The sequence below is a fragment of the Cajanus cajan genome, chromosome 3 (assembly GCF_000230855.2).
Source record: "Cajanus cajan strain Asha chromosome 3, NIPB_CcT2T_4, whole genome shotgun sequence".
Classification (NCBI taxonomy): Eukaryota; Viridiplantae; Streptophyta; class Magnoliopsida; order Fabales; family Fabaceae; genus Cajanus; species Cajanus cajan.
This window is the reverse complement of record NC_138519.1, coordinates 16302350-16374044: the sequence shown is the minus strand read 5'-3', so window position 1 is coordinate 16374044 and position 71695 is coordinate 16302350. Positions and strand designations below refer to the sequence as shown.

Sequence of the window (71695 nt, the reverse complement as noted above, 5' to 3'; positions counted from 1 at the left end):
TCTCATTGGTCAGAACTTTTCACCGATCAGAACCCTTCATGGATAGCCCTTTTTAAGATGTTTGTTTGCTTTTAGAATCAACAACTAACCCCACAAACTAATACAAGACTTTTTAGTGTGTTTTGTGTAATTCCTTTAAGTCATCCTCAACTACATAATCTCATATTTGTACAATTTCTGGATCCCTCTCACTCTAGTGTGTACCAACATGAGACTTTTTCAGTGTGTTTTGTCCTCACTCGCATACTTTTTGAGAAATTTTTCAAAAGGTCACTCATTCCTAAATTACTCTAAGTCAAACACGCTTCCTTATGGAGTTCTTATTAGATGTACTATCGAAAAGTAAATACATCTTGTTGGTATAAGTAGTACAAATTAATTCTTTAAGTCATCATAAACTGTATAATCTCATACTTGTACAATCTCTATATCCCTCTCATTCTGGTGTGTTCGGGCTGTTACATTACTCAGATGAGATTTACCTGTTTATTGCATGATATTTTAGACATATGCTTGATACTTGTGTTTCCGCTTAGTTGTTGTTGGACCGTAGTAAGTATAATGACCAAGCGAGTCGCTACAACAAATAATGGTGAAAACATGTATTTTAAGTTTTAAAAAATATTTTCTAAGAAAAAGTTTTCAAAATTGAAAACAAAGAAAAAAGTTATTTTTAATATTTTCAACAAAATAAAAATGTGGTGACATAGATTGTAATTATAAAATAATTTCTTTCTTTCTTTTTCGAGTCTCATCATTCCATTATTTGTTCATTAGTAAAAGTAGTGATAGTGATAAAAACAACACAAGTGACAATATTATCACCACCATTATTAGTATCATTATTACCATTGTCGTTGCTATAACCACTACATATCATTATTGTCATGTGACAATGACAACGGTAGTATTGGCAGGATTGTGGTGATGATAAGGCCAATAAGACCTTGTCTTAAGTCCCATTATATATATATATATATATATATATTATAGAGTAATTAAAAAGTTTGTTATTCATTTAAAAATTTTAAAAAAAACTAGTTTAGTTTTTTTAAAATTCAAAATAAAAATGACATTAGAATGAATATACTAATTGAATTTCATGAAAATAATATTATTTGTAAAAAATATTTTAATTAACTGCCAAAATATAAAACGAAAAAGAATGCCATAAGCTAATAGTGAGTCATGCCATGAACTCATGAAGGCTTTGGTTGAATTCCTGTTGTCTTTTCATTTTAAATCGTTCTTCCCTCCAAAATCTTTTAGTTGAGAAACACAGTTCATCAATCACAACCATTGGATCAAAGCATTAAAGTAATCTGAGCTTGGTCTTTTCTTAGAAACTAGGTTGATGAGTGATGACTATCTTTGAGAAGTTTCTAGAGAATATCTTGGAGCGAAATTTAAAAGATGTATCCCAATTCGCAAAGAACAAAAGCATCTTTAGGGTACGGTTATCACTGATCCACCAGTGAAAAGGAAAGACTAAGAGAAAAGGAAGGTAGTGGTAATAAATGTCTTTACTCCAATCCATTGCTCCATATTTATTCCAAATCAAAAAAGCTGAGGAAGTTAGATTTTCCAAACAACAACTAGCATAGTACCATATGTTCGATAATTGTTTGTTGTACACAGTTATTGTATTAAGTCCCATTTTTTTCTCTAATTATAAGCAACATGAAGCATGATTTCATAGTGAGATCAAGAACAAAGCCTCTCGATTTAAGTTATGTGAGCAATTGTAAAGATTACTCCAAGATGAATATGCCCCATGTGCATTCACCATTTTCTCCTCCATGACCGAACAAAATCACCGTGATGGAAGAAGGGCCCATGTGCAACGCACATGCACATCACTTCATGTACCATTAATGGGTGGCCCAAACGTTTCTTGTGAAAAACGAAAAAACCCGAAACCAATTTATTAGCAATCATAATTATTAGTACTTAGTGAAAGCAAAAGCAAAAGACCCTTTGATTTCACCCCATTGCTCAAAAACAATTAGTACTATATGTGAGAGAGTGCATTAATTGGAGGGTTACTATTGTGAGACTATTGCAGATTCCCTCAGCCTCACTCCATAAGTACCCCTTTACCTTGTGCCCATTCGCATTCGCCACACACCATCATAACCCAACAAACTTATTTACTTTTTCTCTCTCTGCAATGCCTTCAATGCTTCCCCTCTGCATTGCATCATTGCTCACTCTTTTTGTCGCAACCACTGCTAGAATTCCCGGCGTCTACACCGGCGGTGCATGGCAGGGTGCCCACGCCACTTTCTACGGCGGAAATGACGCCTCCGGAACAATGGGTATGCAAAAAACACATCAAAACCCTAACTTTTCAACTTCATTGTTTTCCATTTCCATACCCACTTGCCATTCTTCAAGCTATTTCGTAACATTTCAACCCAAGTCCACCTTTTTTAATGTTCTAACCTCTACCCATGAAAATGCCTCTTATCAAAGCCACACATCATCAAATTCTTCCTTAAACCGGCCAATTCTGTAACCCCATGTCCGGTTCCCCTGTTCCTTAAAAATGCACACCGCTAGTGTTGGTTATTATTCCACCATTTTCAAGCATAAAAACCATAACTTTATGTTTCACACACTATTTAAAACTGCTTTAAACATGAAAATCACACTAAACCCATATTAGTAAAATAAAAAAACAATGTTTATCCATATTTATTTATTTATTCATTCGATTATCATTGTTAGGTGGGGCATGTGGGTACGGGAACCTATACAGCCAAGGGTACGGGGTAAACACGGCAGCACTAAGCACGGCACTGTTCAACAAAGGGTTGAGCTGCGGCGCGTGTTTCGAGATCAGGTGCGACGAGGATCCACGGTGGTGCAACCCCGGAAGGCCCTCCATCACCATCACCGCCACCAACTTTTGCCCTCCCAACTTCGCTCTCCCCAGCGACAATGGCGGCTGGTGCAACCCTCCCCGCCCCCACTTCGACCTCGCCATGCCCGTCTTCCTCAAGATCGCCCAGTACCGCGCCGGAATCGTCCCCGTCAGTTACCGCCGGTAACTTTATCAAACCCCTTTTATATAATTCGTGTCTCTACGTAATTATATAGAAGAATATATAATTTTTTTTTACTATAAAGTGAAGAATTACATGCCCCATTGCCCATTATATAGATTATGCTCTCTAAAACTAAGTAACTTTTCTTCCATGCATTTGGTCAAGGGTATCACAATGACCAAACTAACCTCAAACATTCAACAAATCACAGAAGCATAATCATGTACCTAAAATTAAGGGCACCGGTTCCCTACAAAGCATTTGTTGGGTCACAGCCAGATTTTGGGGCTACGTAAATATAAAATTACGAAAAAGTCCTGGACAGTGATAATTAGTGGAAATATAATAGGAGTATTTTATTATTTTATTATTTTGTTGAAAAATGTTGTGTTATTGTACTTGGGCACAGGGTCCCGTGTAGAAAGGCTGGTGGAATGAGATTCACGATGAACGGTTTCCGTTACTTCAACCTGGTTCTGATCACGAACGTGGCGGGTGCAGGGGATATCGTGCGCGTGAGCGTGAAGGGAACAAGGACTAGTTGGAACAGCATGAGCCGGAACTGGGGGCAAAATTGGCAATCGAACGGTGATTTAGTGGGGCAGGCCCTTTCCTTCAGAGTCACGGGCAGTGACAGGCGCACCTCGACCTCGTGGAACGTGGCACCCTCTCATTGGCAGTTCGGCCAGACCTTCATGGGCAAGAATTTCCGCGTCTAAACATAAAACATTATTAATCCTAATCCTAATCCATGTTTGCTTTGCTTTTGTAGTTTGGTTTTTGTTTTCCCGCGTTCAACTTTCCTCTATTTTCCCGGGAAAGTTTGAAGGGGACTGAAAGTGAGTGAGAGAAGAAGGGTAGATTAGAGAAAAAGTGAGTGAGAGTGACTTTAGTATAAATGCTTTAAGTTGGGGTGTCTGTAGATTTTGCTTTTTGGAAGGTGAATTTGACATTTGTGTGTGATATTAATTATTATTACTAAGGTGTATTGGGTGTTGCTGGCATATTTATTACCCAGCAATGCTTTTTGACTTAACGGGGGTGAGGAGGCTGCAACTGCAAGTGCAAGGTTTTCATGTAGCCCGCGTCTCCTTTATTATCAACCACAAAACATTATAATATTATGTTTCGGTTAATCCATGTATGCCTCTTTCATATGGTTTAATTCCAATGTTGTGTCGGGGATTATTAACTTATTAGACTTTCATTTAGTAACGAAAATAAAAGATTTCAAGGGCTTTCAAATTGAATTGATTGGGCCCCTCAAAGATCGATGGAATTTGAATGCAAAATTTGCCAAGATGCCTCGTCGCAAAAGAAAAATGGTTATGATGGATTATGTAGCTATCACTTGCAAAATCATTGGATCTAAGTTTGATTTTTGAAGACGATCTTGATGTATTTTTTTGGAGAGTGGATTGATGGTTTTGTAACTCTTTATTCACTGGGTTTTGGTTCTAACTTAAATAAACTTGGGCTTTTTTGGGTATGGTCTGTGCATTGTGGCTCCTTTTGTTCATGTGTTTAGTTAGCTGAAACTAGATGCCATTAAGGTTTATGCGGAAAATCCTCTATGAAGACATTCAAATCCTTGTGGTTTATTCGCCTCTTTCTTACTGTGAGCTTTTTGTCCATGGTTAAGTGTTGATTTGGAATTCTGTCATGGATGGTTAAGCTTTCAGTTGTTGAGCCAATGTCTTGAGTAATTAACCATTGGTTTGGCTTCTGCTCATGATAGTTAAGCTTTGTTGCTTATCTTATTATGGTTAAAAAAAATTCTTTGTTGCTTTTGTCTTTTAGGTGGTTAAGCATATATTAGATAAAAAATCCAATCCAACTCAAAAATAACATTGTGCAACAATAAGAATGAGCTGCAATATACACTCTTCAATTTTAGGCTTTTAGATCATTGTATGGTTGTTTTACAAACTAAATACTTAAATGAGATCATTTTAAAATTGTTTATACTTTTGAAATTGTTTATTACAGTGTTACTATGAGTCATAATGATTCACAATATATGACACATGACTATTTCTTTAATAATTTTTTTAATTAGTGGCTCCACTTTAGTCATGTTGAAGTCATTATAATTGTTAGTATATCATTGTCGTTACCAATTGTTGCCAATCGACTCCAAAAATAAAAATGTATTTTTTTTTTCATTTTGGTCGTTATGTCGCATGACTACTTCAATTTTTTTAAAATTATTTTTGGGTTTTTATGGGTTATAATGACACAAGTTAATACATGATTTTATGAAAAAGAAAACATTTGTAAAAAATTAAGAAAAAAAAGCATTAGTAAACAAAAAAAATGGTCAATTTCTTTTTTCAATTTTCTAATGCAATGGGTCATAAATAAAAAAATAAAAAAGATTTTTCGTTATAATCTATAATGACCTAAAGTTGTTATGAGCCGTAACAACCATTGAATTTTAGTGACCTAATGTCGTTATAGACAGTAGTGGCACATGGTGAGCCAATAAAAAAAACATTTGTTAACAAAAGAAATTGGTCACAATTTGTTTATTTATTTATTTATAAATTTTTCAATGCAATGGGCCATAAATAAATAAAAAATTGGTCATTATGATCCATGATGACTATGTGCCATAGTGAGACAAATTAGATCACTTTTTTATTTTTTAAATTAAGGTTGCTATAATTCATAAAAACTCCATTTAAAATTAAACTTCTTTTTTTTTTTTGGCCCGTAAAAGTTAAAAAACAAATAAATTTATTGGATCATTATGAGTTGTAGCGATAAAAAAAAAAATAAATTAGTCACCTTGTGTTGTTACAATCGGTAACTACTTAAATTAGATCGCTATCGACTATAATGACCTTTGTTTCATGACTCTCGTTACTTAAAAAATGTCATGTGTCATTTTGGTTGTTATGTTTTATAGCGACTCTATAGTAAATAACCCAAAAAGTGTAAATTGTTTAAAAACAATCTCATTTAAGTTATTAAAACAACCTCACTTAAATAATTAGTTTTTAAAACAATCCTACAATAGTTAATTGGTATAAATCTCACATTCTTACATTACAGAAATAGCTAAATAATAGTTGCAAATAGCTAGAATTCTTCTACAATATAATGAGTTGTATAGTGATTATTTTCTTATACTATTTTTAATTCTTTTATTCATTCTTATCCATATGCTAAAGTTGTATATATGATGTACATTTCTTCCATCAATACCTGAGGAAGTTTATTCCAATATCCTATCTTTTATTCATTCTTTCAAGAGCCGAAAGAAAATACCAACACATTCTCAATGTTGCAAGAGCACTCATTTTCAATCACACGTGCCAACTCATTTTTTGGTCTTCTACCGTTAAACATGTCGTCTATCTCATTAATCGTATTCCTTCTCCCATCATTGAAAATAAAACTCGTTACGAATCATTACACAAACAACTACCAGATTTTTCCATGATCAAAATTTTCAATTATTTATTTTATACATCCATATACACATTGTAAAAAATTTGACCTGCGTTCAAAACGTGGTGCATTCTTAGGTTTTCAGAATGGCATAAAAAGGTTACACTGTTTAGGATTTGGATACAAAAGAATTTTTTTTTAATTTTCTTCCAAAAATGTGCTTTTTCATGAAATAATATTTCCTTCTACTCTAGATAAAGAGCCCAACCTAACCTTGTCTCGTCCCAGCCCAACTTGGTACTCGCCAAACACTAATTCCCCTTCACCCACTATTAATCAAAAGCCCAAACAAACATACACTAGCCTAAATACACCTCAAACCAATATAGGTCCACATTCACATATAAAAGTGTCTCAGCCCCAAATGATCCTCTCATGTCCAAACCATGTTCCACATCCATGGATAGTGCACTTCGTTTGCATCAAGATATTCCATTGAACCTCTTGTTGATTCGCTTTCCTACTGAAGATTTATTGGTCGTCTATTGTGTCTTACAAGCACACATCCTAATATCACTTACGCCACACAACAATTAAGTCAATTCATGAGCAATCCTACTTAGATGCATTTTTGAGCAGCCACGAGAGTCCTTTGTTATCTTAAGAGCAACCCAAGGAAAATTTTTATGTTCAGGTGTAATTCTCATATCCAAATTTTTGGTTCTAGTGATACAGATTAGACAACTTGTGTTAATTTAAGAAGGTTTGCTGCAAGGTTTATTTCTTGTCTTTCTTGGAAATTCATTTATTTCTTGGAGAACAATGAAGCAAAACACTGTATCTCACACATCATTCGAAGCCGAATATCGAGCCCTTGCTTCGACCATTTGCGAGTTGCAATGGCTGAATTTTGTGCTTAGAGTTACTAAAGCTGTATATATAATGTACATTTCTTTCATCAACAAACAAGAAAATTTATTCCAATATCCTATCTTTCTTCCTTTCATTCTTTCGCTTTTAACACGTTTGCTCATGCTTTATGTACATTTCTACCATTTGCCTTTGGATTGTTTTTAGTTTTTGTATAACTTTTAGCTGATGCATTTCTTGCATCTTTCATTATATTTTGTTTTATTTTGCTGCTTGTATTGCTTATTATACAAAGCTGGAAGTGTTGTGAACAATCCCAACTTGTGGGGGGACTATTAAAAATATAATTGTATAGGAGTTAGTAGAGTTATTAATTTTTGTTGTCTTTGCTGTTACATTTTTGCAAATGTCATTCATTCTCAATAGATTTCATTTTTTCAACTTGATTTATTTCTCTTTTTTTCCTTTTCGAATCATGGATTCTAAAAATCGTTAACAACACATTTTGTAAACACATTCACCCTAACTAATTCAAATTTTTAAAAATTACAAAATCAAGAAAGAATTATTAAATAAAATTTAAAATCCACTAAATTTTGTGATTTTTAATTAAATTTAGTCAATATATTGCGAGTGTGCATTCTAAATAGAGACTAAAAATATCTTGCTCATATTTATCTAATTATAACGGATCATTATTTTTACAAAACACATCAATGTTTAACTTGAAATTTTTTCACTTATTGTTGTAATAATGAAAAATATTTTTATCAATAGGTTGTCCGTTGGAGTGAAATTGGATTTAAATCCTTTAATTAAGATTTTAAATATGATTATTGTGAATAAAAAACTGTAACTTTGAGAGAAGATCACATTAAAGATAATCAAGTTCTTGGAAGAAATTAATTATTAACAAAATTAATAAATATTTTACACATTAACATGATAATCCAAAAAAATCAGATTAAATGTAATATAATATTACTAATAATCAACATTGATATTGACATAAGTGATAATGGTTTGTGTCCCTTAATCAACAGTGGACATTTTATACTAGTATCATAGTTACTCAAAAAGAAAAAAATAATAAAAAGTCTAATATTATTAATACATCTTGAATGAAAATATTATAAAGTTAAAATATATTTAATCATTACAAAATTTAAATAACCAACATTAGTTGGTATGACTTGTGTCTTTTAATCAAGATATTTAGATTTAAATCTTGATTTTGCTTTCAATAATAGCTTTATTACTAAGATTTTTTTAATATAATATTATTAATACATCTTAAATGAGAATATTCTAAAATTGAAATATATTTAATCATTACAATTCAAACATGTTAGCATATATATACCTTTTCTAAATATTATATTAATTTTAGTATATTAGTTAGTGGTCTTATCTATCTCTAAAAAAGTTATACTAATGACAACAAATTTTGATTTAAGATCTTGGATATATCACTTGAATTATTTATTATTAAATTGATTTTAGTGAATTTTCTATATATATATAATGAAAAAAATTATTAAATTGTTTTTTTTAGCGACAATTGTTAATATCTTCGTATTGAAAGTTATACTTAATTTCCAACGCAATAATAGTTACTTTTAGGTAGATATAACAATAACCAAGACAAACTAGTTAATTAAATTATAATTTTAAATTCAAAGACATGTGTTTTTCATTTTAAAAAAGTAATATGTTTTTAATTAATTAAAAATATCCATTTCACTGATTTAATTAATATTATTTTAAAATTTACTTACTCAAATAACACCATATTTGAATTTTATTCATGAATTTCATAATGATACAAAATTAAATTATTATTTATTTTTGTAAGCGTATGTAATTTTTTTTTTAAAAGTATACAATTTACTTTTGAACCGTTAAATTTTTATAATCAGAAATATATTTCTTTGTGTAAGATTTATAAATTTTTTAATTTATATCACATAAATAGATCGATAATTATACAATTTTAAAAGTAATACTATATTAATATAATAAAAAATGTGAAACCCGCAGTCAATAATTACAAATTACAAAAGAATAGTGGCAATTGTTTTTTTTTTTTTCGTGAAACATAATTCTTTTATAACTGAAATGAATTTTTCTTGGTTTCGTTGGTTAGAGTAGCAGAAGGATAGAATAGTAATTAACAAATTTCTGTATAAACCGGGCGCAAGGCACAGTCACTCTCTCATACTTTATTTCCCACAACAATACTAACAAGAGAATTTCTACGGCACCCTGTATAAAAGAAGGGTACCGATACTGTTGATGATGTGTCACTTACGTGTAAATCCAAGTCATTTATAATTTTTTAATTATTTAAAATTCACATTTACGTCAGATAAATGGTTAATATGAAGTTGACGTTTGCCTTTGTTCATCGCTGCCATTTCTTTCATGTTCGCCTTTGTTCCAGACATGGTTGTCAAACTCGCGAGTCAACTCGTAGACTCGGACGAGTTTACGATTCTAGAGGAGCAAAACTGGTTAACTCGCTTGTAGAATCGTTTTTGGGTAGACTTGGGTAGACTCGGGTAGACTCGGTCAGAATCGCAAGTCTGAGTTTGAGTCCACGAGTCTGGTTACATTTTTTTTTGACCCCTAAATGGCCCAAAACGATGTCGTTTTTGCCTAGGGTTAGTTAGTAAGAACACCAGTTTCCCTGCGCGCGAGCTTCCTCCACCATTCTCACGTTTTTGAGTCTCCCTCCGCACCATTGGAACACCCATCTCCGCCTCAACGAACGCGCAGCTCTGCCTCAACGAACGCGCAGCTCCGCCTCAACGAACGCGCATCTCCGCCTCAACGAACGCACAGCTCCACCTCAACGAACGCGCATCTCCGCCGCTGCGAACGCATGTCTCCGCCGCTGCGAACGCACGTCTCCGCCGCTGCGAACGCACGTCTCCTCCGCTGCGAGCGCACGTCTCCGCCGCTGCGAACGGTGCCGCAATCGAACACCGCCGTATACGAACGCCTCATTGCAGCTTCTGCCGCATACGAACGCCTCATTGCAGCTTCCAGCGTCATCGTGAATTCGTGAGTGTTACTTCTCAGTTCTCACTCCTATAATTGCAAGATGTCTGAAACCGGTGGTGGCTCAAAGTCTTCAAGCAATGCAGTTTCTCACATGCATTTGTTGGAGGATTGGACTTTGATTGATTAATTTAGATCTTGTTTTATGTTTTGATTTGTGGACTTATGTGTTTTCGACTTTTGGTTGTTTATGTATGGTTAAGATTTGTATTATGACATTTTATTGTTGTTATTTGACTTATTTCAGACTTAGAATGTTGAAATAGTGATATCATATTGTGTGTGTTCATGTTTTTTAATATATTTTAATATTAGGTAGACTCTTACGAGTCTACCAGAGCTCCACGAGTTTGTGTAGACTCTCGAGTTTGACAACCTTGGTTCCAGATCCTCCAGATCCCTTCCTTTCATGTTAATCCCTGAATGTGAGTAGTTTTGCTGGTGATTCTGATTCTGGTTCTGATTGGGATTTGTTTCGTTTCCGTGTTTGGTGGCGGCGTGCATTGCGATTGTGCTAGTGATAACTCTGTGGAGATTGTGGGGTCTTTCACCGAGGGGGTGAGGGATGGGTGGTTGTTTATCGAGTGGGTGAAATGGATCTTCCTTTTTGCTGGCGATGACGAGGGCGTGGATGGAGTTGGGTTTCATGCTGACGATGGCATACTTGCTGTGTTCTTCGACGTTTCGAAAGCGAGGTGGCCAACGAGTAAGCGAATGATGTTATGCTTGCTGAGCCAATCAGAATCAGAATCACCAGCGAAACTACTCACATTCGGGAATTAACATGAAAGGAAGGGATCTGGAGGATCCTGGAACAAAGACGAATATGAAGGGGCGAGGGAGAGGTGGGAGACGGAGGGGAGAGGAGATCGTATAATTATAAAAATATTAATAAAAACTTAAAAATAAATAATGTAAAAATTTAAATATAAAATAATTTTTATTTAAAAGGCTGATATGACATTTGAATGATGTGTACATACACATCAGATACACATCAGCTACAGTACCAAAACCCCTCATTTATCATGGGTATAGTAGCAACTCCCTACTAACAAACATTGCGTAAGTTCTTTATTAAATCTTGTTGTTCTTTGTTGTTTGTGTTGTTTCGTTTTCGGTCGGTTTCTTTTACTTCTTTATTGATTTCTTGAATTTGAAAGTCTCACTTCATTGGATTCCAAAGAGGGAGAGGAAAAGCACAAAGACCTTGTAAGCATATTGATTTCTTCATGTTTCATCCTGCCTTCTTTCTCTCTCATTCTCACATCTTTTTTTGTAGTCACTCCGGTTTACATTTTGCCCCCATCATGTTTGCTTCCAAACCACCACATTATCAAAATTTAAACAATAATAATAGAAAAAAAAAACAAAAGAAGAAAACAATTCACCTAGATTTGCAAGAATAAGGACAATGAAGAAGAAAAGACAAAAGCAAAAGCAAGAGTTTAAAATGCAAATTGCATTTTCGATATGAAATTTTGAAGCATTTTTTATGTCGAGTGTTGTTTCATTTGTTATAGAAAGTTTTATAATGGGTTTTTCATAACAGAATGTGTTAAGAAGAGCCAACTTTGTAGTTGACCACAATCTTTCTTTGACGAGTATAATGACAGTTAACATAGAAAAAACTTGACCGATGAAACAACTCCCAAAATAAATTTTGTTAAGTCAAAAGACAATCTATAATGTTTTATAAAGTTTTAATGATAACAAACACTACATTTTTAATAATAAAACACACTATAAAAGTCGTTATTTTAGACTAAGTAAGACAAAATAACGTTTGTAAGATGAAGCTAATTAGCCGAAACATACAAACCTTCTCTAACGATCGTTATTTATTATGACTGACGAGTTTTAAATGTTGAAATGAATGCTTTATATTTTAACAGATTGAAAGTTGTTAACCCGTCTATTAATAGAATTATTGTATTCAACAATTCACGGAACTCATTGAATTTCAACAATCTAATCATTAAATTCAAATTTATTAATTAAAAGATCAAATATACAAATTTTTAGACTTAATTTATTGAATAAGAAATTCAATATATAACATAATTGCCCTAATTAAGTAACTCCTTTAAGAGTTACTCTTGATGTAACTGAATTTTCACCCATATATATACATATATTTTTTTTAAAACCCACATATATATCATCATAAATGTTAAATATAATTTATATGTTTATAATGTGTAAGTTTTGTTTTCTTAATTTTGATAATTTAAAATACTTTTGTTCATTTTGATTTAGATATGAATTTAGTTTGTGTAAGTTCATGTTTTCTCAACTGTAATTCCTATAAATATTTTATGTTTGTCCTTATAAATATACATTTTTATAATTTTAGTTCCTTAAATATTATAATTTTCTTTCATTGTTAGTTCGTGTAAATTCCTACTAACAACTAAAATTAGGAAAAAAATAAAATTATACCGACTAAACATTGAAGAAAAAAAACATTATAAAAATTGAAATTGAAAAAGGATAATCTTGTAAGGATTAAAAATAATTTAAAAAATATAACTCTACTTTATATATAGAGTTTTTTACTCAAATAATACCATTTTAAATTTTTTTTACCCAAATAGCAACTGTGAAAATTTATTTCCCCAACTATAGCACCATTTAGTGTTCACGTTTCGGAACGGATTGTTCTGAAATCAGAACGGGCCGTTCCGGATTAAAAAATAACACATGAAAAACAAATTAGAACGGACCGTTCCAAAATCAAAATTAGCACATAAAAAGTAAAACCAGAATGACCCGTTCTGCAATTTCAGAACGAGCCGTTCTAACCTACAAATAATTTTTTTTTTCGATTTTCACTTATCAAATACCAAAACTTAGAAACTAACATCAAATAATTAAACTTATTGAATATTAACATTATAAATATATCTAAATAAATTTATTAAAATTCAATACAACAATAAAGATCAATGGTGGCAGAAACTGATTATGTTGTTCTCTAATGTTCATTTCTGTTTTAATCCTACTGGACTTTGGCCGACTCTTGAAAGTTCGCTTGAGTTCTGGATTTGGCCACAAAGTTGGACCAGTGTAAGTAGGTCAATAATCTTCATGTCGGAGCTCTCCGAATGAAATGTTTGACCGGTTGGGAGATTTACAGTAAGGCTAAATGAAATATGGTATGATTACGACAAGTTCTAGAAAGGTATACGAAAGACAGTTTGGAGAGTTCTGACATGAAGATTACATCCGAGAAAAGTTTGACCCGCTGGGAGATTTACAGTAAGGCTAAATAAAATGTGGTATGATTGCGGCAAGTTCCAGAAAGGTATACGAAGGACAATTTGGAGAGCTCCGACATGAAGATTACATCCGAGAAAAGTTTGACCCGTTGGGAGATTTACAGTAAGGCTAAATGAAATGTGGTATGATTGCGGCAAGTTCCAGAAAGGTATACGAAGGACAGTTTGGAGAGCTTCGACATGAAGATTACATCCGAGAAAAGTTTGACCCGCTGGGAGATTTACAGTAAGGCTAAATGAAATGTGGTATGATTGCGGCAAGTTCCAAAAAGGTATACGAAGGATAGTTTGGAGAGCTCCGACATGAAGATTATTGGCCTACTTACACTGGTCCAACTTTGTGGCCAAATCCAGAACTCAAGCGAACTTTCAAGGGTCGGCCAAAGTCTAGCAGGATTAAAACATAGATGGACATTAGAGAACAACATAATCAGTTTCTGCCACCATTGATCTTTATTGTTGTATTGAATTTTAATAAATTTATTTAGATATATTTATAATGTTAATATTCAATAAATTTAATTATTTGATGTTAGTTTTTGAGTTTTGGTATTTGTTAAGTGAAAATCGAAAAAAAAAATTTATTTATAGGTCAGAACAACCCGTTTTGAAAGAAGAACGGGCCGTTCTGGTTCCACTTTTTATGTGCTAATTTTGATTTTGGAACGGCCTGTTCTGATTTTTTTTCTATGTGTTATTTTTTAATCCGGAACGGCCTGTTCTGATTTCAGAACGGCTCATTCCGAAACGTGAACAGTAAATAGTGCTAGTTAGGGAAATAAATTTGCACAGTTACTGTTTAGGTAAATTTTTTTTTAAAATAGTATTATTTGAGTAAAAAACTCTTATATATATATATATATATCATGTATTCAAGGCAATTAATGGAGAAGGTCACCTTCAAGTAATAAAGGTGTATGTTATTGGTATTGTTAACATTAAAGAATATACACACTACAATTCAACAATTCAACAATTAGCTGTTTGAAATATTTTCTACGAATACCCAAAAATATATGTATACAATTAAATAATCTAAATCAAAGTTATTAATTTGTATTAAATAATTATATAAACTAAATATTTAATATGTTTTGTTTAAAGCAATAACGTATTGTATATTAATTAGTTTACTCTTATCTTTTTATATATCACAAAATCTCACATCACCTATTTTAAAATGAAATTAATTAAAATAGAAAATTCTTTAAATTTGTTTATATTATTTAATGATGTGAGCAGACTTGTTGAAACATCTCATTCGGATAAAAAATTATAAAATAATTTCTTCCCAATTGTTACCTCCTAAGTGTTGTATTGTAGTCACTTTTGATCTAAAATTACAAATTATTATATATAGAATGAGATTTTAATGTTTATCTATGCTTTATATAAACTCTTATAATGTTTATCTTATTTTAAGTTAACTTTTCTTTTTTATCTTGTGTACAATTTAAGCATTTATTATATTAATGAAATCTTTAACTTAATATAAAATATTTGTTTAATGAAGATAAAAAAAAATAGTTAAGGGATATTTTGACACCTCCATCAACCCGAGTTGGCTGGACTGTATAGGCAAAGTAAATGTTGATTGTGCGACGGTCATTGCACCAAGTGAATTTTGTTGATTTTATTCACATTTTTATTAATTTATTATTTACTTATTCATTTTGTCTAAATTTTTTAGTTTCCCTCACATTAAGACTGAGCACATTATTTTAGTTTACCTCGCAAACCCTAAGTGCAAATTTCACGAAAGGAGAACCTAAAATACAGGAGCCAAACTCACGAAGGTGCGGTGAAAAAGGTGTGGTGAAGGCATTTTGCGATGAAAGGTGAAATTTCTTGAAGCTTAACTTTCGGTTTAACCTTTTAGGGTTTATTGCACAACCTTCAATCTCATGTGTGAGCATTCTTGTAGGTGTGTTATACGATGAAGAAGGTCCATTACGGTGAAGAAGGTGAACCATTGTTGGCAATTTCAACCTGGTGTATAAATACAACATTATTTATATATTTAATGTTGGTTATAAATAATTCTGTACATTCTATTGAATTATTTGTATTTATTGGATAATTGTTCTCACTCCTTACTTTTTTTTTTTAGAAAACTAAGAAAACAAATTAGATGCAATTAGAACAAATTTGAACAAGAAAACAATAGTTAATCAAAATATAACTAAATGGATTAGAAGAAATGATAATTATAATACAAAATAGATGGATCTATCCGTAATTCCATACCCTTTTTCCTTTAGTTATATCAGCAACATTTTCTGGAACAAGTTGGAGTGTGGAGGCGGTTGCTAATTCGGTTACCTTCCACGGTATAGCATTGTCAACTTTTACATTTTCTTCGACCAAAGAAATTCTCACCATTATTGATGGTCCTCTAATAATTACCTTCTACCTACCCCCAACCAACCATGTTAACCCTATAGTAAATCTATATCAACCTAATATGTAAATTTTGTAGTAGAAGTGGGAGAAATAAATAATGTGTAAAATAATATGATGTTTTTAGAATAGTATGTAATGTAAATATGAGCTAACTATATGTAAATAAATTCACAAAATCTTCTTTGTCTTTATATATGTAAAATATTATTAATGATATAGTTGTGTTAATAATATATAAGAAATATATATTTAATATTACGCTTAATAATATATAAATTGGGCATTACAGTGCTCAATGGCTAAGGGCATGTTTGTTCAAAATCAAGGGCATGCTTCTTAAACCGAGTGGACTTTATAAAAAATTCAATTTCATAATTTTTTTATAAAGATACATGAAGAAATGATATCATTTTTTTAATCATAATATTTATTTGTGTAGTTGACTTAAATATTATTGGATTCTTGAAGAGCTTACAAAAGTTGTAGACCACTTAAAATTGAGTTTGAGACGAAGGATGTAAGACGAACAAATTTATGCTTTAGATTATAAATTGAAAGTTTAAATAATTAATAGAGCTTTTGTATGCATTAAGAAGTTTATATAATAAAGTTACTTAACCGATACTATCTAAACTAATCATATTCATTTAGCACTCCAAGGTTTTTAGATGTGAGCAAAGATATTTTTAGATCTTAAGAAAATGAAGTACTACTTAACCCTAAAGTATCATATCTTAGTGCTATAAGACAGTTAATTAATGTATCGTGCTAAATATACATGACACGATAAAACATTTGGGGTAGATTTAATAAACAAAAAAATAAGTTTTTCACCAACATAGACATTAGAATGAAGTGGTACAACCATTTCACAAAAATCATGTGAAAAATTTAACATTATATGAGTTGAAAGAAGAATACATTAGAGGAGATCGACAAAACAAAACATATTTTACCGAAATTCTTTTTCACTTGTGATATTCAAATGAGTAATGATATAATTATTCAACAAATTTGTTGATGTAAGAATCTGTCAGACCTCCTTACAAAGTCACTATCAAGTAAAATTGTTGAGCAATTAATGGCCAAGATTTTACCTTCATCTTCTTAAAGACAGTTTTTGCATGAAGGAAAATTAAATATGTTTTATACTTGTTTTCCCTTCATCATGTTTTGTCCCATTAGGTTCTACAGTCAATTTTTATAAGACAATATATGATAACATATTTAAGAATTATGTAGTCTTTTTTCCTTCATTAAGTTTTTTTCCCATGAAATTTTTCTTAAGTAAGTTTTAATGAGATACATTCTCAAATAGGAGACATCTAAAGGAAAGTGTTAAGAAAATTTAATTGTGGTCGTTCATTATCACTATTTCTATTTCATCTTAATACTAGTAAATTATTTGTAATTGTTTAATTACAGTTTATGTTTATAAATAAGTTACCTCATTGTTGAAAAAATTATATAAGAAACCCTATGTTCTCACTTCTATTGTTCTCTCTGTTCAATGTTCTCCATCTCCCTTTCTTCTAAATTATAATTATGTCGATTTTCATAACAAAAATATTATTTACACAAGTTTTTAAGTTATGTAATTAAAATTCATAAATACATATGTAATTTATTCTTAAAATATACAAAGAACTAGGTAGTCGAGTTAGACTCAACCATAAGTGAGGTTACAAACAAATTTTAAGAGATTTTTTTTCCCTTTCTTGATTCTACAAATAAGAAAGGTACATGATAAGTCTTTTTGTCAAACATATGAGGTCTTCTACTCAAAATAACATGACATTTTTACTTTATAAAATTAATAATTATTCTTTTGATGGACCTAATTAAAGTTTTGTCTAGCATTGGCGGAGTAGTTATATTGTTGTAAGTTGTTTTGGTGAAAAGTTTAAAGGTAACTCAGAGCATGCAGGCCAATCACTTGAAGGCCAAATCATGAACATTATAATATATACATCATTCATCGCCATTGTTCACCACAATACTTAAAATTGGCTAACTTGACGTGGGGTGCAAGAGAGTTGACTTTATAGTGCCTATATTTAACAACGGAAAACTTTGCTTTCAATCTCAAGATATAATCCTTAGTCTCAATTCTTGCAAAAGTGCCTCGAAGAAATAGACAACTCCAACTCTTGAGGTTAGTATCTACTTTAATATCTTCGAATGTGTTTGAAAAATAGAAACCAGAAACCTCATACTTATGAATCCACAAAATTTCTTCCATTTTTTTTTAATATTTATTTAAACTCTCTTACCAAAATGGAGCTGGATAATTGTACAGTTGGAAGGAGAAGACTATCTGTTGCATAGTATACAAATATCTGGTGGTCAAAGTGTAACACAAAATATGGGATCAAAGGACAATGTTGCACGTAATGTACCTAACCAACTGCTACCATTTTGTTTTGTTAAAATTTTGCCAAGAGATGCAGATGGTATTGGCGCAATTCAAGCGGCAGTGAGATTGTTTGAGGAAAATGATGAACTACATCTCCAAATATCTGAGCAGATAAGAAAAAAAGTGGTATGTTCCTTGATTAATATGATTGGTTATTTTCTTCCCTATGTTGAATTTTACATTAAGGTAACAACGACCCAGATTGTATGTTTCATAACTTGATAAACTATAAAAATGGTTTCTTAGAAAAATTAGACCATAAAGTTTGAGCTTGGCTGGGGTCAAAAGTCTTATTTTATTGAAGCTTCTGTTAACAGTTTGAACGGGAAACAATGCTTTCAAGGTTGAATGATTTGAAGAACTATCATCTTTATAGACACAATCAAAGAACTGCTTGGATAATAGATATACTGAATCATTTGTATCTGGCACTAGACAAATTATCTGTTGCAAATAAACCACATAAGGGAAGAGCTATCAAGTCATGTACAACAGAAGAGATTGATAACAAGGTTTGAGCATAACCTAAATTAATAGTGTATTGGTTACATCCTTAGAAAAATTGCTTTAATTTTTTACCCTTTTTTCCTTGTATTGTTGTGCCCCAAAACTTCAGAAGTTGAATTATATGATGCTACATGGGAATAAAAAATTGAGTGAGGAGAAGCAGCTATTGAGAAATAAAAATCTGTGCCAGAAGAAGATAGATGATGCATCAAGTTCACCTCTTTTAGAGCTCTTGAAAAATGTAAATTATGATTTTTTTATCCATACCTTTTATTTTTGGTCTTTTTTTTTTTTTTTCCGTTTTTTTAAGTTTCTGTTTCCTTATGAAATGACACTGATGTTAAATTATTACCATTTAAGTCATTCATTTATTATCTAATTTAAGGCATTTTATTTTTATTGTTTGGGTTATTATGAACTATATACATGGTAACTCCAGGTACAGATGAAATATAGTACTTACAATCATCACTATAAACAGAACATTTGTGATAAACTCCTTAAAGAAATAAAACTTTTTGAAGTGACAAGGAAAAAGTCAGCACAATTAAAAGAAAGCACCAGAAACCAAGTGAAGGTATTCAATATTAATTACACATTGGTTCTTGGTTGAGAAAAACATTTCTTACTTTTTAATGACTAACTCATAACTTTTTTGTTTGTTAGATTATTTGTGATGAGTTAATAGAGATGAGGAAGAGAAAGCAGGCACTTGAGACCAAAATTAAACATGTTGGTAAACAATTAGAGGTCATAAATGAAGAAATATGGTCATTTCAGAAGCACTTGAAAGATAGGAACTGCAGAAAGGATGCATCTCTTCTTATGCTTCAGAAGATGACAGATAAAGAATATTGGATTCACAAATATGGCAAATTGGCAGGGTCGTGTAACATGCAGGGCCATATAGGCACTTGCCTTAGGCCCCATAATAAATTACATATTTATAGTTTGAATAAAAAAAATTACATATTTATTGTTTAATAATTTTTATCAAAAGATATATTCTATTCCAAGATTTAATTATATAATTGATTCAGCTCATTCTTCAAAAACATATCTATCAAAATATTTGAAAACACTAGAGATATTAAACATTTTTACACATAATTATGACAATTAATTTATAATACTGTTAATTTTGGAATGTTATGCTATTTAGTAGATGTCAAGAAAAATATGTTATAATTAGATTTTCTAAAATACATTTTACAAAAAATTGACTTCAAATTTTTTAATTATCTTTTTATTTTTTTCTCTTTTTCTTTTCATTTTTATATTCATTTAAAAACTGGAATTAATTGTTGAAGTGATTAACTAATTTAAATTAGTTGTGGTAAATAATATTGATGGGTAATTCTTTATATTTTTAGGTTTTTCTCAATTTATCTTTTTTTTTCAATGTCTTTTATTTATATTTTTTTATTTTATTTTATATTATTTTAGGCTTAAATATGTTTTTAGTTCTTATATATATATATATATATATATATATATATTATTTTTCATCTTCCTAAAATTTAAAATTATTGTTTTTAGTCTCTATTATTATGTAATATTTTTAACTACTATTTTTTATATATTAAAATATTAAGTACTAAATCTCACTTACTACCTACAATTGTTAGTAATATTATACTAGTGTGTGGCACATCTAAAAAATTTCACAAATTCTTAAAATAAAATGTTATTTATATACTTTAGGACCAAAATCTAAACTCGTTCATTTTACAAAGACTAAAAATATATTTAGGTCGGTGTTATATAACACATTATAGAATTATAGTTATATAAAATGTAAAATAAAAAAATAATCTGATTTTAAAAGATAAAAAATGATAAATAATTTTACAACTCAAACGGTTGAAAGAATCATAAGAAAGTTAATAACTAATTTTATATTATTAAATTTCTTTATAAATTTTGTCTTAACCCTCAAATTATTCTAACACAACCCTGCAACCTGGAATATGGTTCCTTTCACTGTCATACAATGTTTTTGGATAGGTCTTCATCACAAGAGAGATCAGGGAGTTTTCATTTGACCTACAAATTTAAATGAAAATAAGATAGAAGCTACTCCATGGAGCTTCAAGATGACTTGCATCCAATATGGACTCGTGTTATAATAAGGAACTCTACGTAATAATATGTTTTTGAAGTATCATGTTTATGCAATAAAACTATATCTCACCCCATGTCATCCACCAACCACCATCATATATATTCCATATTTCTCATTCTCATACTATACCATATTTGTCATTCTCATACTATACGTTTATTTGTGTAAACTTTTTTAGTAACACTTTTAAGAGAGTAAAATAAGAAGAAAAAATGAAATAAAACTAATGAATGCATAAACTAAATTTATAGGATCTAAACTCATTCTAGACACCTGTTAGGCAGGGTTGTCCAAAATTGAGTAAGATCTAAACCAAATTTTGAAAGATACAAGACTTCAAATGGTTGAGACTTAGTGTCCGTTTAAACTTTGATGGAATTGATTTAAAGTAAAAGAGAATTGATTTTGATTTTTGAATATGACTCGGATATGAATCTAAATTATATATTTACATTGATACATGTACACTTCATAACAAGTTACATGTATTAGAATTCATTTTTTTTTTTAACTTCAAGGACAGTTCAACTTGTGATACTCATCTCTTTCAGTGTAAAGAAAAACAATATAGAGCATCATCATCTGCACAAGCTATCCTGCAATCTTTTTGTGCATAAAAAACATCACCTAGCCGATGATTATAAATTCGCCCCTTTCAAGATTAGATGGCTCTATGCTAACAACCAGGATTACAATGACAAAATGTAGGTCAAAACAAAACAAGAAAAAAGAAAAGAAACTATACATTGCTTGATAAGTATGGTTCATGACACACCTAAGAACTTCTAGCACTTGCATAACAGTAACACTACAAAATTCCTTCACTCACTACTAGAAAAGTGTCATTTTCTTGCAAATTTTCTTGCAAAAAAATATTCGCAAATTTTTTTTACAAATTTTCTTGCAAAAAAAATATTCGCAGAAATTTTTTACGAATTTTTCTACAAAAAAAATATTCGCAGAAATTTTTTGTGAATTTATTTGCGAAAAATAATTTACAGATATTTCTTACAAATTTTGCTACAATTTTAATAATCATAGAAATTTTTTTCCATGGTAAAAATTTGCAGAAAATATTGTAAGAATTTTATTTTGTTTCTTGCAAATTTTCTTGCAAAAATAAATTCGCATGTAATGTTTACTAAATGGTAAAAAAAATTTGTAGGTAACTTTTCCTGCGGATTTTCCTGCAAATTTTAATCCGTGGAAAAAATAAAAAAAATATATTTAAATTTATAAGTTTAATATTTTAAAAAAACTTCAAGTCTTACATCGATTGAAAATAAAGCAATTAAAGAGTATATAAGTTGGGGCAACACTTACCTTACAAGTTGATTTATATGGTTGAGTATTAGACTTATAATTTACAATCTTAGAATTTAAAAGAATATGTATCACATGTTGGAGGCATGGAAACAAATGCTTCGGATGAATTCATTGTGAGCATTTGAAAGTTAAAAAATTATTGATAGAATTTATAGTAATTTTTTTTAATTTTTTTCGTAAAAAATATTCCTGCAAAATTTCTTGTGAAAAAATTTGCAAGAAACTTTCTTGCGAATTTTCCTACGAATTTTTTTTGCAGGAAACTTTCCTGCAATTTTTTTTGCAGGAAACTTTCTTGCAAATTTTTTTCGCAAGAAATTTCGCAGGAAAATTTTCTGCGAATTTAAAATTCGCAAAAAAATATTATCTACGAAGGTATTACCTGCAGATAAAATTTCGCAGGAAAATTTGCAGGAACAACGTTTCCTGCAAATTTTTATGAAAAATTCGCAAGAAAAATCGCATGTAATAAGAGAAATTTTAGTAGTAACTTAAGCATAGAGAAGAGAAGCAGAAGGCCTTGGATAAGCAAACATTTTGGGAGAATCTGAACCACCTTGGATTCTGAATGAGTCTTCACTTCATGCCTTTTGAACAAAGTCTTCAATACAAGTCTTCTAAGAAACTATATTTTAATTGAAGCCTTCTAATAATTAGCTCAAAGTGTTACTCTTCTGAATCAAGCCTTCAAGACATTTTTCCTTAGAAGAAATGTTTAACTTAAATGTTTTTGATCAAAGACTTAGGGAACTCATCTTCTTGTTTGGGTTCAAGGTTTAGTCTTTAGTGCTAATAGGCAATCCACCAAAACTAAATCTTTTTTAAGGATGTCATGTGAATCTCTTTTACTATTCAATGAATCATGAGCTCAAATAACCTTTTGATTAGATCTGAATATTGCTTAAATACTTGAAAAAACTTATTAACACATAAATGAGAACTCTTCTATTCTAAAATTTGAAACTAAGAATTTGTCATTATTAAAATTATAATTAGGCAGGATTTAACATATAACGATATAAAATCTTTGTCATAAATTTTTTTTTTGCACTAGTGTTTGTAATTGGCTTATTGAATACTTCTTTACATTTTCATAGACAACTGCATCACAACCCTAGAACAAAGAAAATTAGCTAGACATGGAAGAAGAAAACCTCGACTCTTACTAAATCCATTAACAAGAGAGAAAAAATAACGGTAAAAAGGGAATCCTTTTTTGAGGATTTGTCTTTTGGCCTCTTACAAAACCTTACTAGCGAACAAAAGGGGGAAAGAATAAGGAAAAGTTTGGAACTAAAGTTAAAAATTAGATTAAAGAAATATGGTTTGGACACCCCTATTTATAATAAAAAAAATAAGGTAAACTTTTAAGCATAATCGTGCATCTTAGAAAATAGGATTGTGCTAAGTGGCTAAGGGCATGTTTCTTCAAAAGTAAGGGCGTGCTTCTTAAACTAAGTGGACTTTATAAAAAATTCAATTTCATATTTTTCATAAAGATAAACTGAACAAATGAGATTCTTTTTTATCATAATTTTTATTTGTGTAGTTGACTCAAATATTATTAGACTCTTGAAGAGCTTAAAAAAGTTGTAGATTGCTTAAAATTGAGTTTGAGATGAAGGAATATGGGACCTACAAAGTTATGTTTTTTTATTACAAATTCAAAGCTTAAATAATTATTAGTGTTTTTGTGTGCATTAAGAAGTTTATATAACAAAGATACTTAAAAGATTCTATATAAAGTAATCATATTTATTGAGCATTCCAAGGTTTTTAGATGTGAAAAAAGATATTTTTAGATCTTAAGAAAATGATGAAGTACTATTTGATCCTAAAATATCATATCTTAGTGTTATAAGACAACTAATGTATCGTGATAATTACACATGTTAAAACATTTGGTGTTGATTTAATAGAAAAGTATAAGTTTTTCACCAACATAGGCGTTGGAATGAAGTGGTACCACCATTTCATGGTAATCATATGAAAAATCTAGAATTATGTGATTTGAAAGAAGAATATATTAAAGGAGATAGACAAAACAAAGCACATTTTATGAAATTCTTTTTCACTAGTGATATTCCAAATGAGTAGGGATAAAATTATTCAACAAGTTGGTTGATGTGAGAATCTAATAGATCTCCATACAAAGTCACTATCAACTAAATTTTTTGAACAATTAATGCCTAAGATATGTCTTCATCATCTTAAAGATGGTTTATGCATGAAGGAAAAAAATTAAATATTATTTATACTTGTTTTTCCTTCATCATATGGTTTTCTCTCTCCAGGTTATACGGTCAATTTTTTATGAGATAGTATATGATAATGTATTTAAAAATAATATACTCTTTTTCCTTTACTAGATTTTTGTCCCAAGATATTTTTCTTAAGGAAATTTTACTAAAATACATTCTCAAATAATAAACATCGAAATGAGTGTTAAAAATATTTAATTGAGGCCGTTCATTATAACTATTTAAATTTCACCTTAATACTAGTAAATTATCTGTAATCGTTTAATTACAATTTATGTTTATAAATAAGTTATCTCATTGTTGAAAAAATAATATAAGAAACTCTCTATTCTCATTCTATTGTTCTTTTTATTAAGTATTTTCTATCTCCCTTTCTTCTAAATTATAATTATGTTGATTTTCATAACAAAAATGTTATTTACACAAGTTTTTAAGTTATGTGATTAAAATTCATAAATACATACGTAATTTACCCTTAAAATATACAAAGAACTAGGCGGTCGAATTAGACTCCACCATAAATGAGGTTCCAAACAAATTTTAAGAGATTTTTTTTCCCTTTCTTGATTCTTCAAACATATGAGGTCTTCTACTCAACATACATGACATTTTTACTTTATAAAATTAATAATTATTCTTTTGATGGACCTAATTAAAGTTTTGTCTAGCATTGACGGAGTAGTTATATTGTTGTAAGTTGTTTTGGTGAAAAGTTTAAAGGTAACTCAGAGCATGCAGGCCAATCACTTGAAGGCCAAATCATGAACATTATAATATATACATCATTCATCGCCATTGTTCACCACAATACTTAAAATTGGCTAACTTGACGTGGGGTGCAAGAGAGTTGACTTTATAGTGCCTATATTTAACAACGGAAAACTTTGCTTTCAATCTCAAGATATAATCCTTAGTCTCAATTCTTGCAAAAGTGCCTCGAAGAAATAGACAACTCCAACTCTTGAGGTTAGTATGTACTTTAATATCTTCGAATGTGTTTGAAAAATAGAAACCAGAAACCTCATACTTATGAATCCACAAAATTTCTTCCATTTTTTTTTTATTATATTTATTTAAACTCTCTTACCAAAATGGAGCTGGATAATTGTACAGTTGGAAGGAGAAGACTATCTGTTGCATAGTATACAAATATCTGGTGGTCAAAGTGTGACACAAAATATGGGATCAAAGGACAATGTTGCACGTAATGTACCTAACCAACTGCTACCATTTTGTTTTGTTAAAATTTTGCCAAGAGATGCAGATGGTATTGGCGCAATTCAAGCGGCAGTGAGATTGTTTGAGGAAAATGATGAACTACATCTCCAAATATCTGAGCAGATAAGAAAAAAAGTGGTATGTGCCTTGATTAATATGATTGGTTATTTTCTTCCCTATGTTGAATTTTACATTAAGGTAACAACGACCCAGATTGTATGTTTCATAACTTGATAAACTATAAAAATGGTTTCTTAGAAAAATTAGACCATAAAGTTTGAGCTTGGCTGGGGTCAAAAGTCTTATTTTATTGAAGCTTCTGTTAACAGTTTGAACGGGAAACAATGCTTTCAAGGTTGAATGATTTGAAGAACTATCATCTTTATAGACACAATCAAAGAACTGCTTGGATAATAGATATACTGAATCATTTGTATCTGGCACTAGACAAATTATCTGTTGCAAATAAACCACATAAGGGAAGAGCTATCAAGTCATGTACAACAGAAGAGATTGATAACAAGGTTTGAGCATAACCTAAATTAATAGTGTATTGGTTACATCCTTAGAAAAATTGCTTTAATTTTTTACCCTTTTTTCCTTGTATTGTTGTGCCCCAAAACTTCAGAAGTTGAATTATATGATGCTACATGGGAATAAAAAATTGAGTGAGGAGAAGCAGCTATTGAGAAATAAAAATCTGTGCCAGAAGAAGATAGATGATGCATCAAGTTCACCTCTTTTAGAGCTCTTGAAAAATGTAAATTATGATTTTTTTATCCATACCTTTTATTTTTGGTCTTTTTTTTTTTTTTTTTTTTTTTTTTTTCCGTTTTTTTAAGTTTCTGTTTCCTTATGAAATGACACTGATGTTAAATTATTACCATTTAAGTCATTCATTTATTATCTAATTTAAGGCATTTTATTTTTATTGTTTGGGTTATTATGAACTATATACATGGTAACTCCAGGTACAGATGAAATATAGTACTTACAATCATCACTATAAACAGAACATTTGTGATAAACTCCTTAAAGAAATAAAACTTTTTGAAGTGACAAGGAAAAAGTCAGCACAATTAAAAGAAAGCACCAGAAACCAAGTGAAGGTATTCAATATTAATTACACATTGGTTCTTGGTTGAGAAAAACATTTCTTACTTTTTAATGACTAACTCATAACTTTTTTGTTTGTTAGATTATTTGTGATGAGTTAATAGAGATGAGGAAGAGAAAGCAGGCACTTGAGACCAAAATTAAACATGTTGGTAAACAATTAGAGGTCATAAATGAAGAAATATGGTCATTTCAGAAGCACTTGAAAGATAGGAACTGCAGAAAGGATGCATCTCTTCTTATGCTTCAGAAGATGACAGATAAAGAATATTGGATTCACAAATATGGCAAATTGGCAGGGTCGTGTAACATGCAGGGCCATATAGGCACTTGCCTTAGGCCCCATAATAAATTACATATTTATAGTTTGAATAAAAAAAATTACATATTTATTGTTTAATAATTTTTATCAAAAGATATATTCTATTCCAAGATTTAATTATATAATTGATTCAGCTCATTCTTCAAAAACATATCTATCAAAATATTTGAAAACACTAGAGATATTAAACATTTTTACACATAATTATGACAATTAATTTATAATACTGTTAATTTTGGAATGTTATGCTATTTAGTAGATGTCAAGAAAAATATGTTATAATTAGATTTTCTAAAATACATTTTACAAAAAATTGACTTCAAATTTTTTAATTATCTTTTTATTTTTTTCTCTTTTTCTTTTCATTTTTATATTCATTTAAAAACTGGAATTAATTGTTGAAGTGATTAACTAATTTAAATTAGTTGTGGTAAATAATATTGATGGGTAATTCTTTATATTTTTAGGTTTTTCTCAATTTATCTTTTTTTTTCAATGTCTTTTATTTATATTTTTTTATTTTATTTTATATTATTTTAGGCTTAAATATGTTTTTAGTTCTTATATATATATATATATATATATATATATATATATATATTATTTTTCATCTTCCTAAAATTTAAAATTATTGTTTTTAGTCTCTATTATTATGTAATATTTTTAACTACTATTTTTTATATATTAAAATATTAAGTACTAAATCTCACTTACTACCTACAATTGTTAGTAATATTATACTAGTGTGTGGCACATCTAAAAAATTTCACAAATTCTTAAAATAAAATGTTATTTATATACTTTAGGACCAAAATCTAAACTCGTTCATTTTACAAAGACTAAAAATATATTTAGGTCGGTGTTATATAACACATTATAGAATTATAGTTATATAAAATGTAAAATAAAAAAATAATCTGATTTTAAAAGATAAAAAATGATAAATAATTTTACAACTCAAACGGTTGAAAGAATCATAAGAAAGTTAATAACTAATTTTATATTATTAAATTTCTTTATAAATTTTGTCTTAACCCTCAAATTATTCTAACACAACCCTGCAACCTGGAATATGGTTCCTTTCACTGTCATACAATGTTTTTGGATAGGTCTTCATCACAAGAGAGATCAGGGAGTTTTCATTTGACCTACAAATTTAAATGAAAATAAGATAGAAGCTACTCCATGGAGCTTCAAGATGACTTGCATCCAATATGGACTCGTGTTATAATAAGGAACTCTACGTAATAATATGTTTTTGAAGTATCATGTTTATGCAATAAAACTATATCTCACCCCATGTCATCCACCAACCACCATCATATATATTCCATATTTCTCATTCTCATACTATACCATATTTGTCATTCTCATACTATACGTTTATTTGTGTAAACTTTTTTAGTAACACTTTTAAGAGAGTAAAATAAGAAGAAAAAATGAAATAAAACTAATGAATGCATAAACTAAATTTATAGGATCTAAACTCATTCTAGACACCTGTTAGGCAGGGTTGTCCAAAATTGAGTAAGATCTAAACCAAATTTTGAAAGATACAAGACTTCAAATGGTTGAGACTTAGTGTCCGTTTAAACTTTGATGGAATTGATTTAAAGTAAAAGAGAATTGATTTTGATTTTTGAATATGACTCGGATATGAATCTAAATTATATATTTACATTGATACATGTACACTTCATAACAAGTTACATGTATTAGAATTCATTTTTTTTTTTTAACTTCAAGGACAGTTCAACTTGTGATACTCATCTCTTTCAGTGTAAAGAAAAACAATATAGAGCATCATCATCTGCACAAGCTATCCTGCAATCTTTTTGTGCATAAAAAACATCACCTAGCCGATGATTATAAATTCGCCCCTTTCAAGATTAGATGGCTCTATGCTAACAACCAGGATTACAATGACAAAATGTAGGTCAAAACAAAACAAGAAAAAAGAAAAGAAACTATACATTGCTTGATAAGTATGGTTCATGACACACCTAAGAACTTCTAGCACTTGCATAACAGTAACACTACAAAATTCCTTCACTCACTACTAGAAAAGTGTCATTTTCTTGCAAATTTTCTTGCAAAAAAATATTCGCAAATTTTTTTTACAAATTTTCTTGCAAAAAAAATATTCGCAGAAATTTTTTACGAATTTTTCTACAAAAAAAATATTCGCAGAAATTTTTTGTGAATTTATTTGCGAAAAATAATTTACAGATATTTCTTACAAATTTTGCTACAATTTTAATAATCATAGAAATTTTTTTCCATGGTAAAAATTTGCAGAAAATATTGTAAGAATTTTATTTTGTTTCTTGCAAATTTTCTTGCAAAAATAAATTCGCATGTAATGTTTACTAAATGGTAAAAAAAAATTGTAGGTAACTTTTCCTGCGGATTTTCCTGCAAATTTTAATCCGTGGAAAAAATAAAAAAAATATATTTAAATTTATAAGTTTAATATTTTAAAAAAACTTCAAGTCTTACATCGATTGAAAATAAAGCAATTAAAGAGTATATAAGTTGGGGCAACACTTACCTTACAAGTTGATTTATATGGTTGAGTATTAGACTTATAATTTACAATCTTAGAATTTAAAAGAATATGTATCACATGTTGGAGGCATGGAAACAAATGCTTCGGATGAATTCATTGTGAGCATTTGAAAGTTAAAAAATTATTGATAGAATTTATAGTAATTTTTTTTAATTTTTTTCGTAAAAAATATTCCTGCAAAATTTCTTGTGAAAAAATTTGCAAGAAACTTTCTTGCGAATTTTCCTACGAATTTTTTTTGCAGGAAACTTTCCTGCAATTTTTTTTGCAGGAAACTTTCTTGCAAATTTTTTTCGCAAGAAATTTCGCAGGAAAATTTTCTGCGAATTTAAAATTCGCAAAAAAATATTATCTACGAAGGTATTACCTGCAGATAAAATTTCGCAGGAAAATTTGCAGGAACAACGTTTCCTGCAAATTTTTATGAAAAATTCGCAAGAAAAATCGCATGTAATAAGAGAAATTTTAGTAGTAACTTAAGCATAGAGAAGAGAAGCAGAAGGCCTTGGATAAGCAAACATTTTGGGAGAATCTGAACCACCTTGGATTCTGAATGAGTCTTCACTTCATGCCTTTTGAACAAAGTCTTCAATACAAGTCTTCTAAGAAACTATATTTTAATTGAAGCCTTCTAATAATTAGCTCAAAGTGTTACTCTTCTGAATCAAGCCTTCAAGACATTTTTCCTTAGAAGAAATGTTTAACTTAAATGTTTTTGATCAAAGACTTAGGGAACTCATCTTCTTGTTTGGGTTCAAGGTTTAGTCTTTAGTGCTAATAGGCAATCCACCAAAACTAAATCTTTTTTAAGGATGTCATGTGAATCTCTTTTACTATTCAATGAATCATGAGCTCAAATAACCTTTTGATTAGATCTGAATATTGCTTAAATACTTGAAAAAACTTATTAACACATAAATGAGAACTCTTCTATTCTAAAATTTGAAACTAAGAATTTGTCATTATTAAAATTATAATTAGGCAGGATTTAACATATAACGATATAAAATCTTTGTCATAAATTTTTTTTTTGCACTAGTGTTTGTAATTGGCTTATTGAATACTTCTTTACATTTTCATAGACAACTGCATCACAACCCTAGAACAAAGAAAATTAGCTAGACATGGAAGAAGAAAACCTCGACTCTTACTAAATCCATTAACAAGAGAGAAAAAATAACGGTAAAAAGGGAATCCTTTTTTGAGGATTTGTCTTTTGGCCTCTTACAAAACCTTACTAGCGAACAAAAGGGGGAAAGAATAAGGAAAAGTTTGGAACTAAAGTTAAAAATTAGATTAAAGAAATATGGTTTGGACACCCCTATTTATAATAAAAAAAATAAGGTAAACTTTTAAGCATAATCGTGCATCTTAGAAAATAGGATTGTGCTAAGTGGCTAAGGGCATGTTTCTTCAAAAGTAAGGGCGTGCTTCTTAAACTAAGTGGACTTTATAAAAAATTCAATTTCATATTTTTCATAAAGATAAACTGAACAAATGAGATTCTTTTTTATCATAATTTTTATTTGTGTAGTTGACTCAAATATTATTAGACTCTTGAAGAGCTTAAAAAAGTTGTAGATTGCTTAAAATTGAGTTTGAGATGAAGGAATATGGGACCTACAAAGTTATGTTTTTTTATTACAAATTCAAAGCTTAAATAATTATTAGTGTTTTTGTGTGCATTAAGAAGTTTATATAACAAAGATACTTAAAAGATTCTATATAAAGTAATCATATTTATTGAGCATTCCAAGGTTTTTAGATGTGAAAAAAGATATTTTTAGATCTTAAGAAAATGATGAAGTACTATTTGATCCTAAAATATCATATCTTAGTGTTATAAGACAACTAATGTATCGTGATAATTACACATGTTAAAACATTTGGTGTTGATTTAATAGAAAAGTATAAGTTTTTCACCAACATAGGCGTTGGAATGAAGTGGTACCACCATTTCATGGTAATCATATGAAAAATCTAGAATTATGTGATTTGAAAGAAGAATATATTAAAGGAGATAGACAAAACAAAGCACATTTTATGAAATTCTTTTTCACTAGTGATATTCCAAATGAGTAGGGATAAAATTATTCAACAAGTTGGTTGATGTGAGAATCTAATAGATCTCCATACAAAGTCACTATCAACTAAATTTTTTGAACAATTAATGCCTAAGATATGTCTTCATCATCTTAAAGATGGTTTATGCATGAAGGAAAAAAATTAAATATTATTTATACTTGTTTTTCCTTCATCATATGGTTTTCTCTCTCCAGGTTATACGGTCAATTTTTTATGAGATAGTATATGATAATGTATTTAAAAATAATATACTCTTTTTCCTTTACTAGATTTTTGTCCCAAGATATTTTTCTTAAGGAAATTTTACTAAAATACATTCTCAAATAATAAACATCGAAATGAGTGTTAAAAATATTTAATTGAGGCCGTTCATTATAACTATTTAAATTTCACCTTAATACTAGTAAATTATCTGTAATCGTTTAATTACAATTTATGTTTATAAATAAGTTATCTCATTGTTGAAAAAATAATATAAGAAACTCTCTATTCTCATTCTATTGTTCTTTTTATTAAGTATTTTCTATCTCCCTTTCTTCTAAATTATAATTATGTTGATTTTCATAACAAAAATGTTATTTACACAAGTTTTTAAGTTATGTGATTAAAATTCATAAATACATACGTAATTTACCCTTAAAATATACAAAGAACTAGGCGGTCGAATTAGACTCCACCATAAATGAGGTTCCAAACAAATTTTAAGAGATTTTTTTTCCCTTTCTTGATTCTTCAAACATATGAGGTCTTCTACTCAACATACATGACATTTTTACTTTATAAAATTAATAATTATTCTTTTGATGGACCTAATTAAAGTTTTGTCTAGCATTGACGGAGTAGTTATATTGTTGTAAGTTGTTTTGGTGAAAAGTTTAAAGGTAACTCAGAGCATGCAGGCCAATCACTTGAAGGCCAAATCATGAACATTATAATATATACATCATTCATCGCCATTGTTCACCACAATACTTAAAATTGGCTAACTTGACGTGGGGTGCAAGAGAGTTGACTTTATAGTGCCTATATTTAACAACGGAAAACTTTGCTTTCAATCTCAAGATATAATCCTTAGTCTCAATTCTTGCAAAAGTGCCTCGAAGAAATAGACAACTCCAACTCTTGAGGTTAGTATGTACTTTAATATCTTCGAATGTGTTTGAAAAATAGAAACCAGAAACCTCATACTTATGAATCCACAAAATTTCTTCCATTTTTTTTTTATTATATTTATTTAAACTCTCTTACCAAAATGGAGCTGGATAATTGTACAGTTGGAAGGAGAAGACTATCTGTTGCATAGTATACAAATATCTGGTGGTCAAAGTGTGACACAAAATATGGGATCAAAGGACAATGTTGCACGTAATGTACCTAACCAACTGCTACCATTTTGTTTTGTTAAAATTTTGCCAAGAGATGCAGATGGTATTGGCGCAATTCAAGCGGCAGTGAGATTGTTTGAGGAAAATGATGAACTACATCTCCAAATATCTGAGCAGATAAGAAAAAAAGTGGTATGTGCCTTGATTAATATGATTGGTTATTTTCTTCCCTATGTTGAATTTTACATTAAGGTAACAACGACCCAGATTGTATGTTTCATAACTTGATAAACTATAAAAATGGTTTCTTAGAAAAATTAGACCATAAAGTTTGAGCTTGGCTGGGGTCAAAAGTCTTATTTTATTGAAGCTTCTGTTAACAGTTTGAACGGGAAACAATGCTTTCAAGGTTGAATGATTTGAAGAACTATCATCTTTATAGACACAATCAAAGAACTGCTTGGATAATAGATATACTGAATCATTTGTATCTGGCACTAGACAAATTATCTGTTGCAAATAAACCACATAAGGGAAGAGCTATCAAGTCATGTACAACAGAAGAGATTGATAACAAGGTTTGAGCATAACCTAAATTAATAGTGTATTGGTTACATCCTTAGAAAAATTGCTTTAATTTTTTACCCTTTTTTCCTTGTATTGTTGTGCCCCAAAACTTCAGAAGTTGAATTATATGATGCTACATGGGAATAAAAAATTGAGTGAGGAGAAGCAGCTATTGAGAAATAAAAATCTGTGCCAGAAGAAGATAGATGATGCATCAAGTTCACCTCTTTTAGAGCTCTTGAAAAATGTAAATTATGATTTTTTTATCCATACCTTTTATTTTTGGTCTTTTTTTTTTTTTTTTTTTTTTTTCCGTTTTTTTAAGTTTCTGTTTCCTTATGAAATGACACTGATGTTAAATTATTACCATTTAAGTCATTCATTTATTATCTAATTTAAGGCATTTTATTTTTATTGTTTGGGTTATTATGAACTATATACATGGTAACTCCAGGTACAGATGAAATATAGTACTTACAATCATCACTATAAACAGAACATTTGTGATAAACTCCTTAAAGAAATAAAACTTTTTGAAGTGACAAGGAAAAAGTCAGCACAATTAAAAGAAAGCACCAGAAACCAAGTGAAGGTATTCAATATTAATTACACATTGGTTCTTGGTTGAGAAAAACATTTCTTACTTTTTAATGACTAACTCATAACTTTTTTGTTTGTTAGATTATTTGTGATGAGTTAATAGAGATGAGGAAGAGAAAGCAGGCACTTGAGACCAAAATTAAACATGTTGGTAAACAATTAGAGGTCATAAATGAAGAAATATGGTCATTTCAGAAGCACTTGAAAGATAGGAACTGCAGAAAGGATGCATCTCTTCTTATGCTTCAGAAGATGACAGATAAAGAATATTGGATTCACAAATATGGCAAATTGGCAGGGTCGTGTAACATGCAGGGCCATATAGGCACTTGCCTTAGGCCCCATAATAAATTACATATTTATAGTTTGAATAAAAAAAATTACATATTTATTGTTTAATAATTTTTATCAAAAGATATATTCTATTCCAAGATTTAATTATATAATTGATTCAGCTCATTCTTCAAAAACATATCTATCAAAATATTTGAAAACACTAGAGATATTAAACATTTTTACACATAATTATGACAATTAATTTATAATACTGTTAATTTTGGAATGTTATGCTATTTAGTAGATGTCAAGAAAAATATGTTATAATTAGATTTTCTAAAATACATTTTACAAAAAATTGACTTCAAATTTTTTAATTATCTTTTTATTTTTTTCTCTTTTTCTTTTCATTTTTATATTCATTTAAAAACTGGAATTAATTGTTGAAGTGATTAACTAATTTAAATTAGTTGTGGTAAATAATATTGATGGGTAATTCTTTATATTTTTAGGTTTTTCTCAATTTATCTTTTTTTTTCAATGTCTTTTATTTATATTTTTTTATTTTATTTTATATTATTTTAGGCTTAAATATGTTTTTAGTTCTTATATATATATATATATATATATATATATATATATATATATATTATTTTTCATCTTCCTAAAATTTAAAATTATTGTTTTTAGTCTCTATTATTATGTAATATTTTTAACTACTATTTTTTATATATTAAAATATTAAGTACTAAATCTCACTTACTACCTACAATTGTTAGTAATATTATACTAGTGTGTGGCACATCTAAAAAATTTCACAAATTCTTAAAATAAAATGTTATTTATATACTTTAGGACCAAAATCTAAACTCGTTCATTTTACAAAGACTAAAAATATATTTAGGTCGGTGTTATATAACACATTATAGAATTATAGTTATATAAAATGTAAAATAAAAAAATAATCTGATTTTAAAAGATAAAAAATGATAAATAATTTTACAACTCAAACGGTTGAAAGAATCATAAGAAAGTTAATAACTAATTTTATATTATTAAATTTCTTTATAAATTTTGTCTTAACCCTCAAATTATTCTAACACAACCCTGCAACCTGGAATATGGTTCCTTTCACTGTCATACAATGTTTTTGGATAGGTCTTCATCACAAGAGAGATCAGGGAGTTTTCATTTGACCTACAAATTTAAATGAAAATAAGATAGAAGCTACTCCATGGAGCTTCAAGATGACTTGCATCCAATATGGACTCGTGTTATAATAAGGAACTCTACGTAATAATATGTTTTTGAAGTATCATGTTTATGCAATAAAACTATATCTCACCCCATGTCATCCACCAACCACCATCATATATATTCCATATTTCTCATTCTCATACTATACCATATTTGTCATTCTCATACTATACGTTTATTTGTGTAAACTTTTTTAGTAACACTTTTAAGAGAGTAAAATAAGAAGAAAAAATGAAATAAAACTAATGAATGCATAAACTAAATTTATAGGATCTAAACTCATTCTAGACACCTGTTAGGCAGGGTTGTCCAAAATTGAGTAAGATCTAAACCAAATTTTGAAAGATACAAGACTTCAAATGGTTGAGACTTAGTGTCCGTTTAAACTTTGATGGAATTGATTTAAAGTAAAAGAGAATTGATTTTGATTTTTGAATATGACTCGGATATGAATCTAAATTATATATTTACATTGATACATGTACACTTCATAACAAGTTACATGTATTAGAATTCATTTTTTTTTTTTAACTTCAAGGACAGTTCAACTTGTGATACTCATCTCTTTCAGTGTAAAGAAAAACAATATAGAGCATCATCATCTGCACAAGCTATCCTGCAATCTTTTTGTGCATAAAAAACATCACCTAGCCGATGATTATAAATTCGCCCCTTTCAAGATTAGATGGCTCTATGCTAACAACCAGGATTACAATGACAAAATGTAGGTCAAAACAAAACAAGAAAAAAGAAAAGAAACTATACATTGCTTGATAAGTATGGTTCATGACACACCTAAGAACTTCTAGCACTTGCATAACAGTAACACTACAAAATTCCTTCACTCACTACTAGAAAAGTGTCATTTTCTTGCAAATTTTCTTGCAAAAAAATATTCGCAAATTTTTTTTACAAATTTTCTTGCAAAAAAAATATTCGCAGAAATTTTTTACGAATTTTTCTACAAAAAAAATATTCGCAGAAATTTTTTGTGAATTTATTTGCGAAAAATAATTTACAGATATTTCTTACAAATTTTGCTACAATTTTAATAATCATAGAAATTTTTTTCCATGGTAAAAATTTGCAGAAAATATTGTAAGAATTTTATTTTGTTTCTTGCAAATTTTCTTGCAAAAATAAATTCGCATGTAATGTTTACTAAATGGTAAAAAAAAATTGTAGGTAACTTTTCCTGCGGATTTTCCTGCAAATTTTAATCCGTGGAAAAAATAAAAAAAATATATTTAAATTTATAAGTTTAATATTTTAAAAAAACTTCAAGTCTTACATCGATTGAAAATAAAGCAATTAAAGAGTATATAAGTTGGGGCAACACTTACCTTACAAGTTGATTTATATGGTTGAGTATTAGACTTATAATTTACAATCTTAGAATTTAAAAGAATATGTATCACATGTTGGAGGCATGGAAACAAATGCTTCGGATGAATTCATTGTGAGCATTTGAAAGTTAAAAAATTATTGATAGAATTTATAGTAATTTTTTTTAATTTTTTTCGTAAAAAATATTCCTGCAAAATTTCTTGTGAAAAAATTTGCAAGAAACTTTCTTGCGAATTTTCCTACGAATTTTTTTTGCAGGAAACTTTCCTGCAATTTTTTTTGCAGGAAACTTTCTTGCAAATTTTTTTCGCAAGAAATTTCGCAGGAAAATTTTCTGCGAATTTAAAATTCGCAAAAAAATATTATCTACGAAGGTATTACCTGCAGATAAAATTTCGCAGGAAAATTTGCAGGAACAACGTTTCCTGCAAATTTTTATGAAAAATTCGCAAGAAAAATCGCATGTAATAAGAGAAATTTTAGTAGTAACTTAAGCATAGAGAAGAGAAGCAGAAGGCCTTGGATAAGCAAACATTTTGGGAGAATCTGAACCACCTTGGATTCTGAATGAGTCTTCACTTCATGCCTTTTGAACAAAGTCTTCAATACAAGTCTTCTAAGAAACTATATTTTAATTGAAGCCTTCTAATAATTAGCTCAAAGTGTTACTCTTCTGAATCAAGCCTTCAAGACATTTTTCCTTAGAAGAAATGTTTAACTTAAATGTTTTTGATCAAAGACTTAGGGAACTCATCTTCTTGTTTGGGTTCAAGGTTTAGTCTTTAGTGCTAATAGGCAATCCACCAAAACTAAATCTTTTTTAAGGATGTCATGTGAATCTCTTTTACTATTCAATGAATCATGAGCTCAAATAACCTTTTGATTAGATCTGAATATTGCTTAAATACTTGAAAAAACTTATTAACACATAAATGAGAACTCTTCTATTCTAAAATTTGAAACTAAGAATTTGTCATTATTAAAATTATAATTAGGCAGGATTTAACATATAACGATATAAAATCTTTGTCATAAATTTTTTTTTTGCACTAGTGTTTGTAATTGGCTTATTGAATACTTCTTTACATTTTCATAGACAACTGCATCACAACCCTAGAACAAAGAAAATTAGCTAGACATGGAAGAAGAAAACCTCGACTCTTACTAAATCCATTAACAAGAGAGAAAAAATAACGGTAAAAAGGGAATCCTTTTTTGAGGATTTGTCTTTTGGCCTCTTACAAAACCTTACTAGCGAACAAAAGGGGGAAAGAATAAGGAAAAGTTTGGAACTAAAGTTAAAAATTAGATTAAAGAAATATGGTTTGGACACCCCTATTTATAATAAAAAAAATAAGGTAAACTTTTAAGCATAATCGTGCATCTTAGAAAATAGGATTGTGCTAAGTGGCTAAGGGCATGTTTCTTCAAAAGTAAGGGCGTGCTTCTTAAACTAAGTGGACTTTATAAAAAATTCAATTTCATATTTTTCATAAAGATAAACTGAACAAATGAGATTCTTTTTTATCATAATTTTTATTTGTGTAGTTGACTCAAATATTATTAGACTCTTGAAGAGCTTAAAAAAGTTGTAGATTGCTTAAAATTGAGTTTGAGATGAAGGAATATGGGACCTACAAAGTTATGTTTTTTTATTACAAATTCAAAGCTTAAATAATTATTAGTGTTTTTGTGTGCATTAAGAAGTTTATATAACAAAGATACTTAAAAGATTCTATATAAAGTAATCATATTTATTGAGCATTCCAAGGTTTTTAGATGTGAAAAAAGATATTTTTAGATCTTAAGAAAATGATGAAGTACTATTTGATCCTAAAATATCATATCTTAGTGTTATAAGACAACTAATGTATCGTGATAATTACACATGTTAAAACATTTGGTGTTGATTTAATAGAAAAGTATAAGTTTTTCACCAACATAGGCGTTGGAATGAAGTGGTACCACCATTTCATGGTAATCATATGAAAAATCTAGAATTATGTGATTTGAAAGAAGAATATATTAAAGGAGATAGACAAAACAAAGCACATTTTATGAAATTCTTTTTCACTAGTGATATTCCAAATGAGTAGGGATAAAATTATTCAACAAGTTGGTTGATGTGAGAATCTAATAGATCTCCATACAAAGTCACTATCAACTAAATTTTTTGAACAATTAATGCCTAAGATATGTCTTCATCATCTTAAAGATGGTTTATGCATGAAGGAAAAAAATTAAATATTATTTATACTTGTTTTTCCTTCATCATATGGTTTTCTCTCTCCAGGTTATACGGTCAATTTTTTATGAGATAGTATATGATAATGTATTTAAAAATAATATACTCTTTTTCCTTTACTAGATTTTTGTCCCAAGATATTTTTCTTAAGGAAATTTTACTAAAATACATTCTCAAATAATAAACATCGAAATGAGTGTTAAAAATATTTAATTGAGGCCGTTCATTATAACTATTTAAATTTCACCTTAATACTAGTAAATTATCTGTAATCGTTTAATTACAATTTATGTTTATAAATAAGTTATCTCATTGTTGAAAAAATAATATAAGAAACTCTCTATTCTCATTCTATTGTTCTTTTTATTAAGTATTTTCTATCTCCCTTTCTTCTAAATTATAATTATGTTGATTTTCATAACAAAAATGTTATTTACACAAGTTTTTAAGTTATGTGATTAAAATTCATAAATACATACGTAATTTACCCTTAAAATATACAAAGAACTAGGCGGTCGAATTAGACTCCACCATAAATGAGGTTCCAAACAAATTTTAAGAGATTTTTTTTCCCTTTCTTGATTCTTCAAACATATGAGGTCTTCTACTCAACATACATGACATTTTTACTTTATAAAATTAATAATTATTCTTTTGATGGACCTAATTAAAGTTTTGTCTAGCATTGACGGAGTAGTTATATTGTTGTAAGTTGTTTTGGTGAAAAGTTTAAAGGTAACTCAGAGCATGCAGGCCAATCACTTGAAGGCCAAATCATGAACATTATAATATATACATCATTCATCGCCATTGTTCACCACAATACTTAAAATTGGCTAACTTGACGTGGGGTGCAAGAGAGTTGACTTTATAGTGCCTATATTTAACAACGGAAAACTTTGCTTTCAATCTCAAGATATAATCCTTAGTCTCAATTCTTGCAAAAGTGCCTCGAAGAAATAGACAACTCCAACTCTTGAGGTTAGTATGTACTTTAATATCTTCGAATGTGTTTGAAAAATAGAAACCAGAAACCTCATACTTATGAATCCACAAAATTTCTTCCATTTTTTTTTTATTATATTTATTTAAACTCTCTTACCAAAATGGAGCTGGATAATTGTACAGTTGGAAGGAGAAGACTATCTGTTGCATAGTATACAAATATCTGGTGGTCAAAGTGTGACACAAAATATGGGATCAAAGGACAATGTTGCACGTAATGTACCTAACCAACTGCTACCATTTTGTTTTGTTAAAATTTTGCCAAGAGATGCAGATGGTATTGGCGCAATTCAAGCGGCAGTGAGATTGTTTGAGGAAAATGATGAACTACATCTCCAAATATCTGAGCAGATAAGAAAAAAAGTGGTATGTGCCTTGATTAATATGATTGGTTATTTTCTTCCCTATGTTGAATTTTACATTAAGGTAACAACGACCCAGATTTTATGTTTCATAACTTGATAAACTATAAAAATGGTTTCTTAGAAAAATTAGACCATAAAGTTTGAGCTTGGCTGGGGTCAAAAGTCTTATTTTATTGAAGCTTCTGTTAACAGTTTGAACGGGAAACAATGCTTTCAAGGTTGAATGATTTGAAGAACTATCATCTTTATAGACACAATCAAAGAACTGCTTGGATAATAGATATACTGAATCATTTGTATCTGGCACTAGACAAATTATCTGTTGCAAATAAACCACATAAGGGAAGAGCTATCAAGTCATGTACAACAGAAGAAGAGATTGATAACAAGGTTTGAGCATAACCTAAATTAATAGTGTATTGGTTACATCCTTAGAAAAATTGCTTTAATTTTTTACCCTTTTTTCCTTGTATTGTTGTGCCCCAAAACTTCAGAAGTTGAATTATATGATGCTACATGGGAATAAAAAATTGAGTGAGGAGAAGCAGCTATTGAGAAATAAAAATCTGTGCCAGAAGAAGATAGATGATGCATCAAGTTCACCTCTTTTAGAGCTCTTGAAAAATGTAAATTATGATTTTTTTATCCATACCTTTTATTTTTGGTCTTTTTTTTTTCCGTTTTTTTAAGTTTCTGTTTCCTTATGAAATGACACTGATGTTAAATTATTACCATTTAAGTCATTCATTTATTATCTAATTTAAGGCATTTTATTTTTATTGTTTGGGTTATTATGAACTATATACATGGTAACTCCAGGTACAGATGAAATATAGTACTTACAATCATCACTATAAACAGAACATTTGTGATAAACTCCTTAAAGAAATAAAACTTTTTGAAGTGACAAGGAAAAAGTCAGCACAATTAAAAGAAAGCACCAGAAACCAAGTGAAGGTATTCAATATTAATTACACATTGGTTCTTGGTTGAGAAAAACATTTCTTACTTTTTAATGACTAACTCATAACTTTTTTGTTTGTTAGATTATTTGTGATGAGTTAATAGAGATGAGGAAGAGAAAGCAGGCACTTGAGACCAAAATTAAACATGTTGGTAAACAAATAGAGGTCATAAATGAAGAAATATGGTCATTTCAGAAGCACTTGAAAGATAGGAACTGCAGAAAGGATGCATCTCTTTTTATGCTTCAGAAGATGACAGATAAAGAATATTGGATTCACAAATATGGCAAATTGGCAGGGTCGTGTAACATGCAGGGCCATATAGGCACTTGCCTTAGGCCCCATAATAAATTACATATTTATAGTTTGAATAAAAAAAATTACATATTTATTGTTTAATAATTTTTATCAAAAGATATATTCTATTCCAAGATTTAATTATATAATTGATTCAGCTCATTCTTCAAAAACATATCTATCAAAATATTTGAAAACACTAGAGATATTAAACATTTTTACACATAATTATGACAATTAATTTATAATACTGTTAATTTTGGAATGTTATGCTATTTAGTAGATGTCAAGAAAAATATGTTATAATTAGATTTTCTAAAATACATTTTACAAAAAATTGACTTCAAATTTTTTAATTATCTTTTTCTTTTTTTCTCTTTTTCTTTTCATTTTTATATTCATTTAAAAACTGGAATTAATTGTTGAAGTGATTAACTAATTTAAATTAGTTGTGGTAAATAATATTGATGGGTAATTCTTTATATTTTTAGGTTTTTCTCAATTTATCATTTTTTTTTCAATGTCTTTTATTTATATTTTTTTATTTTATTTTATATTATTTTAGGCTTAAATATGTTTTTAGTTCTTATATATATATATATATATATATATTATTTTTCATCTTCCTAAAATTTAAAATTATTGTTTTTAGTCTCTATTATTATGTAATATTTTTAACTACTATTTTTTATATATTAAAATATTAAGTACTAAATCTCACTTACTACCTACAATTGTTAGTAATATTATACTAGTGTGTGGCACATCTAAAAAATTTCACAAATTCTTAAAATAAAATGTTATTTATATACTTTAGGACCAAAATCTAAACTCGTTCATTTTACAAAGACTAAAAATATATTTAGGTCGGTGTTATATAACACATTATAGAATTATAGTTATAAAAAATGTAAAATAAAAAAATAATCTGATTTTAAAAGATAAAAAATGATAAATAATTTTACAACTCAAACGGTTGAAAGATTCATAAGAAAGTTAATAACTAATTTTATATTATTAAATTTCTTTATAAATTTTGTCTTAACCCTCAAATTATTCTAACACAACCCTGCAACCTGGAATATGGTTCCTTTCACTGTCATACAATGTTTTTGGATAGGTCTTCATCACAAGAGAGATCAGGGAGTTTTCATTTGACCTACAAATTTAAATGAAAATAAGATAGAAGCTACTCCATGGAGCTTCAAGATGACTTGCATCCAATATGGACTCGTGTTATAATAAGGAACTCTACGTAATAATATGTTTTTGAAGTATCATGTTTATGCAATAAAACTATATCTCACCCCATGTCATCCACCAACCACCATCATATATATTCCATATTTCTCATTCTCATACTATACCATATTTGTCATTCTCATACTATACGTTTATTTGTGTAAACTTTTTTAGTAACACTTTTAAGAGAGTAAAATAAGAAGAAAAAATGAAATAAAACTAATGAATGCATAAACTAAATTTATAGGATCTAAACTCATTCTAGACACCTGTTAGGCAGGGTTGTCCAAAATTGAGTAAGATCTAAACCAAATTTTGAAAGATACAAGACTTCAAATGGTTGAGACTTAGTGTCCGTTTAAACTTTGATGGAATTGATTTAAAGTAAAAGAGAATTGATTTTGATTTTTGAATATGACTCGGATATGAATCTAAATTATATATTTACATTGATACATGTACACTTCATAACAAGTTACATGTATTAGAATTCATTTTTTTTTTTTTTAACTTCAAGGACAGTTCAACTTGTGATACTCATCTCTTTCAGTGTAAAGAAAAACAATATAGAGCATCATCATCTGCACAAGCTATCCTGCAATCTTTTTGTGCATAAAAAACATCACCTAGCCGATGATTATAAATTCGCCCCTTTCAAGATTAGATGGCTCTATGCTAACAACCAGGATTACAATGACAAAATGTAGGTCAAAACAAAACAAGAAAAAAGAAAAGAAACTATACATTGCTTGATAAGTATGGTTCATGACACACCTAAGAACTTCTAGCACTTGCATAACAGTAACACTCCCCCTCATCACAAAATTCCTTCACTCACTACTAGAAAAGTGTCATTTTCTTGCAAAAAAATATTCGCAAATTTTTTTTACAAATTTTCTTGCAAAAAAAATATTCGCAGAAATTTTTTACGAATTTTTCTACAAAAAAAATATTCGCAGAAATTTTTTGTGAATTTATTTGCGAAAAATAATTTACAGATATTTCTTACAAATTTTGCTACAATTTTAATAATCATAGAAATTTTTTTCCATGGTAAAAATTTGCAGAAAATATTGTAAGAATTTTATTTTGTTTCTTGCAAATTTTCTTGCAAAAATAAATTCGCAAGTAATGTTTACTAAATGGTTAAAAAAATTTGTAGGTAACTTTTCCTGCGGATTTTCCTGCAAATTTTAATCCGTGGAAAAAATAAAAAAATATATTTAAATTTATAAGTTTAATATTTTAAAAAAACTTCAAGTTCTACATCGATTGAAAATAAAGCAATTAAAGAGTATATAAGTTGGGGCAACACTTACCTTACAAGTTGATTTATATGGTTGAGTATTAGACTTATAATTTACAATCTTAGAATTTAAAAGAATATGTATCACATGTTGGAGGCATGGAAACAAATGCTTCGGATGAATTCATTGTGAGCATTTGAAAGTTAAAAAATTATTGATAGAATTTATAGTAATTTTTTTTAATTTTTTTCGTAAAAAATATTCCTGCAAAATTTCTTGTGAAAAAATTTGCAAGAAACTTTCTTGCGAATTTTCCTACGAATTTTTTTTGCAGGAAACTTTCCTGCAATTTTTTTTGCAGGAAACTTTCTTGCAAATTTTTTTCGCAAGAAATTTCGCAGGAAAATTTCCTGCGAATTTAAAATTCGCAAAAAAATATTATCCACGAAGGTATTACCTGCAGATAAAATTTCGCAGGAAAATTTGCAGGAACAACGTTTCCTGCAAATTTTTATGAAAAATTCGCAAGAAAAATCGCATGTAATAGGAGAAATTTTAGTAGTAACTTAAGCATAGAGAAGAGAAGCAGAAGGCCTTGGATAAGCAAACATTTTGGGAGAATCTGAACCACCTTGGATTCTGAATGAGTCTTCACTTCATGCCTTTTGAACAAAGTCTTCAATACAAGTCTTCTAAGAAACTATATTTTAATTGAAGCCTTCTAATAATTAGCTCAAAGTGTTACTCTTCTGATCATCAAGCCTTCAAGACATTTTTCCTTAGAAGAAATGTTTAACTTAAATGTTTTTGATCAAAGACTTAGGGAACTCATCTTCTTGTTTGGGTTCAAGGTTTAGTCTTTAGTGCTAATAGGCAATCCACCAAAACTAAATCTTTTTTAAGGATGTCATGTGAATCTCTTTTACTATTCAATGAATCATGAGCTCAAATAACCTTTTGATTAGATCTGAATATTGCTTAAATACTTGAAAAAACTTATTAACACATAAATGAGAACTCTTCTATTCTAAAATTTGAAACTAAGAATTTGTCATTATTAAAATTATAATTAGGCAGGATTTAACATATAACGATATAAAATCTTTGTCATAAATTTTTTTTTTGCACTAGTGTTTGTAATTGGCTTATTGAATACTTCTTTACATTTTCATAGACAACTACATCACAACCCTAGAACAAAGAAAATTAGCTAGACATGGAAGAAGAAAACCTCGACTCTTACTAAATCCATTAACAAGAGAGAAAAAATAACGGTAAAAAGGGAATCCTTTTTTGAGGATTTGTCTTTTGGCCTCTTACAAAACCTTACTAGCGAACAAAAGGGGGAAAGAATAAGGAAAAGTTTGGAACTAAAGTTAAAAATTAGATTAAAGAAATATGGTTTGGACACCCCTATTTATAATAAAAAAAATAAGGTAAACTTTTAAGCATAATCGTGTATCTTAGCAAATAGGATTGTGCTAAGTGGCTAAGGGCATGTTTCTTCAAAAGTAAGGGCGTGCTTCTTAAACTAAGTGGACTTTATAAAAAATTCAATTTCATATTTTTCATAAAGATAAACTGAACAAATGAGATTCTTTTTTATCATAATTTTTATTTGTGTAGTTGACTCAAATATTATTAGACTCTTGAAGAGCTTAAAAAAGTTGTAGATTGCTTAAAATTGAGTTTGAGATGAAGGATATGGGACCTACAAAGTTATGTTTTTTATTACAAATTGAAAGCTTAAATAATTATTAGTGTTTTTGTGTGCATTAAGAAGTTTATATAACAAAGATACTTAAAAGATTCTATATAAAGTAATCATATTTATTGAGCATTCCAAGGTTTTTAGATGTGAAAAAAGATATTTTTAGATCTTAAGAAAATGATGAAGTACTATTTGATCCTAAATTATCATATCTTAGTGTTATAAGACAACTAATGTATCGTGATAATTACACATGTTAAAACATTTGGTGTTGATTTAATAGAAAAGTATAAGTTTTTCACCAACATAGGCGTTGGAATGAAGTGGTACCACCATTTCATGGTAATCATATGAAAAATCTAGAATTATGTGATTTGAAAGAAGAATATATTAAAGGAGATAGACAAAACAAAGCACATTTTATGAAATTCTTTTTCACTAGTGATATTCCAAATGAGTAGGGATAAAATTATTCAACAAGTTGGTTGATGTGAGAATCTAATAGATCTCCATACAAAGTCACTATCAAGTAAATTTTTTGAACAATTAATGCCTAAGATATGTCTTCATCATCTTAAAGATGGTTTATGCATGAAGGAAAAAAATTAAATATTATTTATACTTGTTTTTCCTTCATCATATGGTTTTCTCTCTCCAGGTTATACGGTCAATTTTTTATGAGATAGTATACGATAATGTATTTAAAAATAATATACTCTTTTTCCTTTACTAGATTTTTGTCCCACGATATTTTTCTTAAGGAAATTTTACTAAAATACATTCTCAAACAATAAACATCCAAATGAGTGTTAAAAATATTTAATTGAGGCTGTTCATTATAACTATTTAAATTTCACCTTAATACTAGTAAATTATCTGTAATCGTTTAATTACAATTTATTTTTATAAATAAGTTATCTCATTGTTGAAAAAATAATATAAGAAACTCTCTATTCTCATTCTATTGTTCTTTTTATTAAGTATTTTCTATCTCCCTTTCTTCTAAATTATAATTATGTTGATTTTCATAACAAAAATATTATTTACACAAGTTTTTAAGTTATGTGATTAAAATTCATAAATACATACGTAATTTACCCTTAAAATATACAAAGAACTAGGCAGTCGAATTAGACTCCACCATAAATGAGGTTCCAAACAAATTTTAAGAGATTTTTTTTCCCTTTCTTGATTCTTCAAACATATGAGGTCTTCTACTCAACATACATGACATTTTTACTTTATAAAATTAATAATTATTCTTTTGATGGACCTAATTAAAGTTTTGTCTAGCATTGACGGAGTAGTTATATTGTTGTAAGTTGTTTTGGTGAAAAGTTTAAAGGTAACTCAGAGCATGCAGGCCAATCACTTGAAGGCCAAATCATGAACATTATAATATATACATCATTCATCGCCATTGTTCACCACAATACTTAAAATTGGCTAACTTGACGTGGGGTGCAAGAGAGTTGACTTTATAGTGCCTATATTTAACAACGGAAAACTTTGCTTTCAATCTCAAGATATAATCCTTAGTCTCAATTCTTGCAAAAGTGTCTCGAAGAAATAGACAACTCCAACTCTTGAGGTTAGTATCTACTTAATTTAATATCTTCGAATGTATTTGAAAGATAGAAACCCGAAACCTCATACTTATGAATCCACTTTTTTTTATATTTATTTAAACTCTTACTAAAATGGAGCTGGATAATTGTACAGTTGGAAGGAGAAGACTATCTGTTGCATAGTATACAATTATCTGGTGGTCAAAGTGTGACACAAAATATGGGATCAAAGGACAATGTTGCACGTAATGTACCTAACCAACTCCTACCATTTTGTTTTGTTAAAATTTTGCCAAGAGATGCAGATGGTATTGGCTTAATTCAAGCGGCAGTGAGATTGTTTGAGGAAAATGATGAACTGCATCTCCAAATATCTGAGCAGATAAGAAAAAAAGTGGTATGTGCCACGATTAATATGATTGGTTATTTTCTTCCCTATATTGAATTTTTCATTAAGGTCACAACGACCCAGATTTTATGTTTCATATATATCTTGATAAACTATAAAAATGGTTTCTTAGAAAAATTAGACTATAAAGTTTGAGCTTGGCTGGGGTCAAAAGTCTTATTTTATTGAAGCTTCTGTTAACAGTTTGAACGGGAAACGATGCTTTCAAGGTTGAATGATTTGAAGAAGTATTATCTTTATAGACACAATCAAAAAACTGCTTGGATAATAGATATACTGAATCATTTGTATCTGGCACTAGACAATTTATCTGTTGCAAATAAACCATATAAGGGAAGAGCTATCAAGTCATGTACAACAGAAGAAGAGATTGATAACAAGGTTAGAGCATAACCTAAATTAATAGTGTATTGGTTACATCCTTAGAAAAATTGCTTTAATTTTTTACCCTTTTTTCCTTGTATTGTTGTGCCCCAAAACTTCAGAAGTTGAATTATATGATGCTACATGGGAATAAAAAATTGAGTGAGGAGAAGCAGCTATTGAGAAATAAAAATCTGTGCCAGAAGAAGATAGATGATGCATCAAGTTCACCTCTTTTAGAGCTCTTGAAAAATGTAAATTATGATTTTTTTATCCATACCATTTATTTTTGGTCTTTTTTTTAAGCTTCTGTTTCCTTATGAAATGACACTGATGTTAAATTATTACCATTTAAGTCATTCATTTATTATCTAATTTAAGGCATTTTATTTTTATTGTTTGGGTTATTATGAACTATATACATGGTAACTCCAGGTACAGATGAAATATAGTACTTACAATCATCACTATAAACAGAACATTTGTGATAAACTCCTTAAAGAAATAAAACTTTTTGAAGTAACAAGGAAAAAGTCAGCACAATTAAAAGAAAGCATCAGAAACCAAGTGAAGGTATTCAATACTAATTACACATTGGTTCTTGGTTGAGAAAAACATTTCTTCTTACTTTTTAATGACTAACTCATAACTTTTTTGTTCGTTAGATTATTTGTGATGAGTTAATGGAGATGAGGAAGAGAAAGCAGGCACTTGAGACCAAAATTAAACATGTTGATAAACAAATAGAGGTCATAAATGAAGAAATGTGGTCATTTCAGAAGCACTTGAATGATAGGAACTGCAGAAAGGATGCATCTCTTTTTATGCTTCAGAAGAAGACAAATGAAGAATATTGGGTCCTCAAATATGGCAACTTGGAATATGGTTCCTTTCACTGTCATACAATGTTTTTGGATAGGTCTTCATCACAGGAGAGATCAGGGGGTTTTCATTTGATCTACAAATGAAAATAAGACAGAAGCTACTCCATGGAGCTTCAAGATGACTTGCATCCAATTTGGACTCGTGTTATAATAAGGAACTCTATGTAATAATATGTTTTTGAAGCATCATGTTCATGCAATAAAACTATATCTCTCCCCATGTCATCCACCAACCACAATCTTATTCCATATTTCTCACTCTAATACTAAGGATTTATTTGTGTAAACTTCTCCAGAAACACTTTTAAGGGAGTAAAATAAGATGAAAAAATAAAATTAATTTTTCTGAAACATAAAACTAACTTATGCATAAACTAATTTTTAGGAACTCTCTCTTATTAGTTTATCTAAAATCTTACTTTTTAATTTATGCATAAATTAGTTTTAACTTATGAGTTATTTTAATTTTTCTTCTTATTTTTCCCTTCTATAAGCGTTTCCAAGAAAACTTATCAATCAGGCCTTAAGTAGAAACTACAATAAAGAGCCGAACTAAAAGAATTGCTAATCATTCTAGACACCTGCTAGGCAAGACTGCCCAAAAAGTAAGATCTAAACCAAATTTTGAAAGATACAATACAAGACTTCAAATGGTTGAGACTTGGTGTCCGTTTAAACCTTGATGGAATAGATTCAAAGTAAGAGAGATTTGATTTTGATTTTTGAATAGTTGAAATGGCTGGGATATGAATCTAAATTATATATTCACATTGATACATGTATTTTTCATTACAAGTTACATTATTAGAATTAATATTTTTTTTTTAACTTCAAGGACAGCTCAACTTGTGATACTCGTCTCTTTCAGTGTAAAGAAAGACAATATAGAGCATCATCTGCACAAGCTACGCTGCAAACATTTTGTGCATAAGAAAACATCACCTAGCGGATGATTAGAAATTCGCCCCTTTCAAGATTAGATGGCTCTATGCTAACAACCAGGATTACAATGACAAAATGTAGGTCAAAACAAAACAAGAAAAAAGAAAAGAAACTATACATTTCTTGATAAATATGGTTCATGACACACCTAAGAACTTCAAGCATGCACTTGCAAAACAGTAACACTCCCCTCATCACAAAATTCCTCCACTTAAGCATAGAGAAGAGAAGCAGAAGGCCTTGGATAAGCAAACATTTTGGGAGAATCTGCACCTCCTTTGCTAGTAGATGGAGTGAGTCCATTGAGATGGCCAAGACCATCACCACTTGCTCTACGCATTTTATGATCACCATTTTTCAGCTGATGATTTGATTCAAGTAGCTGCTCCAATGCTCTCACCACCTCATCCATATTTGGCCTGTATTTAGGCTCTACAGAAAGACATCGAAAAGAAAGGCTGGCTGCCCTCTGAGCTTGTGTGAGGGAATACTGCCCTTCAAGACGACTATCCATTACACGAAAAACTCTACGCTTGTTAGAGAGGTAAGGTTTTGCCCATTCAACTAGGCATTGTTCTCCTGAGGGCCGGTTCTTGTCTATGGCACGTCTTCCTGATAACATTTCCAAAAGAACTACTCCAAAACTATAGACATCACTCTTGGCAGTTAGGTGACCTGGTGGAAATGGGAAAAGGAATTAGTTACTATCCAAGTTTAGTATGCATCACCTCCTTGTTTGCACACAATGACAATATAACCCGAGAGTATATTACATTGACACTCCTGATGTTTCGTCACATTGTAGATAAACTAAACTCCTTGTTTTTTCTATCCTTTCATCAACTCTCCTTAATTGTTTGAAAAATAAGACACTAACATCCCTTAGATATAACATGAACCTCTCTTAATTGTTTGAAGAACATTGCATTGATTTTAATTTCCTATAAGGGATGTTGTTGTAAACATTAAAAAGTATGAGCGTTGCGTGTAATTTCATGAAACTTTAGAGGTGTTAATATAATTTATCTAAACCTTATCCCATCAGGTAAGGTAGGTTACATGAATCGCATGACATCATTAGGCTTAGTTAAAGACGAAATTCTCAAGAATATTATTTACTATGTGTTCCTTGTTAACAAATCTCTCTGAATCATGTTAAAAGCTAATTGTGGTTGTGATCTAGTTGTTTAACAAATCTATAAATGAAAATTGAAACAGTAGAGTTTGCGTAGAAAGTGTAAAGGATATTATATCCCAAGAAAAGTGGTTCCAGCAAAACTAATCGGCCTTCTGCAAAAGCTTGAAGAATGTAAATACAACTTTATGGTATTTTGTATGTAAATGTTTGTTTGAAACCTTTTCAATGTAATAATGTGTACACAGTAAACACCTATTCAGAGATAAGACCAAAACAAAGAAAATAACCTGGAATATATAGTCCATCAACAAAAAGGGTATATTTTGAGATGGAAAAATGTTGGACGGAAATCTGAAAAGCAAGTCATCAGGAAACCAATTTGTCAAACACCAGATATTGTACCTGTTGCTAGATACTCTGGTGCTGCATAACCATGGGTTCCCATGACCCTTGTAGAAACATGGCTCTTATCACCAGTTGGTCCATCTCTGGCCAGCCCAAAATCAGAAAGTTTGGCATTATAGTTCTGCAAAACATAAGTCAAATAAACAGCTTAGAGATTGCATGCTAAATCCATCATATACAACCACATGATTATGAAGACCTGGACAAGTAAGCAATATATACATACAGTATCAAGCAGGATATTGGAGGTCTTAAAGTCACGGTATATGACTTTAGTTTCCGTGCTATGGAGAAAAGCAAGACCCCTTGCAGCCCCAAGGGCTATTTTCAATCGTAGAGTCCAAGAAAGCTGCTGAAAATGAGATCCTCCTGCATTAATGATGATTTCATTCAATGTCAACTTTGGGGGATTAAGGAAATATTACAATCTCTTTAAAGAAGGATTAGCACTACTAGTACAAAGACTAGGCCTAAGGAAAGAAATCAGGAAATATAATGAAACTAGCAACCAACTCCTAAGATTGTTTTGCAATTACAAGATTAATTGATTGAACTATACATTGAGATATTCTAAGATACCCAAATTATTTCTAACATGAACAGTGGAAAAATAGTATTCATATAAACTAGATGGTACTGACTCCTGAACAGATGATTCTCCACACTGCCTTTAGGCATATATTCATAAACTAGAAGCCGGTGCTGATCCTCTAAGCAGTATCCTATCAACTTGACAAGATTAGGATGCTGCAGTTGTCCAAGATAGTTTATTTCAGCCTGCAAGTTACAAAATAAAACAAGAAAATCAACCCCTAAGCTATCAGATATGGACATCTGTTGTCCTAATTTAGTCATCCAAAAAGTGCTTTTTTTAAGTTGCATGATTAGAACATAAATGACAATAAAATCAAAGCAAAAACAACTAGTAAAATTATCAAATATAAAGAGTTTAACCGAAACCCCCTCAAATAGGATCAACATATTAAGTGCAATAGTATCTGTTTTGGTATGCTAAAAAGTCTCATATTACTTAGAATACTGAAGCCAATGGTAATTTATATAAACTCTTTCCTCCCTTAACTCATTAAAGTGTCTTTTCAAAATCAATACTTTGAATGCATTCATAAAGGGGGATACTGAATGAGTATCCAGAAAAGAATTGATACTTACCAACCATTCCTTGTGACCCTGGAACCCCTCTTGGTTAAGTCTCTTCACAGCAACAACCATGCCAGTTCCTGGCCTGGTAACAGCAAGCGAATGTTCATCAATCCAGCCCTTAAAAACTGAACCAAATCCACCCTCTCCTAAGACACTGTCTAGGCAGAAGTTTTTTGTGGCCGTTTTTAGCTCATTGTAGCTGTAGCTTTTCATATTGGAAGATTGTAAGATCTCTCCCTCACTCCGAGGGGTCATGGGCATGGAGGCTGATGAGTTCCTGCTACCTGAGTGGATGTCATAGCCATCTCTGCTCACACTTCTTGAAGTGAACCCTGCATACATACCAAGACAAGTTCACAAAAATTCAATCACCTTAACGCTTAACATTTTCAACAAACAAAATAAACAAGGTCATCGCTCATTACCAAATTTACATGGAATCCAACCAAAGCCACAAACTGTAGACAAAACTTAGATATAATAACATGTACTCTTAGTATTATTTTTCAATCAAAATTAGAATTTCACTTCAATAATAAGCTTAATATAGAATTCCATTAGATGTAACACGTATTGCTGATGCAAAACTCCAATTTTAATTAGAGAACAACACCAACAATTCTTATGATACTATATCTAAGTTTTGTATGTGCTAACTATATTTTCTTCCAAATTCAAATTACAGTTTTTTCCACGAGGAATCACCACAATGAAAACCCAACTTCTGGGCAGGGCTTCTCAAAGGGGTTAAAAAAAATTAAAAATTTACATTAAGATCCAAATCTTGAATTTAGGCATTCAATGAATATAAAGATCAAACTGTACTACGAAAAACACAGATCACCCCTTCAGATAAGACATAGCAACCTTAAAGTGCATGGATCTCAAAGATGTCATAGAGACTAGCATGCATGTCTAGGCAGACCAAATCTTCATAAAGTTAACAAATTTAAGTTTGTGACAATCAACCACATATTCACCCCAACTCAAAAAATTAAATCTCGACAAGTAATTTATCTCATTCAGATATCAGGAGGAAGCAAAATGATTTAACATGCAAAGCAAGAAATAGCTTACCTGTATTGGAAGGACTCACAGCCTTAATCCTACTGCTCCAACAAGCACCCATCAACAAAATGCACCTCAAGACTAAAAGGATGCGGGTTATGCAAACAAACAAACTCGACAATCGAAGAGTAAGACAAAGTTTTCAACCTCAAATGCAAAAGCAAAAGCAAATATCCAAACAGGAGAAAGATAACACACTACGCCTTTTGGCTGATGCTAGTGATTGCGCATTGAGTAGCGGAAAATTCAGAAACTTTTCAACATAAAATCATTTTGGTTAGGAATAGAAGAATCATAAAGTAGAAAAAGTACACGAAGAAAGTTGAACTTCGTTCACTTTGTTAATGGAGCTACTTGACTATTCAGAGAATTAGCTGGTTTGACTTTACTTTTTCTATCTACTCTGTCTTTTTGCACTAACACCCAAAACAAACGAACATGAGTATTTATTAGCTAATTTATTCCTCTCACAATACAAAAAGACAAGTTAGGTGGAAAATAAATGCGGATATCAAACTCTTCTTTCGATTTTATGAATCAGTGGAGGTTTGATTTGATCTTATTATTTTAAACCAGCCCTGTGATCATCCATTTCTTCATTATCAACTGATTGATGTCTTCTTATTGATGGATGTCATGTTAGTTAGGATGCCAAAATATCCATTAGTCACTAAAAATGACTATGTCGCGTTGAATCACCAAAAATGATTCAGTCGAGTTGAATCATCAAATTAAAATGGATTAAATGTGTTCCGGTATGCCTAAAAGTCCCACATCGCTTAGGAGTCGAGGCTAAGGGTAGTTTATAAACACTCTTCCTCCTTAACCCACCGATGCGCCTTTTCAAGGACAAAAGCGTGACGGCCCAACGAGCGCCAAAGCGAACAATACCTCGGATGCGGTGACCCTAACGATGACAGCGGACTTACGGTAGGAACATAAATGTTCTTACACGAATCAGGTCGGATCTCCGATTCGGGCAAGTCGTCTTCTCTGTTCCAGCCTAGCCGAGGTCGTGCGAGGTTGGTTTCTATGGTGATTCTTCACTCTCTGATCTTCTTTCTCGAGCGTCTCGGATGTACCTGCAAAAAGGATTCCGACGATCAAGTTAGTTCCGTATCCAATCTCACGTATTGCTTATATCATTACCTATGGTGGTTTTCCGAGTAACCGTGTAACTGATGTATGGTTATCTTCTGAGGGTTATCGGCGGTTGAGTCATGTTCGATGTCGTTCATATGCCGAGGTGTATTTCCAATCTCTCCTCTCCGATGTAACACCTCAGCGTTCAATATATTTACTTTAGTTTGACTAGGTAGTCATCTCGGTCAAGATTGTCTAATGAGCTCGGTTAAGCTCGGCTTTAAACCAGGTTGGTACATAAGCCCCCCAAGCTCTAAATGATGTAAGAATGAGAGAGCTGAGTGAACTAAGTAGAGGACGTCAAACGTCTGAGATGGGAGGTCACACAAAGAGTCACAGCTTTACGAGTTACACGTGTAATGAATGAGTGGGTGTAACGTTTGAAGGCCAACAACTGTACCATAGGGAAGCGCGAACAGGTACGACGCGCAATCATAAGTATTAAGTGTGATGGGACAGAGCATTTAAGGCGCGGCTTTTAGAGCCACGTGAAACGCCCCATTGAAGAGTCGCAGCTCTCCATGAGATAGTGAAAGGGTGTGATAGTATATATATATATATGCAAGTGAACCGGATAATGCTTTTTACTGTTACTGTTCTTAAACGAAAGCGTGAAGAAGTAATCGCCATAATCGTAGCAGGAAAGGTGGGTCGTGGAGAATAGGATATTCAAGGGTTAGAGGTCTTCAAGAGCATACGGATTCCAAGTATCAAGCGTTATTCTCTTGAACTTTTTGTTGTGATTTGGTTGGTAAAGGGATTGGTAGGATGGGTAAGGCGAAGGGGAAAATTGCTGATAGTAAAAGAGGCGAAGCTAGCATGCCAAAGAGGGGTGGGAATAACAGGAAAGATTCCCACCCAAAAATTCTGGTGACTGGGTATGAATGGGTGAGAGGGGATGTAGGTAAGTATGAGAGTAGGGTGAGGAGTGAGATGGAGGTGAGTGTGTTACAACATAAATTGAAATTTTGCCTCCCTCCGTACTTAGAACATCTTTCAATTGAGCCTTGTTCAACGGATGAACGTATATTTTTCAAGGTACCTACATCTCCCCTGTATATATATATGTATCAATGTGTGTTCAGGGATTTGGGGGTAGTGATCCCTTTTACCCCGTTTGAGTGTGAGTTCCTAAAAAAGATTAATGTAGCGCCGAGTCAATTAGATCCTAATAGCTGGAGATTTCTACGTGCTTTCCAAATTTTGTGCTCGATAATGGGAATGAATCCGAGTTTGGGAACCTTCATGCATTTTTATCAATTGAAATTAGGGGAGCCACCCTTTGGGTGGATATCGCTGAGTGGGAGCTCGAATGGGGGGTTGTTCCAAATCTATTCCCAATCATATAAAAAGTTCAAGGAAGAGTTTTTTAAAGTGCAATGTGTACATAATGATGCGAACTCGGACTCAATTTTCCACTCAAATGGTGAACCAAAATTTCCGCTGAGTTGGCAATCAGAACCTATGAGATTCTCTAGGTCAGAAGGTTTAGTATTATCGGCGAAAGAGAAGAAGAATATAGAGAGATTGGAAGTGCTAACTCGGCCCTTAGAAAGCAAAGCTATCCTGTTACTTGCAGGATCGAAAAATCCGCAAGAGGATTTAGAGAGTAAGTGTGACAAAATAATATCTAAACTTGATTGAAAGTATATGCGTAGCTGAAAGTATTATGTATTGCTATAATGTGCAGGTATCATGGGAAGGAGTAAATGGCGAGAGTTGAAAGCCAAACACGGGGCAAAGGAATTAGAAGTTAGTAACGTAGAAGGCATAAAGGAAAAAGAGAAGTTGGAGACAAAGAAGAAAAAGCAACGAGTTGGGGATAAAAACGTGGACACAAGTCGGCCGAAGTTGGCTCAAACTGAAGTTAGTGTAGGAGAGAAAGATGCTCATTTAAGCCATCCAACTGGGGATTCAGGTTGTCTAATCTTTGCTAATGTGACTATTCCGAATTCCTCAACATCGGACGCTGGTCACCAGAAGGGAAAGAATATAAGAGGATTTGCTAAGGCTCTTCGTCAAATTAAGATAGTGTCTCCAGAAATCAATCTTCATGAATTAGATGTCAACAAGGATGTGTGGGAAGGAAAATTGATCAACGAAGATGAGTTGCCTGATGATATGAGCAGTGAAGACTGATATGATAAAAAATTGTAATAGCGCCTTGTATGGGCTGTGTTTTGTTGATGTTTTGTTTTGTTATTGTTTTGTTTTATATGAAGTACATTTGGCATCTTGAGAAGCAAATTATTAGACTTAATATAGCAGTGGCAACGTTTGGTTTCTATTTGAGTTCTCTGCGAATAGATAAAATTTTTGCAAGCTATAAGTGATAGTAAATGTGGTGTGAAGTAAGATAAATCATATAAAACGTATATAATGAATTACGTAATCATAGGAGATTTGAATTTGGGTGAATTTTATTAATCTTCGGCTCAGACTTGGCCAAGTTTGTTAATTGTTAAGCTCAGGTTTGGCCAATTTTATTGATTACTAGGCTCAGACTTGGCGGGAAGATTTTATTAACGTTGGCTCAGACTTGGCCAAGTTTGGTAACATTGGCTCAAGCTTGGCCAATTTTATTAATTGTGGGGCTCAAACTTGGCCAATTTTAGTGACTGTTAGGCTCAAACTTGGCCAATTTGAGTAATTGTTAACTTTGGCTCAAACTTGGCCAATCTTATCAACATTGGCTCAAACTTGGCCGATTTGAGTAATTGTTAACTTTGGCTCAGACTTGGCCAATCTTATCAACATTGGCTCAAACTTGGCTGATTTGAGTAATTGTTAAATTTGGCTCAGACTTGGCCAATCTTATCAACATTGGCTCAAATTTGGCCGATTTGATTAATATTCGATTAATTTCATGTAATGTCGGGGGCAGAAACTGTAATAGTTAAATAAAATAAAAAGAGAAAGAACTAAGTTAAGAGAAGAGAGAATGTATATTATGAATGAGATTGGATATCAATTACATCTCTCCTACTTCCCCAGGTATGCCTCGTTAAAACCTCTTCAGCCAAAACCCTTTCTTTTTTATTGGGAAAAAAGACTGAAGTAGGAAAAAGAGTACAATACTTGGGTTTACAAATTTCAGCTATAATAAAATTTCAGATGAGTAGCATTCCAAGTTCTTGGGATAACTTTTCCACCCAACTCTATTATCTGTAGGCACCATTTTGTAGACATTCCAAGATACGGAATGGGCCTTCCCAATTAGCTGCGAATTTTCTCGCTGACATGTCTTTTCTAGCCTCTCCGACAACTCTCCAAACAAGGTCCCCTTCTCGGAAGGATCTCGGCTTAAGCTTGGAATTGTATCTCCGAGATGCTCTGAGCTTGCATGCCTCTTCTTGAACTCGGGCACACTCTCTGGTTTCATCTATGAGGTCGAGATCGGTTCTCAGGGCTTCCATATTTTGAGTTGTATCAAAAGTTAATCTTCGGTGACTCGGTTCCCCGACCTCTACTGGTATCATGGCATCGGACCCATAATTCAACTTATATGGGGTTTCTTGAGTGGTAGTCTGTGGTGTGCAATGATAGGCCCATAAAACACCAGGCAGCTCGTCCACCCATTCTCCTTTTGATGAGCCAAGTCGTTTCTTGAGTTCTCTAAGGATAACCTTATTGGCAGCTTCAACTTGACCATTCGTTTGTGGATGTTCAACCGAAGTAACTTTATGATTGATTCCGAGTTGCCCCAAAAATTGCTCAAAATTTTTGTCAACAAACTGCTTTCCATTGTCGGTGGTTATAGCACGAGGTAGGCCATACCTACAGATAATTTTCTTCCATGTAAACCTTTGGACATTGGCTGTGATTTTGGCTAAGGCTTCAGCTTCAATCCATTTTGTGAAGTAATCAATGCCAACTAATAAGAACTTTAGTTGACCTTTGGCTATTGGAAAAGGACCAAGAATATCCATCCCCCACCACGCAAAGGGCCATGCTGACTGCATGGAGTGTAAGGTTGTTGGGGGTAACTGGTGTAGATTGCCAAACTCTTGACAGGCCTTGCATTGCCGTACTCTTCTTGACAGCTTCTCTTCTTTCACCGCCAATCTTTCTTTGCTTCTGAGATATAGGTTGTGCTTCTTTGTGGATTGATAACATGTGGCAAATGAAATTGGGATCTATCCCAGGCATGTCTGCACTACTCCATGCAAAAAGATCAGCATTTTCAGTAAGTATTGACATGATTTTACCTTGGACATCAGGTTCAATGTGCTTGCCAATCTTGGTGCATTGGTTTGGCTTTTTTCCAATCTGAAACTCAATCAACTAGTCAATAGGATCAGGTCGGTGGTCATGCATATCAATTCAGGGATCTAAGTTGGCCATTTCCCTTGTACCGATGTGAGCAATGACAGAAGAAGTTGACGCTTCAGGTTGAAGATTTGGGGGTGTAATCTTCAAACTTTCAGCATAACATTTCCTTGCAATTTGTTGATTAGCCTTGACAGCTATTATGTGTCCATTGGTGCCTGGGAATTTCATAGTTAAATGAGGCGTTGACACGATTTCTCCTAATTGATTTAAAGTTGGTCTTCTGATTAGGATGTTGTAAGAAGTGACGGTGTCAACCAACAAGTATTTCACCAAGATCCTCCTTGAATTCTGAGCTGTACCAAAAGAAGTTAATAATTCAACGAAACCACGAGTATGAACTCGCTCACCTGCGAACCCAACGAGGGGTTCAGAATGTGGTTGGATCATGTGATGAGAAATGTCAAGCTTCAAGAAAGTCGGCCAATACAGAACATCGGCAGAACTACCTTGGTCAATCAACGTTTTTTGGACCTCCCAATTGGATACCTCGACCGAGATGACCATTGGATCGTCTTGGTTCAAACTGATACCTTCATAGTCATTATCTGTGAAAATGATAGGAGGAGTCGGTGTTTCTGGCTTAGATTCCGAGCTATGGCAATTGTTGACATGTTGGACAATGCGTAGATGTCGTTTCCTGGCTGAGTTGGAACTTCCTCCTCCTGCAAACCCTCTAGAGATGGTATGGATGACTCCACGTATGTTATTTCCTTCTGAGGATTTATCCATATGTTGCGGATCAGTGCTGTTTGTGCTTGGTTTGCTCTCCTCGCGTGTATTTGTTTGATGATAATTGCTTTGCTTAGATCGTCCTTGATATCGGCTAGGAAATCGGCCACGTCCTCTGCCACGTCCTCGGAAGCCCCCACGAGAAGGTTGGCCGCGTTGGACATATTGTCCAAGTTGGCCAACTTGAATGAGTTCTTCAATTCGATCTTTGAGGCTCCAACATTCCTCTGTTGTATGTCCGTTATTTCTGTGATAACGACAATGCTTGCTCTTATCAGCGTTGGCCGGGTTCTGTGCTGGTGGGGTGAAGAGATCAAATCTGCATGGTTAGCTTCCTCCAAAATGTTAACACGAGGAGTATTAAGAGGTGTGTAGAATTCATACCTGGGACCTCGTGATTGACGAGGTCTTTTTGATCTCTGGTCAATATGAGTCTTTGAACTCTCCCTGGTACTAGACTCGCCCTTGGTGGTGAAACTGTCTCGGACAGAGTTACGAAACTCGGCGTGTTCCTCCATTAGAATATACCCAGCTGCACGTGCTCAGAGTTCATCCATGCTTGTCGGTTGATGTCGACAAAGACTATCAACAAAAGGCCCGGGTTTGAGTGCCATAAGCATGGAGTGGAGGGCAACTTCAGGATTAAGATTGCGGATTTTTATAGAAACGTTAGCAAAACGTTCCATAAAATGCCTTAAAGATTCATCATCCTGTTGTCGCAAATTGGAGAGTGCGGCCGATGTGATATGATGGGGTCTACTGGTGGCATACTGGGCGGAGAAAAGGCGCATTAAAGTGTTGAAGTTGTCAACCGATCTGGGTGGTAGTTGGGTGTACCAACTAAGGGCAGCGCCTTTGAGCGAGGTGGGGAATACACGACAGATGATGGCGTCATCGTTTGTGTAGAGGTTTATTTGAGTGATAAACGCAACAATGTGCTCATCTAGGTCGGTGGTGCCATCATATCGCTCAATGTTTAATGGTTTCCAGGCGGGTGGAAGAGGAACTTCCATAATTCCATCAACGAAGGGGTGTCAACGAACCGTATGGTGATCGTCAACTGGACGACTAATATGGGTATTTTCGGAACGATGAGTCCGAGTTGGGTTTGATGGATAGGTAGGATCTGGGGAAGAATGATGCTCCTCGGTGGCAGAGGAAACATGACTGGCATGGTGTGTACGGGGTGGTTGATGCTGTTGCCACTGAGTTCTAAAAGTAGCATGCTCAGCACGCATTTGTTGGAGATGGCTTCATGTTGCTTACAAATATTTTCCATCGCTTCTGCATGTTGTTGTTGCATCAATTCAATTTGTTCGAGTAACCGTCGTAGAATTGGATTGTCTTCCATGTTTGATGCGTTTCTGTGTGCTGTGCTCGTTGCTGTGTTGGTCTGACTTCGGGTTGAAACCATAAGGGTGAAGGAGGAGAAGTTTTACCAGGCCCTCCTTCTAGCGCCAAATGTTCTTACACGAATCAGGTCGGATCTCCGATTTGGGCAAGTCGTCTTCTCTGTTCCAGCCTAGCCGAGGTCGTGCGAGGTTGGTTTCTATGACGAGTCTTCACTCTCTGATCTTCTTTCTCGAGCGTCTCGGATGTACGTATGGTGGTTTTCCGAGTAACCGTGTAACTGATGTATGATTATCTTTTGAGGGTTATCGGCGATTGAGTCATGTTCGATGTCGTTCATATGCCGATGTGTATTTCCAATCTCCCCTCTCCGATGTAACACCTCAACGTTAAATATATTTACTTTAGTTTGACTAGGTAGTCATCTCGGTCAAAATTGTCTAATGAGCTCGGTTAAGCTCGGCATTAAGCCAGGTTGGTACAAAATGTTTTGATTTGTTTCATATAAGAGTAGATTTGTGGGCCCACAATTCACTTTAAACATATTTATTTTTTAATATTATTAAAATTTATATAAATTAGTGTATCTAAATAATAAAATAAATATCAAATTATATCATATTTAGTTTGATTTATTATATAATAAATATTAAATATCAAATTTTCTATATAATAAAATAGATGTGTAATTATAAAATTAATAACTCTTTCAACAGATTTGTTGTAACAAATTACATATTACATATATAATAAATTTGATATGACTTAGTTAAATTTAAAAATAAAAATAAAAAATACAAATTTAGCATTTCGATCAATAGATTGGTGGGATAGGCTAGATCAAGCGGATTGACAAACTAGAATGTCTAATCTGATCAGTGGGTTATTACTCATTTTGTCATTCCAAATAATATTTTTGCAATGATGGTCTTTCAAGTTAAGTTACTAACTAGATACACAATGATATGATGATTCATTTGGCAAGAATCATGAACACTACACTTGATATCATCTTGATTTTGGAAAATATTTTTTTATTCTTTTTTATTATTGAGGAGTATTTCTTATTATAGTGAATTTCTTGTCATTTGTGTAAACCTAAATTGATGAAAATACTATTATATTAATCTCTAAAATGAAAAAAATTATATAATAAGTCAATGAAATTAAATAAGTCAATAAAAGTAATTTACAATTAAATTAGTTTATATATATATGACTATTCAAAGATTAAAATAATAATAAGTAATTAAATTTAAAGACTTATTTAATATTTTAAGTATTTATTTAATAATTTATTAGTAGGTATTTTCTTATTCATGAATTTAACCATGTGCTTAAACCGGTTCTTATGATTAATACAATTTTTATGTCACGAGCATAGGTGTATAGCTCTTAAGATGGTTAAGGTGGTTCTTATGATTAGTCAAAGCTGTAAATAGTGTCAACTTCAAAATAAAAATTGAAAAAATAGGGACAAAGATGACTTTGAATCTGGACAAATATTTCTGTCATAACAAATCGCACGCAAAGCAAATAGATATATGAATGATGTAAAATTAGTGAAAGGGTATTAGAGGAAATTAACTTTTGCAATATGATATTTATTTTATTCAATTTCAAAGCTATTTCATCAAATGTTAAAATGAGGAATTTTCTAATGTCATGGAATGATCGTGGATAACTAGAGTAAAGAGCACACCATGTGGATTTAAAAATAAATGATTTTATGAAATGTGTTAGTGAGTATTTTAAAACTATTAATTAATTAAAATTATATAGAAGTAATCATTAAAGAAGTTGACAATTTTCATTTATATAAGAACAATATTTTAATTAAATATATTTCCGAGGTTGAAATTGTGTCAGTTGTTGAGTTGATTTGGAAACGTGTCAAACCATGTCAAACGAGAAGTTGGAGCGTTTCCAACCACATGACTCAAAACGAGAAGAAGAAAGGGTCAAATAATTTTCAATTATCCATAAGCAATAGACAGAATTAAATTACGAACTCTCCTTTTCATGAAGATGGTAGAAAGAAAGTATTAATGCTTTATACTTTCTCACATGTATCCTTCTTCTTCTTCAAAACATGGTTGACACTTTCTTCATTGGAACTTTTCAGCTGGGATTTACTATTTTATGTAAAAAAAAAAAAAAAAACAAAATCTGTTTTACTAATCACGATTTCTGTTAATATGATAGCGATAATTGCTTGTGTTGTGTTCGTAAAATTTTACTACTAAATTTAATTAACTTCAAATTTTTAGATTCGAATCTTATCCCTACATTAATATATATATATATAGCGGCAGATTTTCACAGTGACAGACTCCCCAAACTTTTCTAAATCTTTTTTTTTTATATATATATTCATATATATATATATATATATATATATATATAATATTTATATTATTATATCATTAATTATAATAAAATTAAAAAAATTAAGTTAAAAAAAGAGAAATTCTATTAATTTTTTAACTAATAAAAAAATTAATTTATAATTATATATATATATAAAAATAATCTGGCACCCCTAAAATTTTTTTTCAAGTTCCGCCACTGTGTATATATATATATATATATATATATATATATATATATATATATATATATATATATATATATATATATATATATATATATATATATATATATACTATCCGTACCGTCACTCCGAGCTCGAACTCGGCATCTCAGCACAAAAGTGACCTCGGACACGCGTTGAACGACGTCAGCTCGGTATTCAAATAGGTTACAACTAATCTCGGGCCCAAGGCCCAACAAAACCTTAATTCACACTAAGGTACGTGCATTACTTATATGAGACTCATACTCCCACAAACCCTAACTTTAGCATCAGAGTCTCTTTTGCAGGTACCACCCCCATCTTGGAGCATCAAACATACCAGTGAAGGAGGCTCACCGATCTTACCCAGCGGACCACCTCTACATCGGATCCCCGGTAAGAACATTTGGCGCCCATCGTGGGGCCGATCAAGACAGCTCTTATCAGTCACGCTTATGGTTTTCACCAGAAGCCATAGAAGACGCGCAACAGACGACCTAGATCACACAACTACCATGGATAACGAAGCAGCATTGAGGCGACTGATCGAGCAGGTCGAGCAGATGCGGCAACAACATGCCGCAGATCTACAAAGCATGAGTGCCAAGCACGAAACTGACCTAGCCGCAATGCGTACCGCTAATGAGGCTGACCTAGCGGTGCTACGCGCCGAGAACGAGCATATCCGCGCTCAACTCCCTCGGCGTCCCTCTGATCAACCCCCTCAATAGAGTAACCTGCACGAGGAGGAAGGGCACTCGGTTTCTCAACCGCCAACAGCGGCTAGGGCATCGACTCCCAGGCCTGCCACACATCGGTCTCACGTACCGACGAACAGGTTGGCACATGACGTCAGCAACGCTCTTGCCCACGTCACGGGAAATCAGGCGACCTTCCGCCGTCATCCTTTTGTGGACGGCATCATGGAAACACCTCTCCCTTTCGGGTGGAAGCCTCTCCACATCGACTGTTGCGACGACACGACCGATCCGGACGAGCACATCGATCTGTATACCACACAGGCAAATCTTTACACTAATGAAGATGTTATCTTGTGTAGGGTTTTTCTGACCTCGCTCAAGGGGCTGCGCTCAACTGGTATACCCAGCTACCTGCCGAGTCGATCGACAGCTTCGGCACCCTGGTCAGATGGTTCACGACACAGTATGCAACCAGCCGACCTCATCACATAACGTCAGCCGCCCTGGCCAGTCTTAGACAGAGCGACAACGAACCACTCCGGACGTTCATGGAACGTTTCGCCTCCATCTTGGTAAAGATCCGAAATTTGAATCCCGAGGTCGCCCTACACGCCATGCTCATGGCACTCAAGCCCGGACCGTCCGTCGGACAGTCTATGTCGTGAAGCTCCTCGCGATATGGACGAGCTCCGTGCCCGTGCTGGTGGCTACATCCAAATGGAAGAACACTCCGCCTTTCGTGACCAGGTTCGCGAAAAATAACAAGCGAAGCCCGACAATGGCCACAAAGACAAGATGAAGGTCACCAATGACAGTCAGTTCAAGAAAACTACTAGGACAAGCAAAGGGGGAGATACGACTTCTACACTCCCCTAAACACGCCCAGAGTTCACATCCTGGAGGAGGCCAGTAACAGCAACCTGCTCACCCTGCCACCACCAGGTCACACTCCCAACAGTGCAGACAAGTCCAAGCACTGCCGATACCACAGAAACCACGGTCACACCACTGAAGAGTGCCGCACGCTCCGAGACCGTATCGAAGAACTCATCCAGGCAGGTCACCTCGGCCAATATGCCCAACGACAGCAGGGTCACAGAGGAGGCTACGGCGGACGAGGACGAGGTAGAGGTCGCGGTTTAGGAGCTCGCACGGACCAACCCTCTGGCTCTCAGCAAAACACCGGTGGGGCAGTGCAAGCCGAGATAAGCCAGGAAACACGGTCAGCTTCCCTACGAGGAGTAATCAACACAATTGCAGGTGGTTTCGCGGGGGGAGGCTCTAGCATCTCGGCCTGGAAGAGGCACCTGCGCAATATCAACAGCGTTCACTCCACTACCTCAGCCTCGCACCAAAGCTCACTGCCAATCACCTTCACCGACGACGACTAAGTCGGCGTCAGCCCCAACCAGGATAACCCCATGGTCATCGCTGTGGAGGTAGCTAATTGGGAGGTCCACAAGACACTAATTGACCAAGGGAGCTCGGTTGACGTCCTGTATTGGCCGACGTTCTTCAGGTTAGATATCCCTCACTCTCTCATCCAACCTCACATAGAGCCCCTAGTCGGTTTTGCAGGAGAGCAAGTACACACTCGAGGGTACGTGGACCTATTGACAACTTTCGGGACCTCTCCGGACACAAGGAGAATTATGGTCCGATACCTCCTCGTGGAAGCTAACACCTCTTACAACATAATCATTGGGAGGCCGACGTTGAACCAACTTGGAGCAGTAGTGTCTACCCCGCACCTCACCATGAAATTCCCAGGGAGTGATAGGAAGATTATTTCTGTCAAGGCAAACCAGAAGACAGCTCGGCAATGTTACACCGAGAGTCTAAAAATCTCCTCGTTCGGCGAGCGACGCAAGAGTGATCCCCCTACGGTGGCTCACATTACCCACGTGGATATCACTGACCTTGACCCGAGGTCTGACTCCCATGATGAACGACCGAGTCCCATCGACGAGCTCGATGACCTCCAGATCGGAAAACTCCCTGGGCAATGCACGAAGATCAGCAGGCAGTTGAGCCCGGAGTTACGGCTACGGCTCGAAGTTGAAATTTCCATGAATGTCAACCTCTTTGCCTGGTCTAGCGCCGACATGTCAGGTATAGACGCTAACTTCATCTGTCACAGGTTGGCAATCCACAAGGAGGCAAGGCCAGTGGCCTAGAGGAAGAGGAAGGTCAGTGGAAAAAGGCGGGAAGCCATCATCACCGAGACGCAGAATTTACTGAACGCCGACTTCATCCGTGAGGTCAAATATACCACATGGCTAGAAAATGTGGTTCTGGTGAAGAAGAGCTCGGGGAAGTGGCGCATGTGCGTCGATTAAACTGACTTAAACAAAGCATGCCCCAAGGACTCGTATCCTTTGTCGAGTATCGAAAGGCTGGTTGACGGAGCATCCGGGCACGCCCTTCTCAATTTTCTTGACGCATACTCCGGGTACAACCAGATCATGATGTACCCGCAAGACGAGGCGCATACGTCGTTCATCACCGACCACGCCAATTACGGAGCTGACGCAATGATTCTAGTGGAAATCGGAGAGACATCTCACCGACGCCAAGTCTTCAACAGCGAGCAGAACGCTCAAGAGTTAGCAGCTGACCTCGAGTTAGTTGACGAGCTCAGAGACGAAGCTCAAATCCACGAAGAAGCCTGTAAGCTCCGAGCTTCCAGAAGATATAATACACGAGTGCGACCTCGCTCTTTCCGAGTTGGTGACTTGATGTGGCGATTATTAGGCGAAGTACGAAAAGACACGTCAGATGGAAAACTCGCACCCACCTGGGGTGGCCCATTCCGAGTTGTAGAGGACTTGGAAAATAGAGCATACCGATTAAAAGAACTCAGCGGAAAGCCCATACCGCGAACTTGGAGTGCCACGTATCTCAAGTTTTATTTCAGTTGAACTTGTACGAATGAGCTGTGCACTCTTTTCCCGCCTTAGTCTTTTGTCCCAAAAAACAGAAAAATGGGTTTTGGCTGAGAGGGTTTTTAATGAGGCACATATACACAATTAATAAAATAACTCATTCTTTTCATTCATATTCTCCTAGCTTTACATCATTTTACCATAAAATATCTTATGCTAAGCCAAGGTCGAGTTCGAACCTTGACACAACATATTTTACTTTACGCCGGGGTCGAATTCGAACCTTGGTCCGACTTATCTCGCTATTGGTCAAGGTCGAGTACGAACCCTGAATACGTTTCGCTTAAATCCAAGGTTGAGTCCGAACCTTGATATTATTCATATCACACTCAAGGTCGAATTCGAACCTCCATACGATTCATTCTACTTTAGCCCAAGGTCGAGTTCGAACCTCGGTATAATCCATTCAAGGTCGAGTTCGAACCTTGGCATAATCAATCCAAGGTCAAGTTCGAACCTCGGTATAATCCACTCAAGGTCGAGTTCGAACCTTGGTATAATCAACTCAAGGTCGAGTTCGAACCTTGGTATACCCAACTTAAGGTCGAGTTCGAACCTCGGTATGATCCATTCGAGGTCGAGTTTGAACCTCACTGCGAAACATCTCAATTTTTCCCAAGGTCAGATTTGAACCTTGGGACAAATCACTTTGCCCTAAATCGGGTCTAAGCGCAAAGTACAAAAATACACAGTAAATGCTGAACGTGCTTTCCAAGTCGCGCAAACAGGAAAAAATCAAGCCTAAGGCGTAAATGCGAAATCAGAAGTCAAAACAAACTCATCAAAAGCTCAAAGGCAAACAACCAACAAATATATACATAACAACGTTTGCAGAGTTCAACACATGAATTCAAAGAAAAAATCAAGCAGAGAAAAATAAACTAAGCTATTACAAGGGCGGCCTAGGCAGAGCCGTTTTACTGGAGTTGTCCTCGAGGTCGTCCTCCTTCACCAGCTTCCCAAAGCGGACCTCCTTCTCCACGTGCATGGCGGAGAAGTCGAACCCCGGTGCGAGAAGCCTATCCTGGCGAGCTACCTTGAGGAATCCCCTCTTGTGCTCAAACACGAAAGCCCGCTCAGTCTCCTCGAGCTTCTTCTCCAGCCCCGCCTTCGCCTCCTCCAGCCTCGTGAAGTCCACCTTCAAAGCGGCAACCTCCTCTTCTTTCCCACCGAGAAGGACCTTGATGGAGCTAGGTGAAGAGGATTGATGTTCTCCACTTGCTCCATGCTTGGACCGAATGCTTCTTGAGGTTGACTCTTCAAAAGAAGCTTGAAACTCCATGAGCAAAAGCTTCCATGGAGGAGAAGCCTTGGAGCGGTTCGGCCACTTCCTAAAATTTGTGAAGGAAGATTGATGAACCAAGGCAAAGTTGAAGAACTTTGCTAGAAACCTTAGAGTGTAGGTGCTCACGGTTTTGGTGACTCTTGTTTGGGAGAGAAAATTCAGATTTCATTTCTTATATTTGACAAAAGTCAGTACAAGAGTAGGAAAATCAAATATATAGGGGAAGGTAGCTTGTAGGAGAAGCTAACCTTAACCATGGTTCACTAGGAACCATGGTAGGGTTAACTTAAACTCCCACGGTTTAGCTAGCTTGTAGGAGAAGCTAACCTTGACCATGGTTCACTTAAGAACCATGGTAAGGTGAGCTAACCTTGCTTGAGTTTAGAAGCTTGCAAGACAAGCTTCAAAACTCAAGAAGGAAACTTAGAAATTTCGGCCAAGTGAGAACTAGTAAGCTAGGCGGCCTTGAACCAAAACTGCTCCATGAATTATTTTGAAAATCTTTGATTTGGTTTAGTTAGGTTCATCATATGATGATGAGACCTAGCTAAATCAAATCTATGAAAAATTAGGAGGAAAATGAGTCCAATATGTAAAATTTTGCCTAGGCCCAACTCAGGCCCAATTTCTAAGCACACCCTCAAGCATTGCTAAATGTCACCCCCTTTTCCCTACTGAAAAAATATAAAATGAGTGTATCAACTAGGGAGGTTAAATGGAGCTAAACTCTCCAAGTAGCATACCTTAAAAACAATATACAATCACTAGGAAAAAGCAAGTAAAGTGCCTCACAAATACAAAGGAAAAAATAACCTATACAAGAGACTATTTACAAAATATATGAAAAAGGTCTTTAATATCATCCCATTCCTCTTGGTTCTTTCAGTATATCACCTCTTGGATTCCTTGGCCTTGGCCATAGTCTATCAGACCTCGTCGCAAAGACGCTTCTCGGCCATCGCCACCAATTCAGCCTTCTGCGAAGTGACCTCGTCCTCCAAGGCGCGCACTCGAGCCCGGGAAGAGCTGGAGAGTTCCTGCAAATCACGAACCTGAGCAGCATAAGCCTCATTAGATCTTAGAGGGATCTCCAAAGACTTCCGGATCCTCTCCACCTCCCTCTGAGTAGCTTGAAGCTCAGCCTCGTCCTGCAGCTTGGCGTCCCCGATAGCGCCCGCCAAGGCCCGATTCTTATCCTTTAAGGCTTTGTTCTCCTCCCTCAAGGCCTTGGCTTCTTCTTTCAAGGGCTGAATTCGAACCCTCAGTCTGACCAGGTTCTCCTGCTGCTTGGACCACTTATGCTTCCAGTGGTCCACAATGGCCATAGTCCTCTGCAGAAAGACCTGGGCAGCGCCAAGACCTTCCACGGGCCCGACCTCTTTGATCATCCCCTGGTCCTCCAAGCTCAGCAAACCCTTGGGAAAGAACTTCTCAGCGGTCACCCCCGCACTCCACAGCGAATCCATGTCAGCTGAGGCACTCACATGGTCCAATCGCACCCTAGAGCGGTCCTTCACGAAGCAGCGGGCAATGTATCAGCTCCGCGAGGCCCCCTGCGATGGACCAGATGATGGCGCTGAAACTACAGGCGTAGCTGTTGGGACCTCAGAATTCGGCCCCTTGCCGCGAGCCCTGGCAGCAGCAAAAGCGGCAGCAAGCGTCCCCTGCTCAGCAATAGGAGCACCTGCCTCGGGCACCTCCTAGCTCGAAGCCACTGGGGTCTCGGCAGCGTCCCCTGCCTGCAGAAAACGACCCTATGTCAGAAGACAAAAGAACAACATAGAAGATAGAAGAAAAATAAAAAGCAAGGTACTCACCACGACGGCCTAGGTGACTTGCTCAGCAGCCTGGGTCACCACCTCGGCAGCCTGAGCAACCTGCTCAGCAACTTGAGCCATCTCCTCGGTGGCCGCTTGCGGAGCCTCCTCGGTCGGCAGACTCCCAGTGAGGTCCACCGCGTCAGCATCAGCAGCTTTGGAGGTTACCTCCTCAGCTTCCCGAGGGGCGGAGGTCCCCCCGACCTCCTTCACCCCTCTTCCTTTTCCTGTTCATCTTCAAGGGGGAAACCTCCTCCTCTTGAGGCTCTGGAACCTCGATCTCGGCGATGTTGTAGCGGTGCTTTAACTCACGCCATTTGTTCATGCCCATTATGCCTGCGAACACAAAAGAACAGACACATCAGCAAAATAAGCTTTTACAAACCCTAACAATCTAAGAAAGACGGGATACTCACTCTCTAA

The 71695-nt window shown here is 32.8% G+C and overlaps 7 protein-coding genes and 1 long non-coding RNA gene across 10 annotated transcripts; 6 read left to right on the top strand and 2 right to left on the bottom strand.

The window, feature by feature from the left end:
- Nucleotides 1-2076: 2076 nt before the first annotated feature.
- LOC109790263 (expansin-A6) lies at nt 2077-4190 on the top strand. The gene is made up of 3 exons (XM_020349381.3): nt 2077-2318; nt 2731-3049; nt 3460-4190. The coding sequence occupies exons 1-3, from the start codon at nt 2171-2173 to the stop codon at nt 3767-3769; spliced, it is 777 nt and encodes a 258-aa protein (XP_020204970.1). The 5' UTR covers nt 2077-2170; the 3' UTR covers nt 3770-4190.
- Nucleotides 4191-17445: 13255 nt separating this feature from the next.
- Nucleotides 17446-20041, top strand: LOC114915225 (uncharacterized). Its single transcript, XM_083072117.1, has 5 exons — nt 17446-18605; nt 18797-18991; nt 19096-19227; nt 19426-19563; nt 19653-20041. Exons 1-5 carry the CDS (start codon nt 18429-18431, stop codon nt 19968-19970), a joined length of 960 nt encoding a protein of 319 aa, XP_082928243.1. The 5' UTR covers nt 17446-18428; the 3' UTR covers nt 19971-20041.
- A 5098-nt stretch (nt 20042-25139) lies between these two features.
- Nucleotides 25140-27503, top strand: LOC145956519 (uncharacterized). The gene is made up of 5 exons (XM_083072116.1): nt 25140-26054; nt 26246-26440; nt 26545-26676; nt 26888-27025; nt 27115-27503. Exons 1-5 carry the CDS (start codon nt 25878-25880, stop codon nt 27430-27432), a joined length of 960 nt encoding a protein of 319 aa, XP_082928242.1. The 5' UTR covers nt 25140-25877; the 3' UTR covers nt 27433-27503.
- Nucleotides 27504-32610: 5107 nt separating this feature from the next.
- Nucleotides 32611-34970, top strand: LOC145956518 (uncharacterized). The gene is made up of 5 exons (XM_083072115.1): nt 32611-33525; nt 33717-33911; nt 34016-34147; nt 34355-34492; nt 34582-34970. The coding sequence occupies exons 1-5, from the start codon at nt 33349-33351 to the stop codon at nt 34897-34899; spliced, it is 960 nt and encodes a 319-aa protein (XP_082928241.1). The 5' UTR covers nt 32611-33348; the 3' UTR covers nt 34900-34970.
- A 5111-nt stretch (nt 34971-40081) lies between these two features.
- On the top strand, nt 40082-42430 carry LOC145956517 (uncharacterized). Of its 2 annotated transcripts, XR_014432777.1 has the most exons (3): nt 40082-40996; nt 41188-41621; nt 41815-42430. It is a non-coding gene; the product is annotated as an uncharacterized LOC145956517 (long non-coding RNA). The 2 variants fall into 2 exon arrangements; XR_014432776.1 differs by having other exon boundaries at nt 41188-42430.
- Nucleotides 42431-47216: 4786 nt separating this feature from the next.
- On the top strand, nt 47217-50170 carry LOC145955596 (uncharacterized). 2 transcript variants are annotated; one of them, XM_083070540.1, is made up of 6 exons: nt 47221-48048; nt 48180-48422; nt 48618-48815; nt 48920-49051; nt 49233-49370; nt 49463-50162. In XM_083070540.1, the coding sequence occupies exons 2-6, from the start codon at nt 48246-48248 to the stop codon at nt 49763-49765; spliced, it is 948 nt and encodes a 315-aa protein (XP_082926666.1). In that variant the 5' UTR covers nt 47221-48048; nt 48180-48245; the 3' UTR covers nt 49766-50162. The 2 variants fall into 2 exon arrangements, with proteins under 2 accessions (XP_082926667.1, XP_082926666.1); XM_083070541.1 differs by lacking the exon at nt 49233-49370 and having other exon boundaries at nt 47217-48048; nt 49463-50170.
- Nucleotides 50171-50631: 461 nt separating this feature from the next.
- On the bottom strand, nt 50632-54909 carry LOC109790262 (receptor-like cytoplasmic kinase 176). The gene is made up of 6 exons (XM_020349380.3): nt 54405-54909; nt 53337-53659; nt 52808-52943; nt 52393-52535; nt 52164-52287; nt 50632-51298 (listed from the first exon to the last, which is right to left on the bottom strand). The coding sequence occupies exons 1-6, from the start codon at nt 54454-54456 to the stop codon at nt 50835-50837; spliced, it is 1242 nt and encodes a 413-aa protein (XP_020204969.1). The 5' UTR covers nt 54457-54909; the 3' UTR covers nt 50632-50834.
- A 6232-nt stretch (nt 54910-61141) lies between these two features.
- On the bottom strand, nt 61142-61612 carry LOC145956099 (uncharacterized). Its single transcript, XM_083071660.1, has one exon. It carries the CDS (start codon nt 61610-61612, stop codon nt 61142-61144), a length of 471 nt encoding a protein of 156 aa, XP_082927786.1.
- Between the last annotated feature and the right edge of the window lie 10083 nt (nt 61613-71695).

Bases quoted from the DNA above. Each gene is read 5' to 3' on its own strand.
- LOC145956099 (XM_083071660.1), bottom strand. From the start codon at position 61,612: ATGGAAGTTCCTCTTCCACCCGCCTGGAAACCATTAAACATTGAGCGA.
- LOC145956518 (XM_083072115.1), top strand. From the start codon at position 33,349: ATGGGATCAAAGGACAATGTTGCACGTAATGTACCTAACCAACTGCTA. The intron at 33,526-33,716 runs GTATGTGCCTTG...TTCTGTTAACAG, and splicing joins AGCAGATAAGAAAAAAAGTG to TTTGAACGGGAAACAATGCT. The intron at 34,493-34,581 runs GTATTCAATATT...TTTGTTTGTTAG, and splicing joins GCACCAGAAACCAAGTGAAG to ATTATTTGTGATGAGTTAAT.
- LOC145955596 (XM_083070540.1), top strand. From the start codon at position 48,246: ATGGGATCAAAGGACAATGTTGCACGTAATGTACCTAACCAACTCCTA. The intron at 48,816-48,919 runs GTTAGAGCATAA...CCAAAACTTCAG, and splicing joins AAGAAGAGATTGATAACAAG to AAGTTGAATTATATGATGCT. The intron at 49,052-49,232 runs GTAAATTATGAT...TGGTAACTCCAG, and splicing joins TTTTAGAGCTCTTGAAAAAT to GTACAGATGAAATATAGTAC.
- LOC145956519 (XM_083072116.1), top strand. From the start codon at position 25,878: ATGGGATCAAAGGACAATGTTGCACGTAATGTACCTAACCAACTGCTA. The intron at 26,055-26,245 runs GTATGTGCCTTG...TTCTGTTAACAG, and splicing joins AGCAGATAAGAAAAAAAGTG to TTTGAACGGGAAACAATGCT. The intron at 27,026-27,114 runs GTATTCAATATT...TTTGTTTGTTAG, and splicing joins GCACCAGAAACCAAGTGAAG to ATTATTTGTGATGAGTTAAT.
- LOC109790263 (XM_020349381.3), top strand. From the start codon at position 2,171: ATGCCTTCAATGCTTCCCCTCTGCATTGCATCATTGCTCACTCTTTTT. The intron at 2,319-2,730 runs GTATGCAAAAAA...TATCATTGTTAG, and splicing joins TGACGCCTCCGGAACAATGG to GTGGGGCATGTGGGTACGGG. The intron at 3,050-3,459 runs GTAACTTTATCA...ACTTGGGCACAG, and splicing joins GTCCCCGTCAGTTACCGCCG to GGTCCCGTGTAGAAAGGCTG.
- LOC114915225 (XM_083072117.1), top strand. From the start codon at position 18,429: ATGGGATCAAAGGACAATGTTGCACGTAATGTACCTAACCAACTGCTA. The intron at 18,992-19,095 runs GTTTGAGCATAA...CCAAAACTTCAG, and splicing joins CAGAAGAGATTGATAACAAG to AAGTTGAATTATATGATGCT. The intron at 19,564-19,652 runs GTATTCAATATT...TTTGTTTGTTAG, and splicing joins GCACCAGAAACCAAGTGAAG to ATTATTTGTGATGAGTTAAT.
- LOC109790262 (XM_020349380.3), bottom strand. From the start codon at position 54,456: ATGGGTGCTTGTTGGAGCAGTAGGATTAAGGCTGTGAGTCCTTCCAAT. The intron at 52,944-53,336 runs GTAAGTATCAAT...TGTAACTTGCAG, and splicing joins AGGGTCACAAGGAATGGTTG to GCTGAAATAAACTATCTTGG. The intron at 52,288-52,392 runs GTATGTATATAT...TATGTTTTGCAG, and splicing joins CCAATATCCTGCTTGATACT to AACTATAATGCCAAACTTTC.